The sequence below is a fragment of the Phyllostomus discolor genome, chromosome 14 (assembly GCF_004126475.2).
Source record: "Phyllostomus discolor isolate MPI-MPIP mPhyDis1 chromosome 14, mPhyDis1.pri.v3, whole genome shotgun sequence".
Lineage (NCBI taxonomy): Eukaryota > Metazoa > Chordata > Mammalia > Chiroptera > Phyllostomidae > Phyllostomus > Phyllostomus discolor.
Window position 1 is genome coordinate 31,117,234 of NC_040916.2, and position 71,290 is coordinate 31,188,523.

General features: G+C 52.5%; 1 protein-coding gene across 1 annotated transcript; it reads left to right on the forward strand.

Annotated features, from left to right (window-relative positions):
* Positions 1 to 619: 619 nt before the first annotated feature.
* PLPPR4 (phospholipid phosphatase related 4) lies at positions 620 to 35,070 on the forward strand. Its single transcript, XM_028502830.2, has 7 exons — positions 620 to 814; positions 18,689 to 18,874; positions 24,528 to 24,657; positions 26,885 to 27,080; positions 28,658 to 28,715; positions 29,480 to 29,653; positions 31,536 to 35,070. Exons 1-7 carry the CDS (start codon positions 737 to 739, stop codon positions 32,862 to 32,864), a joined length of 2,151 nt encoding a protein of 716 aa, XP_028358631.1. The 5' UTR covers positions 620 to 736; the 3' UTR covers positions 32,865 to 35,070.
* The last annotated feature ends 36,220 nt before the right edge of the window (positions 35,071 to 71,290 follow it).

Below are 71,290 nucleotides of genomic sequence, written 5' to 3' on the forward strand. Positions count from 1 at the left end.
AGGCTGGACCAGTCCTAGCCTCTGAGCTCACTGACCCCACACACGCACCTGCCTGGCTTGATGCAGGGGACCCTCCCCACCCCCCACCCCCGACAGCAGTGTCCGGCGGCATGGGGAGTCCTCCGGCACAGAACCCTCCAAAGGGGCGGCCATTCCTGGGTAGCAGCCAGCTCCCCTGGAGTCCCCACCGCGGCCTGCTTCTCCGGACGGGATCTGGGAAGAGGCTGGTTTTCAGACCGCGGGACGGGGCGCCGCAGGAGCCAAGCTGCCCGGCAATCCTGCAATCCTGAGGTTCGCGTTCCTAGAAGGACCCGGGAGGCTTCCCGGGGCGCGGGTGCCCTAGGTCACCAGGCGCAGTGCTGCGGCATCCAGGGGTGTGTCCCCCTTTTCCGATTCTTGACCCCCAGGCCTCACAGGGGCGGGGGAGGGGGAGGGAGAGAAGGAGGGCGGCGAGGGGCGGAGAGCATTCGTTGCAGCAACAGTTTGGAGGGGCAGCGGCAGGTCTCCCAGGAAAACCGGGGCGCACGAGCAGAGCGGGAGGGGGGAGAGGACGGCGGGCGCGCACCGAGGGGCGGGGACAGGAGCGGACGGCGGGGGCGCTGCACGCGGAGCCCGCGGGAATGTGACATCAGCGCGCGCGGGCGCAGGCGGCCGGAGCAGGCAGCTCGCTGGGCTGCGCTGGGCTGCGCGCTGCTCACCTCGCCCGGGCGGGACGCGGACCCTGGCTGGCGGCGGGATGTCGGCGAAGGAGCGGCCGAAGGGCAAAGTGATCAAGGACAGCGTCACCCTCCTGCCCTGCTTCTATTTTGTCGAGGTAGGTTGGCCCGGCGCCTTGGCGTAATGCAGATCCTGCGGGCAGCTCGGGGCTCGGGTCCGGGACCGGGTGCCGGGGTGCGCGCCGCGCGGCACCGTGTCCCCGACCCTCGCCTTCCCCAGCCTTTGGGGAGCTCCCCTGAGTGCGCCCGGGACCGCCTGCCAGCCCGGGGTGGCCCGGGGTGACCACCACTGGCCCCGCCGCTGCCCGGCTGGTGGCCCGCAGGGAAGAGATACCTGTGTGAGTGAGCTGGGGCTAGTTCCCGGGCCCTCCTGCCGTGCCTGCCTGCCGCGGGCGCCGCGTCAGTGGGCCACGGGGGCCATGATGCCGATATTTCGGGATTTGTGTCTTCAGCCTGCGAGTGTGTTACCTAGCATTCCACCAGCATGTATTAAGGACGCAAATGCACACAGCCATGCCTGGTTGGGGGGGGGGGGGGCGGTAAGGACGGGGGATGTGTAGATAGTATTAGGATTATTGATTGCTTTATCCTAAAAAAATATCCTCTGCTGTCATTACTATGGTGTTCGCATCTGCTTCTAAATTTGGGTCTGCACCTCTAGGCACCCATCTGTCGGCCTTTGTACACGGTGAGCAGCAAATCATGTATGTGTGCACGCACAGGCAGGGGCCCACGTACGGGCATATGCGTGGAGATATGTGTGTGTGTATAAAATGAGTGACATCACCTGATTTTACACGGTCTGTGCGTGTGCCGGTACCCGGGGCTGAGCAGGGCTGCCCATGAGCCGCGAGCCTGCAGGCGTGCCCCCCCACCCCCACAGCGAACCTCTCACTCACCACAACGCAGTGTTCGAGGAGGAACCGTGCGGGGGAGGGCTCTGAGGATGGACAGGTGCAGTGATTCCGTGCGCTGGGGCCCGGTACAGGAGGAAGACATGTTTGAGCAGGAGGTTTGCTACATCACAGGTAGGGAAGGGACGGGCGGATGAGGCTCGGTGGAATCAGGTGGTCTCGGCAGGAAGCTACATCCTGTGCAGTCTGAGCAGGGATGGCACGGAGAACGCTGAGACCGTTGCTGAATTATACATATCCTCCCTCGGCCGTCTTCTCAGCCAGACACGGAGCCGGAGCCCGGGCAAGTGCAGGCAGCAGATTCTGTGTTTCTCGGTGGCGGGGCTCCTCCGGGCTGAGGGGTGCCCGCTGCCTCGCCAGGTGCGGAGGGTCGCTGGCTAGAGTCTCCACGGGCCCCGGCGTATCTGCAAGTTCCTCTTCGGAGTCACAGATGGTCTTGCGTGGTTTCCGTCGGAAGAAAGATGAGGGTGGTTTGCGTGAGTCCCGGAGAAATGAAGGCTGGCCCCCTGGTCCTCGACCCACAGAAAAGGAGTAGAGAAAGTGTCCTACTTATTCAGAGTCATTCATAGAGTCATTGACTGTTGCCTGTCCCCTTTACATAAGGGCTTTTGAGGCCATGGTTTAGGCAACTTTGCTGAAAGATAAGAGTTTTCTGAGGAGACATGTGGGCAGCAGAAGGGTCCGTGATGAGAGGGGTAGAGGAGCAGGAGATGGGGCACCCGGTCCAGGTCCACTCCTCCCAGGCCACTTGTCGCACCACAGACCCGCTGCTCCCCTTGTCTGAGGGAGATCCGTGAGTGGCTCGGGTCCACCTCCAGGGCAGTGCATAGCCGAGGTCAGCTGCAGGCTGACCACACAGATCCCACTCGCATGGCCTCATGGGAAATACTGTCCCGAGGGAGGGGGGAACCAGAGAGCAAGGCTGCGCCTTCAGAGAACCCACGTCTGCCCTCCCGAGTTCCCGAACAGGCGCTCCCGTCCCTTCACGTCCAGTCTTAAGAGCAAAAATGCCTCATAGAGCATTTGAGAGGCATCCCTAGAGACACACGTGGCACCACGAGTGGGAACAGCCCAGAACCCTGGCATGCCCTCGGACCGGGTTGGATCCCCTGTAAGACTCCTCCGCAGGCCGGCTCTCCGACCACCTCCTGAAGACAAGTCACGGAGCTTGTCCCGGGGGTCGCGGCCACAAACGGCCGGCCTGAAACTCGCGTGCATGAGGAAGGACCCCCTCTTGGGAGCAGGGGACTGGAGAAGGCATTAGCGCACCGACTAGCGGCGGGGTGGGGGGGGGGTTGGCAGGCTGTGCCCCGAGCTCCCCGGGAGTGAGTCACTGGGAAGGCGCTGAGCGGGAGTGTGGCCTCTCCTCCGGAGGATGAACAAACGCAGCAGCAACACGCCAGGAAGATGCTGGAAAGCAGAGGCGCTGTTCCCCAGCACGGGCTCCTGAGCCCTCGGCACTTAAGACGGGAACGGGAAACGGGGGCGGCTCTTCTGCCACCTATCGGCCCAGGACCCACAGACGAGGGTGATGAATTTCAGTGGCAAAATGAGGCCCGAAGGACCCGGTTTTGAGGAGAAAGTCTCCGAGTCTCCACTCAGAGACATCAGAGACCGTTTAAATGGCTGTGCACGCGAGGAACGGGGGGGTATGAGGAGACTTTAACGGGGAAAGTGAGGGGCCATTTGCAGTCAGCCGAGACCAGGTGGGGCCCCATCACGGCAGGGGAAGCAGCGGCCAGGGCCGCCGGGCGGGAGCAGCCTGGGCCTCGCAGATGGGGGCACCCACCCACCACCCTCGCCGCACCTTACGCGGGTAACCCTGGCCGAGTCTCTCCTCTCCGCCTGGCCCTGCGGAGACAGTAAGAACTACATGCTAGACCGTGCACATGCGCATACAAAAGAACCTGTGACACCCACACAGCAGAAAACGAGGCGTGGAAGACACGGTGCACCGGCCCCGAGACGGAGCAGGCCCGCCGGGGGCGCCAGCTCCTCTCCTGCCTCCTGACCGCCCTCCGGGGATGGCTCCACTTCCAGGGGGTCAAGTCCGGGCACCACCTGGCTCAGGGGTTCCCACTGTTGGGAAGAAGCCGCCTCCCCCACCCGCCGTGTCTAGAAATGGCTTAGGTTCCAGAACGTTCCTGACACTGACCTGTGTTCTCGGGGCTGAGTGGGGGAGTACACACGAGTGCGGTGACTGTTCGCACAGTGACAATGGCACCGCTTCCGAAGCGCTCAGTGTGTGGTTCGAGTAAACGAGTTGCCTGCCCCGTCTCGCTCGGCCTGCAAAGGCTCTCGCGCAGAAAGAGGCCGTTGCTAACATCCCTGCCTCCAGGAACTCCCAGAAACCGCAGCTCCTAGAAGCAGAGCGACCTGCCCAGACCCCCAAGGCCAGGCCCGGGGCGCAGCCGGGTGCTGAGTAAGAGCCCAGGTTCTCCCCCAAGGCTACGGCAAGAATGTCACCCGGGCCGTCACTTCCCGTGGCTTCCCACTGGTGACCACAGGGAGATGCGGCCCACATGGGGACACACGGACCAGCTGACGGGGCGGGCCTGACAGCAGCCCCTTCCCGGGCGAGCTCCTCCTCCCCGGCGCACCACCTCTGAGCAGGGTGGGTGGGCAGACGGCATCTACTCCCCAGGAGCCACGAGTTAGCAGCCGGTGTCCCCTCGCTGTGGCCCCATGGCTGGGCGCTGGGACAGAGCGGAGACGCTGGGGCCCGGGTGCAGAGTGTCGGGGTGTCTCTAGTTAAATGCCTGCGGCCACGAAGCTGACACGTCCAGCCACTGGAGTCCAGTGGTCTTGTCCTAACTCACCACCGCACTCGATGTTGAACAAGCATTAGGTTAATGGAGCCCTGGCCGGGTGGCTCAGTCGGCTGCAGCGTCATCCCGCACCCTAAATAGTTGTCACTTCCATCCCTGGTCGGGGCCATCCCTAGGTTGTGGGTTCGAACCCCAGTCGGGGCAACCGACTCCTGTTTCTCTCTCTCGTTCCCTCCCCCTGCCTCTCTCTCGAAGCAATAGAAACACGTCCTCAAGGGGGGATTAAAAAATAAAAATCATGAAGTTAACGGACAGAATTAACTTTCCTTACGTCTGGTTTATGCCGACTGCTGACAAAGAGGTTGCCGGCCACTAAACACGTCAGTGTCACACGGCGATCTGAAATGAAACCGCAGGGGGCTTCCGGCGCGGCCCCTCACTCTGGGTGCACACGTGGTTGGCAGTTGGCTTTGCCCTGCGTCACTCGGACACAGGAAGGTCAGGGTGCGGAAGGGACTCTCGAGACGAGCGCATTCAGGCCTCATCAGGTCGAACAGAGGAGCGGGTGAAAAGGAATGTTCCACTGAAGGAAAGTGTCTCTGGCCTTCACGTTCCACAGCCCTCCCCCCCCGACGGGCGTATCACTTACGGTGGCGGCGGCGGCTGGCTGCTCCCCAGGCGCGGCGAAGGCCCTGCGAGCCGCCTGACCCGGCGTTCTCTGCGGCAGCCTGGCGTCCGTCCATGGGCCTGAGCAGGCGTCCCCCGGGTGCGGTGTGCCCCGGGCTCATGCCTTCGCTCCCGTCGGTCACCCTGTCCAGAGACAGGACGGCACGTCACCTCGGTGTGCAGTACAAACAGATGATGAGCTACCTTTTAACACACGAGCGGGGCAGAGATCCTGTCCATCTGAACACTGTGCTCCATGCAGGCATTTCATTGCCAATGTCACAGTCACCTTATGGAGCTGGACGCCTGGCCTGTACGCACAGATCTTTTTATTTTTTATTTTTTAAAAGATTTTATTTATTTATTTTTAGAGAAGGAAGGGAGGCAGAAAGAGAGAGAGAGAGAAACACCAATGTGCGGTTGCTGGGGGTCATGGCCTGCAACCCAAGCATGTACTCTGACTGGGAATCGAACCTGCGGCACTCAAAGATCTTTTTATATGGCTATAGACACAGACAGTATCTGTCTTTTACACACACACACCCTGCAATCACAGGCATGCACACACTCAGAGGGAGGGGACATATCACAGCCCTCCCCGGTACACACAAAACAGCACCATCCGAGGCACTGCAGATTCAGAATATTGTACTCACGACACACGTGAAATCACACGAAGAGTTTTCACTGATCTGAACGTGGTACTCAACCATGGGTGTGCTCCCTGTATTCTTAGTGTGGGGGGGGGGGGCGGTCACGACGGGGTCAGCAGCTAGACAGTGTGCCCGGGGGTGGCTGCCAATGCTCTGCTGTTGCCGACCTGCCTGGAGAAACTCGGAGAACCCCTGTCAGAGTGCAGATGCCCTGGGGGGTTCCGTGTATGGACCCGGGGGTGTCGTCACAAGACCTTCACACGATTTTCGCTTTCCCCCCAGGGGAGCATGTCCCCAGATTCCTCCTTAGCAAACCTCGGCTCACAAAGTTGCTGTCCTGGCTCACGTTCTCTGTGCAAATGACACCACTCACGTGATCTTCCTGCTGAGGCGTGGAGCTAGCTTACTTCCTCTTACATAAACTTCAGCATCTGTAGGCAGCACACCGGGCTGAGATTTCTGCAGTGCACACCCCCAGACGGAGGCGGCCGGCTTTCCCTTTTCTGGATGGCATAGAGAGAGAGTCTGCCGAGCGCTCCAGCCCCTGCCAGCATAGCTGGGCTGCTGGTCCTCACCCCTCCTTTCACAGTCTCAACGCACAAAGTCTTTTGATGAAAAAGAAAAAAAATAGAGAACCTGACAGACTCCTAAGTGTTAGGGAGACTAAAGGAGGACATTGGCACAAACACCATAACCAAATATTGGGCACCAACCCTGCCACCGGGGAACGTGACATTATTTCTGGGGGCCACCACCAAGCCCCTCAAAACGTTCTCTGCCCTACTCTTCTCCAACGATAAACAGATACCAGCCTCTACCAACCTCCAATCGAGATTAATGACAATGATGACAACAGTAATAAAAAAGGGGAGTTTATTTCAAGCCTCCTTTGTGTGGCAGACCCTGTGGCTACATTGTCTCTGACCCCGAGAACCAGCCTAGAAGGTCCTATTAGTACTGTGTTAGTGTAGTTCCAAGGAGGTGTTATTGCCCTTATGTTTTTTAATCATCAAAGTGTAACTCAGAGAGCTGAACAGCTTCCTGGGGACACAGCGCAACTGTGCGAAGGAGCCAGGCTCTGAGTGCTTGTCCGCCCGGATCTTCTTCACCAGCGCGGCGTGCCCTGGGGATGACGTGGGGCTCGGGGACCGAGTGGGTGGGACGCCGTCTCCACCACGGCTCGGCCAGCTCCGCGGAACCTGAGGGATGTGCTCGGGAGACGTCTGCTCGGGAGACGCCTGCTCGGGCGCCGTCTGAGCTGCCAAATGCAGGTTTTCTCTCCCCTCAGCTACTGAACTTGGCTTTGGTCCCGCCACCCCCTCTTCAGGGTGACTCATTGCAGTCTGCCGTGGACCTGTAGGTGGCAGGTCCCTATGAGGACCCGGTGATGGCCAGCTCCCTAGCAGGTCTCCCTTGGGGACCACGCGGAGGGAGAAGAGTTGGAACTGAATCGAGTGTAGGGCGACAGTACACGCTGCGGGTCCAGGGGAATGACAGCGCCTGGAGGGAAAGTCCCGGGGAGATTCCAGAAACCTAGAGGGGCCAGGCCTCGCAGGACCGGGAGGAGAGGCCAGAGACAACAGACGCGTGAGTGGGCACATGTGGGGGTGGGTGGCAGGGACTCAGGCCAGGGGCAAGCCAAGGAGACAGCTCTAGCACTGGGTGGCCTCGACTGGCTTGTTGAGACACAACTGTGACTGTTTATGTGGGGAATGCATCACAACTCTAGCAAGAGGTCCCCTCTCAGTAAATGTGTCCAGCGCAAGCTGTTTCTCAAGCGACCTCTCTTTAAAAAACCAAGGAACTGGCTCCTTCATTAGAACGAAGTCTAATAAAATCGTGTACTCCAAGAACACCTGGTTTGACTCTTTCTTCCATCACGAATGAGAAAACAATGGCGCGATGAGGTTAACACGTTACCTTGGGGCCCGTGGTTGACATCTCAGGTGAGGGCTGTGCCTAATGACACCTGTTTCCGGAATTCCTTGTACTAGAAAGCTCCCCGCTGGAGGGCAGCGCTGTCCATGCAGGTCCTCCTGCTGCTGCCTGTGACCGGATTGTGCCGGCGGTGTGAAGCAATGCCCGAGCACCTAGCAATGTATCTTGTGATGCCACAGGTTACATTAAACCACACGTTACGGCTCACAGGGGTGGACCTACTTTTCCCAATCGTTAGTGTCTCGGCAAAGCATGGCTACAGCTAGAGGTCAGGTTGGAAGCTGTATTTTTCTTTCTCATGCCTAGCATCTCGTCCCCATCACTCCACAGTTCCTTCCTGGGACAGGAGGTCCCGGACGGACAGGGAGGGAAAGAGGAAACGTTGGAAAGATTACAATGGTATGCACAGCCTTGGTTAACAAAATCACTTCGAATTGTCCAGGAGAGTTTCATGCACTTTGTTCACATACATGATCTCCCGGGATCCTTACATACAACCGAGGGGTAGATATGAACTCTGCAGACTGAGACTCAGGAAGACCCAGGAACCTGCCCCAGACCCAAGTGGTACCATTCTCCCCTGTGGGCCACAAGGAAAAAAAATGCATTTAAACCGTGAAGTGCCTAGGTATCGGCACCCCAGCTTTCTACAGCTTCTTCTGGAATTAGCTGGCTGAGAAACGCACTCCCAGGCAACTGCAGAATGCAGCGATTCCTCGCGGCCAGGTGGAGTTTGGGAGGTAGAAGCCAAAGACGGAAATGCTCCTTGTGATGCAATTAATGCTGAGGCGTTTTTCCTTCCAGTAATTAGACACTCGTTTATGGTCATTGATATAAAGGAGGATAATTGCCCCCCTCTTTGCTGTGAGAAGTTGGCTTCTCGACCTTCTCTGAAAACTGCTGTTAGACCAGCGAGGTATGCACTGAAAGGAGGAGAAACTACAGCTAGTGAAGGTCGAGGTATGTTCAGGAAAGGAAAGACGAGGTGTCTGGGGGGAGTGGGGGCATGGCAATGTGGTGTCCTCACCATGAGCCAGTGCCCCGGCCCCCCCAACTGTCCTCCCGTAAAAGTCCCGCTTCACAAAGCCTGGACAGCTTCAGACACTGCCTCCTGCTGGTCGGAGTCCGGAACAGAGCGATCCCTCCCGGAGCGCTCTCCCAAAACACGACAGTCGGCAGCTGTCGGGACAGCTCATCCATCCAAGGAATAAACATTTGTTGGTGGCTCCTTGTGCGCCTCCCGGCAAATGAATGGAGATCATTCCTGGCGCGCTTCCTGGTCCGTGGCGGGATGTCAATGAGGTTTCTGTGAATGGATGGGGTAGAACAGGACGAATAACAAAGATCATAAATTTCCCTTAACTCTCTGTTTCCAGCCCGTGGAGACACTTTTATTTGTAAAGTAAGGGATGATGGATGTCCCATCACAGGCGCCGCTCTGCCTCGGGGACGACTGAACAATTGAACGGTAAATCCGTCTCCAAGGTCGATGGGTCGCTGTGTCTTAGTTCTGTTGCGCTCCTGCGCGATCCAGGCCACCCCTGTGGAGTCACCGAGACGTGAGGCTGCGGAGGGAAGCCTCGTTGAAACAAACGAGTCGGAGTTTCGAGTTTCCTTAGAGAACTATTTTAGTTACACGAGGCACACTCACCAACCAAGGCCGTATTTTATGCGACGGTAGGGCAAACTATTGGAGACCTGCTCTTCACTCTTATCAGATAATATAAATTTTCACTTGGTCTGCTTATTTACCTTGCTAATCCGGGGCACATAACTCACTCCCTCCAAGCCTCAGTTTCCTCATTTGTCAGATGGTGAAAATATTGTGGGCGTGTTAGTTTTTATGACCTTCCAATTATATAAATATTACATAACCTGGCTAACGATCTCTAATGCGAACCTAGTGTGTGGTCGATGAGTTTTATCTTTCCTTTTGACCAACCTCCCCTTCGTGTCTAAAGTAAACTTTTCGTGTGGCCTTAAACATCACCGGATCCCCTGGAAAGGAGTTTGCCTTCCTGATTTTCTTTTCATATTATGTATTTAGGTATGTTTTACAAACTGCATGCAGTGAAGTAATTCATTATACTATCATGCATAAATGTATGAAAATAAATGCTCTTTGGAATGCATGCTCATTTCGGATAACGGTGCATGCACACCCTCACGAAATGGGGACCACTTGCCTTAGACCCACTCACTTGACCTTGGCAGTGGGAGGGAATGCCCGTCAGGCATCTCCTGTATGCAGAAGACGAGATATCTATATTCTCAAAAAAAACTGTGACGGATCCATCCTTGGGAATCAGCGGCCTCATTTAGGCTACTGGGGTGAGTTCATCAGACTCTTTCTACGGCAGGCAGCCGGATGTGCCCTACGGAATTCCGGGTGTTGGCCTGCTGGGGGATGACCAGGACATGCCTATATCGTAGCAACCGAGATCTGAATGATTGAGACACGGAGGCCTTCCAGCTAAAGATTTTGGTATAGGTCATCTGTCTTTCTCATGAGAAAAGCTTATAAAAATGGACAGAAATCTGTTAGAAACTCTATTATAGAGAGAGATGAACTTTTGAAAATCTCCTACCCCAAGTTCTCATTTGGTTTCTTTCTGGCTCCCTGTTGCACTCCCCGGGTGTGAAGAAAAAGGGGTGGTGTGCCGGACTCTGCTGCAGTCCAGTCTCATGCGTGGGTGACTGTCTCAGGCCATCTCCCTGGGCTTCCGCTCCGTCAGCTGCAGGACGGGGTCAGCACCACCGAGGAGGGGCTGGCTGTAAGGTTGTGTGCATTCAGGCAGGTAAAGCACTTTAAACGGCCCCTGGCAAGTAAGCAGCATTCAGTTGCTATTAGTATTAGTGCCCATATCTTTAAAGGGCAGGTATCTGTTCTAAAGGAGAAGGAATTACAGCTGGAAGAAAAGATGTACAACAATCACTTCCAGCAACAGAAGTACAGGGCCCTTGCACAGGTGTCTGTCCGTAATTCGGTTTAAAGAACAAAACGCTTTCTAAGACAGAGCTCGGACGTCAGTGTCTAATTCTGCGAAAGGAACGGACCCCCGGGGGCCCGAGGGGGAAGCTGGCGGTGACAGCGCTGACTACCCCGAGCCTGAGGCTGGGTCCAATCCGGCCACAAACCGGCCTCGGGCCACTGTGTCGGACTCCACCGCCGGGTCGCCCAGGGCCTGGGATCAGGCCTCTCGGGGTAAAGCGGTAAAGATGCGGCTCCTGTTCGAGCCGGAAGACACAGGGCGGATCTTTGCCACTGAACCTCCCACGCGCACCCCACGTAAGGTCGGTTGCTCTTCCCCGTAATCACCACTGCGACTTGAGAGAGTTTCTCGTGTCCTTTCATGGTTTTCACAGAAACCATTAAAATTTCAGAAATTCACCATAGAAGCACTTTCTGGCAGGAGTCAACAAGGATTTTTAACTCGGGGGGTTTACTTTTGGCCTATTGTTAACAAAACGAAATTCAACCGAGAAAATGCGGAGATCTAACTGCTCCATGAAGCGATTCATGAGGGGGAGCGCCCATCCAGCACCCCCTCCCCCCCCCCCCAGGGTGCTCCGAGGGGCGGCGCCGAAGGGAGGGTCTCCAGGGGAAGAAGGGTGGGCCGAGGCTGCTGCTGACGAAGAAAAGGAAGCGTGATCGGGGGGCCCGGACACCTTTTCTGTGGGGGATGCAGGGGGCCCATGTGACAGATAACCGTACTGTGCTTGACCAGAAAATTCCAGACTGGTTGATAAAGATCATGTTTCCAGGAGAGGCTGAAAGGGCAGTGAGCTCGGGGATTAAGTCTGAATTGGGGATCACGGGCTTTTAGCGCGAGTGAGGCCATTTTGTGCCAATCTCACCCTCTCTACAAAAGCTGCCTAAACATGCTCCACCTCTGTTCAAATACTTCTCCCGCATCACTAACGCCCTCCGCACGGCAGACACCCCGTGCATCGGGTCCTTCCCTAGACGAGGCCCCGGGAGTAGGGAGGTGGCGAGACAGCATGTACTCCCTGGGACCTGGTCCTTGGACGGCACGGGAGAGGAACCCCGCCACCCCACTGACAGCTGGATGGCAGAGGCCTGTGGCAGGCCCCACCTGTTCCCTCAGAGACTCAGAGACAGGGGGCCACAGACGTGCACGGGCTGGAGCTCCAAATGCACCTCCCCCGACTGCTCACATCGGAAGGCATTCCGTGGAGAAGGCAGAAGTGAGTGCCAGCAGGCTACAGCCCAGGTGTAAGGAAGGGCCCTTCAGACAGGGCTAACAACAACAACAACAACAACAACAACAATAAAATAACACGGGAAAGCCCGCCCAGGGAGGAGCGGAGACCTTGGGAGACCAGGTCTCCGAGAGTGGGATTTGCAAGTGCCCACGGCCCCCACCCCTGGAGCCACGCGGGTCCCTTGCGCAGATGGCGCCCCTCACGTCTGTCCTTCCAGCTGGCACGTCCCCTGAAGCCCAGGGCTGCTCATTCCTGGAAAGCGCCAACTGGTGCCAGATGGCGACACGTGCCCGAGGCAGCCGGCGGAGGGGGGCCGGCCGCGCTTCAGGGTTTCACAGGTCAGTGGCCGGCCCGGACTGAGCGGCCAGGCAGGCGGCTCACTCCTCTGCACCAGAGTCTGCGTCTTAACGTGGACGTGAAAAGGCCTCACGAGGTTGTGACTGGGAAATTAGATAATTTAGGGGTTGTGTCTAAATAGCAACTTGATGACCGCTCTTTTCTCGTTAGGTAGGAGTAGGGCTCAAAACCGGGAGTGAAATGAGCCCTGCAAGGGACAGGCAAACATTTGAGCAAAAGAGGCAAGCTCCTGTCTGGGTGATACGCACAAGACCCGTAGGAAAACCGAGTGTGTCTAAGAGTTCACAGCACCGGAGCAACGACACGCTCTTCCTGCGTGGGAGTGGCCGCCATGGCAGTGACGTTGGGGGGAGAGCTGGCGGAGACCCCCAGTGAAGCCGTGCAGAGCGTGTTTCCTGGATTCGGGCACCTGGGTAGGAATGGGGGTGCTCCCCCACACCCGGCTTGCTGACCCTCCCACAATTTAGGCAACGGCCTCCTTCTGTCTCGGCTTTTGCATCTGTCAACTGGGGGCACCCGCCGGTACCTGACAAGGTGTGCACCGGCTGCAGCAGACGGGTACAGAGCTCAGCCTGGCTCTGGCGCCTAAAACCCTCGGCACACACTGGCTTTGTGAATACACGGTCCATGTTCTCTGTTTGTGTGCTTTTTAATAGTAATGCCCTGATTCCTTTGGGTTACATTTAGCAAACATTTAGTGACCACCTCAAACGTTCAAAGCACCATGTGAGTTCCACGGTCTCACGTTTACCTCCTCCATCTCAAGGCCAGGGCTGGTAACGTACAAACAACCCCCACCCAAGGCCCAGAACAGGCCCCACCGCGCAAAGACGTGCAGAACGTGAGGCGGGCCTTCGGTTCCGAACGGCGGAGCGCACGGGAGGCTTTCAGAGAGAAAACATTACGGGACCTCAGCCTTCAAGGGGCCAGTTTCCGTGGGGGACGAGGGCGACATCGCAACGCAAAGCAGAGACTGGGGCCTGCCTTCCGGGGTGTCAGTGTGACCGCGCAGCTGTGCGCGGGCTGGGAGAGGGGACAGCAGGGTCAGAGCCAAGTTACACAGGAAGGCAGATTGAGGCTCTCGAAGTATCAAAGGTCCTGGGTGTCATTGGAGAGGATTGGCCCTTTATGTTGTAAGTGGCAGACACTGTGAGAAGGAGCTGATCGGACTTGGATTCCAGGAAATCCGCCTGGAGGCAGCCAGGAGGCTGGGACCAGTGCTGGGAGAGGAGAGGCTGGACCAGTGCTGGGAGGAGAGGAGGCCAACTTCACCCGCGCGGTACAGGCGGCAGTGAGGGTGAGAGACAGGGACCGCACACGGGGAGTTATGTCAGGACTCGGTGGCAGGGGAGAAGCCCCCCATTTCACTGACGCCGGAGGAGGAGGCCCAGGAAGGCAGAGGGACAGGCAGGCTCCTGTCCCTGACACTCCTGTCCCAGATGCTAGTGGAATAAATAAGTGGAGATGCTGGGTCCCCTCGAGTCACACTGCCCCACTTAATTTGTGTCCACGGGCATCCCCTAAGCCCCAGCCCTGCAATCTGTGAAAACTCGACCTAGACTAGCAGTCCAGGCCCTCGATGACTACAGCCCTCTGTTCTCCCTTCTTTAGAGTAGATAGACTGGTATTGTAATTTTAAAACTTGTATCTCCTCAGCAAGAATGAGGCCTCCATGAGAATAAGGGCTTGGTTTCATCACAGCTCTAGTCCAGCACACAGCTCAATGCTGGGCACAGGGAGGCTCGAAGCAGATGTTTGTTGAATGAATAAATAAATGAGCTGCGACCGTCCTAGATGCTGATTGGCCCCTTGTGACAATGACCTCGCCAGTCGAGGACGGTCTCAGAGACTCTGAATTCACCGTGGCCGTGAAAAAGGAACAGAACGGAGGTGACCTGTATTATTCTAGCCCGAGAGCAGAGTGAATTCTCTCCAAGGAGAAGTCAGGTCCTCCTTATTATCAATGTGCCAAAAATAAGCAGGCATCTGACCTAGGTAAAACGTCACAGTAGATTCCATAAAATGTTTCAGTAGAATGGATATGCACTGTAGACTTGGCCTTTTAAACTTGGTATAAAAAAAATGAGTATTATCTAGCAAATGTAATCTTTTGGAACACATTTCTTTTATTTGCTCTCTTCTCCAGAACTGTTATCATTTTCTCTTTTAAAAATGCCCTATTATTATTACTCACAGGTTCCTTAGCAGATGGTAATTACAAGAATCAATCTTTTCTCTCTGAAACCATTTTTCTAATCTTCAGGTAATTTCCCTCCTCTGTATTAATGCATAAAATAGTGTGGTTCATACTTTTTTTCTTCACTACCACCTAACTAAAGAATAAAATTCCTAATTCATGATTATATAAACCTTTTTAAATCTTTTAAAATCTCATTTTAAGTGCATTCAAAAGATGTCTGTGATTTTTATTATGTATATATCTATGCCAAAATTAGCATGTACCATCTGTTAAATTCCTTACATTCAAAAGAAAAATTCTGTTTCTGAGCACTTCAAAGATGAAAGGTATTTTTGAAGATAGATACAAGGAAATTAAACATTGTAATTTAATACATTGTACTGTTCAGTGTAGGAAAACAATGTATACAAGCATCTTTCCTATATAGTATAAATATTTTGTTCAAATAACTTAAAAATAAAACTGATGTAAAAGACAGAGTAAAAGATACTTTTTAAAAAGTCAGAGAAACCAATATCACAAAAGAAAAAAAAACACATGATTCCTAGTTTGAAAACAAATAAAACAATATTAATATATGGATAGAAAAACGGTGTAACTGGAGTAGTTGTCAGTTTGAAGAAACCAATGTCTGAAAGGATGAAGATGTGTAACACTAGTGAAGGAAATCCTTTGCACTCCTGTGTTAGTTTATTATCTGTATATATGCGTGTGTATTTGGAAGTCACTCTGATGTATCTTACTAGTAGAAATATAGAAGGGAGCAAGATCAGACCCACACCTTCAGGAGATCTTGTAGTTGAGAAGCAGAGCAAAGACAGTAGCTTATCTATAACAGAGAATGCTGATGAAGAACAGTGTACAGTAATCGCCTTAAAGGACGTGCTGGGGAGTTAGGAGGAGGGAATAACCCCCAGAGAGAAGTGCCAGGTGAGGCGCCGTGCAACCGCGGGCATCTGACAAGTGTGTTGTTGTCAACAGTTACAAAAACAGCAACAACTATGGTAACACTGACATGGATAAACCGGTCTTCCTTCCAGGTATTGGTGAGTGTCAGCTGTAATACTGTATTTATTCCTTTCAACCACCTGAGACGATGGTGCCAGCAACGCACCTATGTCACAGACCAGAAAACCAAGGCCTACGAACCACATGTCCCCAGTCGCACTGGGGGTAGCGAGTGGAAACGCTGATATTAGAACCTCCAGGGCCTTGAAACCATGGGACCCGCTGCTCTGTCTGCAGCGTTAGAATCTCACTGTCACCTCATCGTACAGGCCCCTCTCGGGACTAGACGGCATCACGCTGTCTCGTCAATCTATCTGTGTTTAAACCACACAACCAGAAATCATGCATGGTCAATAATGTCTTCACCTAAACAAACAAACAAATGAACAAACAACAACAAAAAAGAAAGTGCTCTATTTTGTTCAATGGTGTACCCGCCCCCAGTAACAAAGCCTTAAGCAAACCCATGTCCTCAGGGTCCCGGAAGTCTACCCTTCCAGGTGCTGCACGGCCTCGCAGCACCGGACACGTGTTCGCGGCACTTTCTCCGTGGCTGGAAGCCTGTGCCTCATGGAGCTGACGCTCCGCGGTGGCCCAGCCCGGGTCTTGTTGGCTGCATTACAATTAGCACCCATGCAGCACCCAGCACGCAGTAGGTTGACTGGATGAATAATTGAATCCATGACACAAAGTGTAGAAAGCAAGTCATGTGTAGTTTAAGTTTACCACAGAAACTAGAGAACATCCAGTGAAATTAGAATTTCAGAGACACAACAAATAATTTTTAGTATTAAGTATCTCTCAAATAGTACGTGGGACACTTTACACTAAACATTAATCATTGCGTATCTTAAATTCTGATCTCACTCAATGACTCGCATTTTCATTTGCTAAATCTGGTAACTCTAGTGTCCTTACTGTTATACATTAAGATTCACTCATTTATTCAACCAGTCGCTTGTCAGTAAGTGTCTGTTGCTTCTATGAAATGGTGCGCTGCATGGCACCCACGTGCCAGGAAAAGCCCTGTGCGCGGGGACCCGGCCACCCAGCACACGGGCAGGCTGTCGCTTCACAGGGCCTGCACGTCAGTGGGACAAGGATGAAAGGAGAAATAAACAAGGGAGGCATTACATCAACACGCTCATCTTCATTCACAAGAAGCGCCAGGAAGAAAATCAAGTGAGATGACGAGGGCAGAGAGGGGAGGATGGACCGAGGGCTACCTTGGAGAGAGAGTGGGGAAGGTTCCCGCTAAGCGATGAGAGACACTGTCCTCCAAAGAGCCAGGAAAGGCACAGCCCAGAAAGAAGGAGCAGCAAACACCGGGCCCCCCGGGGCACAGGGAATCTGACGATCACAGGAGAGGAGGGAAGACCATGGGACCACACCAAACATTCTGAAAAGCTCTGCACCGCAGGGGGAGCCACCAGCCAAGTGAGAGCAGGAGACGATATTTTGTAAATCTGTGTCTGTAACGGTTCGTCTCCAGAAGGTACAATGAACTCATGTCACTCAACAGCAAAAAGCAACCCGATTAAAAACCGGGCAGAGGATCTGAGCATTTTTCCGAAGAAGACACACAGATGGTCAAAAGGTACCAGAAAAGGACGCTCGACATCACTTGTCGTCGGGGAACTGCAACTCGAAACCACAGTGAGAGGCCACCACCCACCTGTCAGAGTGGCTGTCATCAGAAAGAGAAGAAGTAAGTGTCAGGAAGGTGTGGAAAAAAGGGGACCCTCGTGCACTGTTGGCGGAAATGGGGATTGGTGCAGCTGCTGTGGAAAAAGTCTGGAGGACTCTCAAAAATTAAAAATAGCACTACAACGATATGGTCCAGCAACCCCATTTGTAGGTGTACATCAAAAAGAAATGGAAACACCAACCGGGAAAGAACTGTAGCCTGGCATCCTCATCACAGCTGTACCCCGGCATCCTCATCACAGCTGTACCCTGGCATCCTCATCACAACTGTACCCCGGCATCCTCATCACAGCTGTACCCCGGCATCCTCATCACAACTGTACCCCGGCATCCTCATCACAACTGTACCCCGGCATCCTCATCACAGCTGTACCCCGGCATCCTCATCACAACTGTACCCCGGCATCCTCATCACAGCTGTACCCCGGCATCCTCATCACGGCATATTTACAATAAACAAGACATGAAAGCAACCCAAGGGTATATTGATAGATACAGTAATAAAGAAAATGTGGTGCACACACGGAATAGAATATTAGTAAGCTGTGAAAAAGAAGGAAATCCTGCCATTGGCAACGATGCAGACGGAACCCGAGGCATTACTGTAAGTGATATAAGTGAGACCAAGAAAGACCAGTAGTGGGTGCTGCTACTTACACGTGGAAGCTAAAACAACAGCAACAAACCAATCTCCCCGACACTGAGAACAGATTGCTGGTTGCCCAAGGAGGGGGCTGGGGTGGGCAAAGTGGGTGAAGGGGGTCGAAAGTTACTGACTTCCCGTCATAAGATAAATAAATCCTGAGGATGTAGAGTACAGCATGGAGACTATAGTTAATAACACTCTATTTTATATTTAAGGGAGTAGATCTTAACAGCTCTCGTCGTACAGAAAAAAAGATTTATAACTGTGTAGTGATGGACGCTAGCTAAACTTACGATGGTAACCACTTTGTAATACATACAAGTAACAATCATTAGGGTGCATGCCTGAAACTGATATAATGTGACGTGTCAATTATATCTTGACATAAAAAAGAGCAAAGACCATTGGGACTGTAGTGGCAGGGGGCTGGGGCCTGGTATAAACAGGGGGTATGAGGGCGGAAGCCAGTGCGGCCAGAGCCAGCCCATGCAGAAACTGGCATTTCCACGGAGAGACGTCTCAGCCAGAATGGGATCCACGGAGGGGCTAGGGCAGGAAGCGACTCCTCTGCGATGTGGTCGGAAGGCCCCTCGGGATGATGGGTAGGATGGGTGGCGTGGGAGGGTAAGAGTGGGCGTGGCGGAGCAGGTAGGAGTGCTCCGAGAGCGCAGGGGAGCGGAAGCATCGCGGCCTGGTGACCGAGGGGGGCGACCCGGAGGTGTGTTTTGGAGGCAGAAGCGATAGTGCTTCTGAGTGATTCCAACTCTGACACTGGCGAGACGCCGTGCGAGCAGGAGGAACGAACACGCTCGCTTCCCGCTCCGCGGTGCGTGGGTTCTGTGACGCGCGTGGGAGGCTGAGTCGCTCTTCCGTGTGTCTCCTCCGCAGCTGCCCATTCTGGCGTCGTCCGTGGTCAGCCTGTACTTCCTCGAGCTCACCGATGTCTTCAAGCCCGTGCACTCGGGATTCAGCTGCTATGACCGCAGCCTCAGCATGCCGTACATCGAGCCCACCCAGGAGGCCGTTCCGTTCCTCATGTTGCTCAGCCTGGCGTTTGCCGGGCCCGCGATCACGGTAAGGACTGCCCCCCGAACTGTGTGTCCGCCAGGCCCAGGAAGCTGGGGAGGACCACATCAGTGTTGTTAAATGGGTTAAAAGCAAACAGAGTGGACTCTGAATCTGGGACCAGGAAGATCCTATCTTTGAGATACTGGACAGCATCACCTGGGAACACTTACCAGTTTAAAATTGCTGGCGTGGGTAGTTAAAGATTAGTTGATCGTCAAAGCGATGGTTCTCTAATGTTTACTTTTATAAGTCACTCTGGAAGAAAAGCTTGTGGCTGCGTGATATTTGAGCAGCTCGTAGGACATTCGTGGACCACTTCCTCACGAACACCGTTTCCACGTGCTCGAGAGGTGTGTGAGTGTGGAGAGCCACGAGGAAAACAAATGGTTACATAGCCAAAACAGCCTTTCTGAGCAACAGTGCATGTTGCTATCTCTTAGTGTTTCATTTTTTACTAGGTTAGCACTTTGTATTGATTCTGGGCACTGTGTATCAACAACTATAAAGAGAGTGTAACTCAACTTACACACACACACACACACACACAGAATACTTCGACTCAGAAAAGGCACTTGCATTTAAAATACGTAACATAAAGAAACGCCCTCCCCTGCTAGAACGGAATTGAAACCATAGTTCTTTATAGTTTGCTAGCAGCAACGTCCCAAAGAACACACTTTTGGATACATTCATTAACAAATTAGACTGGCCAGCCCTTTCCACCATCTCTTGTGCCCCCAGAATCCTGCCTCAAGGACAATATACTTGTTTCAAGGTCAGCGCTATTCATGTCTACCAGGAGGAACCCACTCTGCTTTTCCCCTGCCCCTGGATGTCGGAAGAAGTGGTTAACCATCAAAAAGCTGTATCTGAACGGGGTTTTTACGAGGTTCCGTGATGAACTGGCCTGTCTGGGTGCAGACATCAGTGGCAAATCTTCCGAAGTCCGTGCTCGTAGGAGCTGTGGACTTGTTTTTTAAATTTTCCCCCATATTGGATAGTCACAATATGCTATATGCTATTTGTACTACAAATATATCACACCACATGCTCTCAGATTAAATTTTAGCTTAATCTTCCAAAGAACTTTATCATGCTTAAAAGATCGTGAAATACTTGGAGAATTCATGAGTGGTTTGAGCTCTGGTTACTCTAGAGCAATCGGAAAAATTCCTGCTGTCCTTAGACGTAGCTGAGGCTCGGACCAACAAAGCATACTCGGACCAATAAGGCACACTTGGACCGATAAAGCATACTTGGACCAATAAGGCATACTCAGACCAATAAAGCATACTAAGACCGATAAAGCACACTCGGACCAATAAGGCACACTCGGACCGATAAAGCACACTCGGACCAATAAGGCACACTCGGACCGATAAAGCATACTCGGAGGGCCATATTGCTGAGAATAACAGCACTTCCCTGTCATTTCTTTAAAGACATATGAAAAATCCATATCATCCAGCCCTTTTGCAAGAGTAAAATGAATATATGGTTGTAATCTATTAGACTAGAAAGCCTTTCTCCTAGTTGGCATGCAGTGGGCAAAATTATCAATTTGTTTGAAACAAAAATAAAATTTAGCACGTGTCCACAAAGACCGGCTGATATTAACCATTTAAGCAACTGGTTTTTATGTACCCACAACCCCTCCCCCCCACGGGATTGTATGAAGTAGCTAGGAAAGCAGGTCTGACCACAGCGCTATCCCACTTCCCGTCGATCCCTTCCCTGACTCCTCCGAGTCCTGGGACAATGACCTCGGCCTCATCACTGTGTTCCTGCCTCACTGACCCCGTCATTCCCAGTAACAAAGTCTAAACACGCAGCAGCTTAGCGATGTTTCCTGGTGGGGGGGCAGAGTTTTCTTTCTGGAACCCTAAGAAACGAAAGAAGACGTCTACCATGGCCCCCGTACACCAACCCGACCTGGGGGGTCACCTCCTGGTGCTAAGTCCCCTGAATGCATGCCTGGGTCCCCGGGGGCCCTTCCCGCAACAAGAGGAACCCCAGGAAACATCGCCCTCAGAGCCTCTAACTTCCCCCGAGCCACCTGAAGCACCCCCGTGCCCACGCCGGCTTCACAGGTTTGGGGTAAATAACTCGGTAACAAAACAAATCCTGACTTTTGCTGACATCACATCCTGTTTTTCGCTCCAACCACGTATCACACATCTTCCAGATTTCTCTCCATCGCACCTTTACCTGTGTGAAGGCCTTCTTCGACACGTGCATTTCCTCCACACGGGCCCCGCGGTCTGCGGTCCTCCTGTTCCACACCGCATTCCGTCTCTAATCTTACTGCGCGGGCTACTGCTCCGGCCCCTCCCCCCACACACTCTTCCTGCACGTGAGGATTAATAGACGACTCTGATCCTGAGTGGACCTCACCCTGTCCCCACACGGAGGGGGCCCGGGGGAGGTGGGGAGGGGCCAGGTGGGCCCTTCATTTGGGAACGGCGCCCAGGGCCCAAGGGCGGGAGGAGGGGCCCTTCCTGCATTGGCCTGTCCACATGGGGGCCCCTCCGTGGTGAGGTCCGTTAAGAGGACCTTACAGGGGCTAAAGGAAGACCAGCAGGTTGTTTGTGCAGGGATTTACACATCAATCATTGGTGTCCCCTTCCCAGATTTTTTCCTGTGGCTTCAAGGGATGTTTTAAAAATAGTTTGTCTCCGTGATACTGCAAGACAAACTGTACGAATTCTTTTCACGTCTGTAAAGTGCATGTTCCTATCTCTCTAAATTGCCCTTAACATTTCATGCTTAATATTCACTTTTCCCTTTACTTCAGAGCAATGACGAAACAAGCCTGTGGTTCAGTCCTCTGGGGACTTTGTCGCAGGAGAAACAAGGCAGACTCTTTGGGTCGGCCAGAATTTTGTGAAATCTACATGAACAGGAAAAAAAATGTGCATGTTCTTTGCCCTGGAAGTAAAGTTGTATTGCATGCTCTTGAAGGACAAGTGTATCTAATTTGAGAAGAGAATTCAATCAGAATTGGATTACACTTCCCAGCAGGCAACCCTAGCCTTAGGAGTTTATACAATCAAAATGTAGAATACTTACATGTGTTAGATTCCCGAAAGGCATTCGTTGCAAGCTTTCACCCTAAAGGTGCTCTGATAAATATGACACTTTCTGTTGCCTTCTTCCGGTGTATTCACAGGAAAGACTTCCTGCAGTGTGACACCTCCCACTGGTGGCCACGCCCAGGGCGGGGCCTGCATAATAATGAGCCATCTAGTTCCCAGCATCACACGCCCCAGGGCGGAGCCACCTCGGACTCTCTCCCAGAATCCTGTCCAGGACATTTGACACGCAAAAAAAAAAAAAAAAAAAAAAAATCCTATTGTTTCTTTGCGGCTGTGTGCAGCGTGGACAGAATATTGTGGGAAGGTCCTTGTCATAAGCGGTTTCTCGCTAGCACTGACAACGGCAACAGATCGTTGGCGCGTCAAACGCACTCCCTGAGCACATCCTGCAGGTGAGCTGTGCCCCGTTCCCAGCGAGGAGACAGGGGGGGCGCATCCGGAAATACACCGGGAGCATCTCCCCTTCCCCCGAGGAGATGCTGTCCTCAAACCAGATTGTGTCCTTTTGAAAATTCATGCAGTGACCTCGCGATCCAGGCTGAGAGAGTAGAACTGTGGGGAGAAAAGTGATGTGCCCCCTAGAGATGGACACTGGGGTGTGGTCAGAATACTGACCCATACATCCCTTGGCCTAGACTCGAGCCAGACAGTGAGAGGACACTCTGTGGACATAACCAGTTTCAGCGTATTGAGTAGCTAAGAGAAAATTCCTGAACTCTCAAGGTCATTTGAGATAACCACTGCTGTGTTGCATGATAAGACACATTTTCCCAATGGCGCTGTGCAAAATAAATTCTTATATAACATAGCACTCGCTGATGAGAAGGAAATTAAGCAATGAATTAAAAAGAAGGAAACAAAATCATTCACAGAGCTGTTACTGAGGATGTGAAGAGGAACTCAGCCCCTTTTGGCCATACGGCAATGTCTTTCGGGAAGGAGCGGCCAATTTTCTTAGGACGATCAACGCAGGAGAACATCACACTATTCTCTGCGTGGGGTGCATCAGGCCGAATACAGAACCTACTGTGTCTCCCTGCCCCACTGACAGTGATAATGTAGAATATTTTTCAAGGCAGACACTAGCTCAATGTTCCATGATTTGGGAAAAAAAATCTTCTGATTACTCTACAATTGATCTTTAAAGTTCATCATGTATGCCACATGATTTTCAACATGTACGCTTATTGGTAGAGTTTCATTCAGAACATCATTCTTTATACAAATTAAGATTCTTTATCATTGTACACATACCATACTACCTACAGAACTACACGCAGCAGACGGAACATGTGACACGGAAGGTCATAGGATCCCTGCCGTGAGTTTTTAAAAGTCTATCGTTTTAAATGCGTCATAAGATAAATGTTAAACTAGTACTGAGCACTGGGAGGCTGTCCCTGGAAAATCTGTTCTGGCCTACGCATGGCTATCCTCTCTAAAAGTGACGTGGCGGCTTCTGTTGAAGGGACCGCCAGCATCCCTGTAACCCTCCCTTCCTCCTTTCCACATGTCCATACCAATCAATTCTAATTTCACAACAGCCTCTCAGGCACAGTAATCCCAAATATTTTAGATTTTTTGCGTAAATAAAACCCAGGCTTTCAGATCTTGCTCCTTTTACCCAGAGTGACTCACAGCCTGGAGGCCCGGGGAGATCGGCCAACGAGAACCCCACAGTGACAGTGACAGTGCAGTCCCACAGTGCCAGGTGCTGGGCTGCACAGGGAGGGTCACCGTGACCTCAGAGGGTCACAGCGAGCGAGAGAACAGGAGGCAGAGCGTTGACCTGCACTTTGATCAACCATGCCAGTGGGAAGGACAGGTGCCCGGGGGGCCTCAAACAAGGGGACACAATTTAGTTTCAGCCTAACTACACTGAGTTCCCTCCCTGGTGTCTGTCCTCTGTCATGGACTCCTCTAGCAAGTGCACGGTCCCCATCTTAGGAGAGCATTTCTGGCACCGCATTCCGGATCTCTGTCCACTGCAAACACATTTTCTCCGTAGCTGATGCCCGGGAAACACTACCCAGTACGAACGAACAGGTAAGCCTTCAGAAATGGCCTCAGCCACGTCAGTGATTCCGCTTTAATCGCCCTGAAGTGTCTCACCCACAAGTCCCTGCGCACCGAGACTCTCTTCAGTAAGATAGTTACTAGCTACATGGGGGGCTATTTCATTTTAAACCTAGACTGATACAAATTTTACATCATGAAATACCATGAAAGGAAATAAAAACTTAGCTCCTTAACTGTGGCTGCTGAATTCCAAGTGCTGAATGGGCACGCGTGGGTTGTGATTCCCACACAGGACAGGGCAGAGAGGCAGAGGGCCAGAGGGCCAGGGGCTGGCCGATGCCATCGCGCCCTTGACCAGGGGGAGGCGCTCACAAGAACCCGCCCATGCCCTTCCCAGCGCCCTGTCTGCTTAGGAGAGATGGACTGCGTTCCTGACGCCGGTGAGAAAACGCATCTCCCCCTCGTGCACTTGGCAGCGTGTTAAGAGGTAACTTAGGCGTCATGCGAACCCCCCGGGCCCACTGTGACCCCTCTTGTCTTTGCAGATTATGGTGGGGGAAGGCATCCTGTACTGTTGCCTCTCCAGGCGGAGAAACGGGGCGGGGCTGGAGCCCAACATCAACGCCGGAGGCTGCAACTTCAACTCCTTCCTGCGACGAGCCGTCAGATTCGTGGGTGGGTGTGGGGACCGCAGAGAAGGGAAATGTGTTTTTCAAACAGAAGTGTTATGTTTAATTACAGAGATTAAGTCTGCAAAGCTATAATTTAGATGTGCGGTTTTCAGGTACAGGATGAGCTTTACATTATACCAAAAAAAAAAAAAAAAAGGAAAAAGAAAAGAAAGAAAAATCTGTTTCCACACCCAAATTGGGGCTTTGTATCTGAGCTGTGTTATTTGCGGGGACGGTCCTTGCTTTGGGAGCTAACACGCCGTGCGTTTCGGCAGCTCTAGTGGAAGCATGAGTCCACTTTGAAACGGTTTCATTGGATCGAGGTTCACTTTTTAAAGTGGAGAATAAATGTCGGCAGGCCAGTAGGAAAGGATAACTCTTCAGAAGTGATTCAGTCACATCCGTGATTCCATTTCAATTGTCCCGGAACGTTCTCATCCAGAAATCACGGCACATAAAATGTGGCCATATAGTCCTGCATCACGGCTATCTCTCCTGGGTCATCTCCCCTCAGTTTACCTCCCAGACTCTATGGAGCTGTAGGAAATCACAGGCCTGCTAACCAGCATCTGAATCAACCAGTAGCTACACCCTCACCTCCTCTGGTTGGCATGGAAACGTCTTCATGTCCTTGGAGTCACAGGCCTGTTTCGTTAAGCGAGTTGAGAAGCCCAGGGCATCGCACCAATGCGAGTGTTCTCCGTTCATTCCCAGTAAGTCAGTAGAAAGGTATTTCGCCCGTGGTCTCTGAGAAACGGGTAGTTTCACCCAGTACCTAGTCGGTGATTCAATACAACCGTCTCTCCCACCAGAGGAGAAGTCTGGTCTGAGTCACAACCCAGACTCCACTGTCTCAGCACAGCGCAGCAGGACGGTGAGGTGAGAACTGGCCCCTCGGCAGGGTCATGACCTGGGGCCAGGAAACGAACCTTCAGGACGTAGAGCTGACCTCAGAGACAGCTTTCCCTAATGGAACAAAACGCCACGGGAAAGGGGCATGCGCACTCCCTGAACAGCCTCGGACCGTGAGGACGGTCCACCTCCCCCCACCCCCCACCCCCACCAGGGAGCAGGTCCCGGAGTCAGCGAGCCCGGCCTGCACGGGGCTGGAGAGCGTCACTCTCCAAAGGTAAAAATGGGTGCACTTCCCCCTTTTCCACACTCCTCTCTAAGACCTCGCGTGCAGCCAGGACCTGGGATGTAGAAGCAAAGGTCCTGTGTCCAGGATGCCAGGCACGTGTGTGGAGAAGCACTAGGCAGAGTGGTTGCTAGGTGACGGGAAGCAGAGAAGGAAAATTCAGAGCAGGGCCACGAGCAGGCGGGCGATGTCGGGCGGGCAAGTCCCCTGATGAACCGCCCTGGTCCCTCTCCAATCCTGAGAGCCCGGGCTGGCAAGTCAGTGCGAACCCAGGGTGCTGGGACGTGTTGAGATGTGTAGGGGAAGCAGGCGGGCTCAGATCACGCCCATGTGAGCAGAGCCAGACTCCCGCGGGTGAGCCCGGGCCAGGGACTAGAAGTGGGAATGGCGTCCGAGTGCGTGAGCATCCATCGGGGTTCGTGAGACACACTTTGAGTCCGACCCTAGGAGACGAAAGATAGAATCCGGACCAGGAGACACAAGAACATTATCTCTGAACCCCAAACGTGCAGGACAACTCCCCCGGCCCCGTGCCCAGGGTGTCCACGACAGGGACCCCCTGCCCTCGTCTCTGCTTCGGTCAGCATTCCTGGTGTGACTGCAGCCTGCAGGGAGTTCAAACCAATCCCGTGGTGTTTGGTGACTGTGATTAGAATCCGGGACTGCTGGGGAGACAGAGCACTGGCCGCTCAAACAGGCCGAGCAATGTAAAATTACCGCTAACTTTGCTGCCTTCCCCACGTTTAATCCCACTGGTCACCTTAGCCTGTCCCAGGTGTTTGACAAGTGACTTGTGGTTAATAATATTGAGAATTGGCCTTGTTTAACCAACCTGACCCAAATACCTGAAACTACCACTTTGAAGGCACTCGTGGCCATTATATTGACCCCGGGTATCTGTTTAGAAGTTTGGGGATGTTCTCTGTTGTCTTCTGGAGGTAAACTGGGAGAAGAGGACCGAGGGGGGCTGGGCAGGCTGGGCAGGCTGGGGGGCCGCCCTGCCGCTGTGCGGCGAGCAGGGCTGGTGGCAGTCCGGCGTCGGGCCTGGGCCCGCATGTGGTGACCGCTCCTCCCCCCTACCCCATGCCCACAGGTGTGCACGTGTTCGGACTCTGCTCCACGGCCCTCATCACGGACATCATCCAGCTGTGCACCGGGTACCAGGCGCCGTACTTCCTGACGGTGTGCAAGCCCAACTACACCTCCCTGAACGTGTCCTGCAAGGAAAACTCCTACATCGTGGAAGACATCTGCTCGGGGTCCGACCTCACAGTGATCAACAGCGGCAGGTGGGACACCGAGGGTCCGAGCGCTCGGTCTCAGCGTTTGCGTTGTTCATTGCCGGCGGAGGTGTCCCCTTAGGCGGACGTCTTTCGGTCATGATGCTTTTGGGTTTATTTTTCTTCTCGATTCAGTGACCTCTCTAGTAACGACACCATGGGTGGCTCATGCCAAATCTTCCCCTCCGTCTCCAAATTTCAGCCTCACGTTCTGCCTCCAATCTTCCTGCCACCAAACCTGACTCCTGTTTTGCAGTCCGCCCCGTACTCCTCCTGGTTCTAGGTTACCGCAGTTGGTTGGTCTCAGGATAGTTACAGTCAGCCGTGGCTTCCAGCCAGTAGGTGCCCTGTGTTGGCCTCAGTGGAAGACTCAATATCCGTGCTATTTACCTCTCCATTGCATGTTGTATTTTTTTTTTTAATCCTGTGAACGTTCCTTTTGGGAAATGTGTCTTCTGTGAATAAACCCGGAAGATCCGTATAGCTTCTACCCTTGCAGTTCAAAGAACAGAAGACAGAAAAACTCAAGAAACAGCCAATGCATGACATTTTTTTCAATCAATAAAGTAAAAGATAACTTGTGTGGCAAGAGGTATCTTAGAAGTTCACAATAAATTATAGAAGGGTGAAGGGCCATAAATGATTGTTAGAAGAATTCATTTGTCATTCAATGACTTCCCAGAGATCAATTTGAGAGTTAAAAATAGGTTAGTAAGTACGCTTAAAGAAACAGAGCCTGATATTACATAATTACACACATTCAGGTTCTCGTGGTCCATTCAATAGCTTTCAACCTCCATTTATGACCTACGTCCTCTATTCTTTCTCAGTCCTTTTACATTATCTTGTCTTTATTGAATGGTAACCTTGTTTATTGTGTACCAAATAGTTAGAAGAAGGACACCATTATAACTGAATTTTATTTTTCCATTTTTTACCCATTAAAAAAAACTTCTATCCTTCTTTTGTCTGTCTTTTCCAGCGTCTCTCTCCCTATCCTGAATTCCTCTCTCTCCCTGCTTCTTAAAGTATTCGACTACACGAGAAGCTCTGAGATTTTTGAGATAACATTTTACAGTGCCATGCAGAGAGAAACATTTCGTTAAAATTAGATTTTCCTTATGCTTGGTAGAGTGCAAAAGACACATTTAGACCCATTGCTGTGAGAAAATGATTTTGCCTTAACATTTTATGTAAATGAAGTCATATATTTGGGAGCATGGGAAAAAATGAAAGCTTTAAAATCCCGGGTTTTATGAACTTGTACTTTAAACTGGCATAATTCTCGCACCAAAGAACCATTGGAATCTCTTCCCGCCTGCGTCCGCTCTCGGCCTGCGCTCCAGGGCTGTCACGGGGGGACGCCTTACCAGGCCGGCGTTTCCTACTGGAGCGCGAGCACGGACGGTGGTGAGCTTGCCTATTTTATCACTCAGCTCGTTCTCCAGGAAAGACACCAGAAGTTAGTTAGTGCCTATGGCCTTGTGGCATTTCTGCTGAAGGTTTTAACCGTGCCGTTGTTCCCGAGGTGATCGTCAGCAGTGTGTCGGAGCTAGAGTCATAATCTGACTGTCTTCCTTTGGCAGAAAATCATTCCCTTCTCAGCACGCGACCCTCGCTGCCTTTGCTGCCGTGTACGTTTCGGTGAGTAACCGGGTCTCCCTCGCCAGTCCGTGTCCTAGAGGAAGTCGGGAAGGGGTCTTGTCTCCCACTAACTCCATCACGCAGCCGGGTAATAAATAGCAGAGCAGCTGAGTCGAGCACAGCGGTCCTTCAGCATCAGGCATCAGAAGAAGGGAGCAGATGCTGCTGTAAACACTGGAACAGTAAAGTAACTTTTCTACACAGTCAGGTACTTGTGTAGCCTGGGAACCCCTTACTGTAGTAGTACACCTCACGGGAGGGCATTGTGAGCCACGTGAATGGTATAGATTCTGACGCTGAAAGAATTGTTAGGTACACACATAGGCACACGCACAAGCTTTCCTCTCCGTGGTTCGGTGGTAACTGCGAGTCCTGAGTCGGCGTCGAGCTGATAAACGCCATCCAGTGAGCTGTCCTCACGCCGGATCAGTGCACAGTGCAGTAGTTCATGGGGGCTCACGTGAAAGAAATGAGCCAAAGTTATGACAAGTGGCACGGAGACCACGCAGTTGTCTGGCTCACTGTGCTGCATCCATTTTTTTAAACTTCTCTGTACTTAAACGAGGTTATTTATTTGATGAGATCTGTCTTGCATTTCCTTTTCCCCAAGCAGACAATGTAGAAACAGCCGGGGGGGGCGGGACGGTGGTAAAATTGCCGTAGAGGGGGTCAGCGAGGCTGCTGAGTCCAGCTCCTTGTCTGACGGTGACGGGACAGCGAGGTGCCCGCTCTCACGGACCCCGCCTCTCTCTCCCGCCCGTAAGATGTACTTCAACTCCACGCTGACAGACTCCTCGAAGCTGCTGAAGCCGCTGCTGGTCTTCACGTTCATCATCTGCGGCATCATCTGCGGGCTGACGCGGATCACGCAGTACAAGAACCACCCCGTGGACGTGTACTGCGGGTTCCTGATAGGAGGAGGGATCGCTCTCTACTTGGTAACCGCGTCGCCGCTTCTAGTCCGTGAACCACCGCGTAAAGTGGAAAACATGCCCAGAATACCCTGCCCCGGGATCATTCGCTTAAAATGTAATATGTATTCACGGGAAAATCTCTGGCTGCATCTCCGTTCTAAGCCAAATCACACACCCAACTTTCAGCAAAACAACTTAGTAAACTCCTACCATAGGCCAGAAACCGTGAGGATTATTGCATCTTGTCCTCACGCACACAGCCCACACGAGCCAGGGACAAGCACAGTTTTACAGATAAGGAAAGTGAGTATCAGTGGGAGTAAAGTTAGTGGGAGTGAAGCTTGAGTGGAAGGTCATATGACTGGCCCAACGGCACAGAGGTAGCACCTGGACACAACAGACCGGCTAGTGTGGGGTCTCAAGCCTGGCCGTTGTGGTCCATTTCATTCGTGCATTTTACATTCTCACAATATCCTGTCTGTGCCGGGTGCTACACTGAGAATCAGAAGGGTGAGAAAGATATATCCTCAAGGAGTTTACAGTGCAAAGACTAATAAAAATACAGGGGCAGGCAAAAGGAGGTTTACAGTTGTGAGTGTGTGAAACAATCTATTTATTCTTGTATTATTATTTATTAATTATTGTATTATTTTCCATACAAACAACTGAAAACTACTTTCGACCCCCTCTCTGCAGTTGCTTACAGTCTGGTGGAGGATTCTCCTAAACTTACCAATTTAAATACAGTTATGAAGGTGGCATTACGTGGGGACCGCGTATCCTGGGAACTCGGGCAGCAAGAGCGCAGACAGACATTACTTAGACGATTTGAACCAGACAGCGAAGGAGTTGGAGAGGCAGAGACTGGACTCTCCCCCATTCCTGTCTGCACCCTGTGCCCTGAAGTTGGAAATGCATCCATTCTGAGCCAATGCCGTTGTCAATTGTTAGGTAGCTCTATAAATGCTAAATCCATGGGATCCTTTTGGTGTGATTGGAAAAGGACACAGGGCTGCCCTCTACTGAAATTAGCACACCAGTGGGACTCCATGCTCGCTCCTGTCTGTAGGCGAAGCGCCGCAAACACCGAAAGCCCAGCAGGGGTTGGATCCTCCACGCAGAAAGGGTAGAGATTCTGAATCTGAACTTTAGCCTCTCCCAAAATTTTGTCCCCCGAATCAAAGGCAAGAAACCCGCATGTGAAGACAAGATTAAATAAAAGGTGGCTCAGAGGTCGTGTAATAGCACTAAGTTGGTCACATAGTCTTTCCCTCCCTAAGAGCGAGTGTAAATCGGGAAAGAGCATGGCCCCCCTCGAGCACGGTTTCTGCCCCGTCTTCCGAGAACGCTCTGTCCGGAGCGGAACAAGTGGAGCCGTGCTCAATGGGAGCTGCAGCAACATGTTTCTGACCTTGCGGCAGAACCTGGCGTCCTGTCCTGTGAGCGATTTGTTGTTCTGTTTTTTCCACACTTCTTCCGCCACCCATCTAAGGGGTGATTGAAAATCTGAGGTGTCACTCAAGAAGAGAGTCCCAGACCCAGAAAATGAAATTGCTTTGAAAAGCAGAGGATGTTTCTCTATCTCTCGTTGTCCATCTTTTCTTTTGAAAACGTCAGAGGATTGAAGGTAGAAAAAGCATCCAGTGGGATGGAGAGAGGAGAGAAAATCCAACTAACAATAAAAAATCTTGGGCTCAGAATTCCCCAGCAGTCAGTACGGTGACTTGTGGTATAACTTCCAAACTACCTCCCAGTGGTGGAGGTTCTCGGGGTTTTGTTATCTGGGTTAGCCGGCCGTGTTTCGTGAGCTCATACCTTATTAATGGGGGGCGCAGGATCCTGGGGTGAGGCCAGGGCGAGCGAGCGCGGGTCCAGCGTGGTATTCACGGTCTGCCTTCCACGCCAGGGCCTGTACGCAGTGGGGAACTTCCTGCCCAGCGAGGAGAGCCTGTTCCAGCACAGAGAGGCCCTCCGTTCCCTGTCGGACCTCAACCAGGACCCCAGCCGGGTGCTGGCTGCCAAGAACAGCAGCAGCAGCGACGGGATCGCGCACACCGAGGGCATCCTCGCCCGGAACCCCCGGGACGCCAGCTCGCTGACCAACCTCAAGAGGGCGAACGCAGACGTGGAGATCATCACGCCGCGCAGCCCTATGGGCAAGGAGAACATGGTCACGTTCAGCAACACCCTGCCCCGGGCCAGCACACCGTCCGTGGAGGACCCCGTGCGCAGGAACACCAGCATCCACGCCTCCATGGACTCGGCGCGGTCCAAGCAGCTGCTCACCCAGTGGAAGAGCAAGAACGAAAGCCGGAAGCTGTCCCTGCAGGTCATCGAGACCGAGCCCGGGCAGTCGCCGCCCCGATCCATAGAAATGAGGTCCAGCTCGGAGCCGTCCAGGGTGGGGGTCAACGGAGAGCCCCACGGCCCCGGTAGTCAGTACCTCAAGCTGCAGCCCGGCGCGGTCGCGGGCTGCAACAACAGCATGCCCGGGGGCGCCAGGGTGTCCATCCAGCCCCGGCCCGGGTCCTCGCAGCTCGTGCACATCCCCGAGGAGACGCAGGAGACCGTGGGCGCCTCGCCCAAAAGCAGCTCGGCCCGGGCCAAGTGGCTGAAAGCGGCGGAGAAGACCGTGGCGTGCAACCGGAGCAACAGCCAGCCGCGCATCATGCAGGTCATCGCCATGTCCAAGCAGCAGGGGGTGCTGCAGAGCGGCCCCAAGAACACGGAGGGCAGCGCCGTCTCCTGCACCGGCTCCATCCGCTACAAGACCCTGACCGACCACGAGCCCGGCGGCATCGTCCGGGTGGAGGCCCACCCGGAGAACAGCCGGCCCGTCATCCAGATCCCGTCCACCGAAGGTGAGGGCAGCGGCTCCTGGAAGTGGAAAGCCCCCGAGAAGGGCAGCCTCCGCCAGACCTACGAGCTCAACGACCTCAACAGGGACTCGGAGAGCTGCGAGTCCCTGAAGGAGGGCTTCGGGTCCGGAGACCGCAAGAGAAGCAACATCGACGGCAGCGAGCACCACCACCACCACGGCATCGCCACCATCCGCGTCACCCCGGTGGAGGGCAGCGAGATGGGCTCCGAGACGCTGTCCGTCTCTTCCTCGCGCGACTCCACGCTCCGGAGGAAAGGCAACATCATCCTGATCCCCGAGAGAAGCAGCAGCCCCGAAAACACTAGGAATATCTTCTACAAGGGGACCTCGCCCACGCGGGCTTACAAGGACTGAGCGATGATGTCTGTTCAATCATTGGGGTGCGCCCCCCCCCAAAAAGACCACGGGTGGATGATTCTCCTTGCGTTCTGTTCCAACAAATTGGGGAAACCTCCTATCCAACCAGATCCGCCACCGTCAGCCCGCGGGACTCGATGACTCTGGAGAACTGCGACCGCCAGGCTTGTACACTCACATCGAGGGGAGGGGGAAAGCACAATGCAGAGCCCAGCTAATGTGACAGCGCGACGTCTCCTCCTAAGACCTGTTTTCAGACTCAACGGTCGGCCGAGGGCAGGCTCGAAAGACAGCGGTTTCCTTCCTTGTACACTCCTTTCCTTCCTGAACGTGCCAACGTTAGGGTTTTTCTTTCTAATTAGCCGTGGGGACCCCGAGCAGGTGCCCCCCGGCAGAGGCCATGTGGTTTTATATATCCATTCTGCAGAATCGTGTGTGCACCTGGCACTCCGCGCGGGCGGTGCTGGTTCGCATAGTTCATCCCCCGTGTCGACTCTCTGGTTCTCTCTAGCTGTGAACTCGTGGTGTGTGCGGTCCCTCGTCAGAGAAATGCTGCCGTGCCAGGAAGGTGCTGGCTGCTTCGTGGTAGAGCAGGGTCCCCGAGGCTTCCCCGTAGCGGCTCTGTCACAGCCCAAACACGAAAAGGTTCTGTATGGGGTTTTGGGGTTTTTTTTCCCCCCAAAGTGATGCTTTCTTCAACAACAAAATTTGTGTAGGAATATTTTCAGCCCAAGGGAACAGCTAGTGCTTTTCTGCAGCTGTTTTCTGCTCATTTTTATTTCTGTGTAGGCGCTGCTCAGAAAGAAACTGGTTTTCGGTGGGTCAAACTGCACAACTTAAGAACTGGGTTGTTTTAAGAGAATCTTTTGAAACGGTTGCGACCCTATTTTGTATTTTATGGCTTCTACTTTATTTATGGAATTTTAAATTTGTTTGATGTTATAGATATGTTCTTCTATTTTTTAAGTGAAAATAGTAGTCAATATTCCTTTTAAGTGAAAATAGTAGTCAATATTCCAATATATATTCCAACATATATTGCTGTGAGTTTATAAACAAGAAATGTGAACCAAAACTTGACATCATGGGTTACGTCGCCAGCTCGCTTAGTTGCTATCTTAACAAGTAACCCCAAAACTTCATTTAGTTCCAGGTCACTAACTTTTTTTGACATGCTGACAACTGGTAAATTAGAGCCACCGGAAGTGGGTTGTACCTTCCTCCCTACTTTCGTTCATCGGACGCCAACAGGTAGAATCTGAAAAATATGCAAATTGTTCACAAAAGTATCTCGCAGAAAAAACAAAGAATGTGTTTCTGCAAAATATCTAAATAGGCACAGTTTTAGGGCTTCGTGTGCAAATGACAGTTTTTGCTATCTATCCCAAGTGAAGGTTTGAGCCTAGATCAAAAAACACAATATTTTCAAAAAGGAGATGAAAACAAAACATTTTGAGGTGTTTCCAACATAATAATTTAGTTTAAATATACAGAAGTATTTGGTTCTTGGAATTGAGCACAAGACCTTTCCTACATCATTTCTTAAGAACTCTAGTCTGTACGTGAGGATGGCCAACAGGATCCGAGGTCACGATGAAGCGGGTTGACCTGGGTGTAGTTTTCAGAGTGAAGGAAGGAGCTATTTAGAAATGAGGGCACCCCACCATTATCGCTCCTGCAGGAAAGGGGCAGAGCTTTCCAGAGCAACCAACCTCCTCATTCGGGATTAGGGGTTCAGCTGAAACCAGCAGAATCGAAAACTGGCAATAAAACACAGATTCGACCACATCCCCTGTGGCGGTGTCCTCCTCAGAGAGGCGGGGGCGGGGGACTGAAACACAGCAGCCTTCACCGGTCCCCACGCCACCACCCTTCTGCCGCGCCCGGCGCCGGCCGCCCCGGAGAGGAAGGCGGGCTGGTTTTAGCGCTCCAGAGACGACACCACAGCTAGCTGCAGCATTTCAGGTGCAGTGCGGTATTTCCTAATCTTTCCTACTTCTTAACAAAAGGTTTTAAAGTACTTCTCTAGTCATTGACTTTCTTTTTCTTTACATGAATATTGATATATTCTTTTTCTACTCCAAGTGCCAAAGGCTACAGTTTTTAAAGACTTAAATTGTACCACATTGTTAAGGAAATAAAACGATAGTGGCTAGAACTCAGACCTCTGCATGTATATTTGATAACACATCTTTTGTAAAAAGAAGTAATTATGAAAAATTTGTTTACATTCCACTGGTACCTTAATTTAAACTTCAATGAGACTAATAGGTGGTATCTCTTCTTAGGGTTCTATTGATCTTATTTGTTAACGAGAGCACTTTTTCCTGTGTTAGGCTGTGCTTTACGGATAAAACCAAGTATTGAATAAAGAGAGTTAATTATCTTTTTAAAGTAAATAAAATTATGAAAGTATATATAATATATATATAAAGTATTGTGTTTAATAAAATGTTACGCAATGTTTTCCAAACTGATAAAGTTTGTACAGTGCTATAACGTATTTTGTTAAGTACAGATCACAGCTATTGTGTGAGTATATTGTGCTAACATCATAGAAATAAAGATTAGATTTCTTCACCAAAGTTGGAACGTTTTGGGGTCCTTTTTTACTTCGTAGTATGTAAGAATGGATAATAATTTGGCTTAGAGGAAAACAGATGAAGAAATGAGAATGAGCCAGAGCTGATTATATTTATAATAGTTTAGAAGAAAGATTGTTGCACTAGGGAAAAAAGTTCGTCAAACCAGGACATAATATTTCCTTATTGTTCAGAATTTTTATTGTATGCAGATTAAAGGAGTTCTTTTAGGCTTATTCAGACATAAATTATTCACATAGCAACACTGTAGAGTACAAGAAATGAAAATATGGCCTTGGCTGGCGTAGCTCAGTGGATTGAGCGCGGGCTGCAAATCAAAGTGTCCCAGGCTCGATTCCCAGTCGGGGCACATGCCTGGGTTGCAGGCCATGACCCCCAGCAACCGCACATTGATGTTTCTCTCTCTCTCTCTTTCTCCCTCCCTTCCCTCTCTAAAAATAAGTAAATAAAATCTTTTAAAAAAAAAGAAATGAAAATATGGGCACGTCGTGGCCAATTTCCCTGAATCGATATTTCAGTAAGAGTAGTTGACGTACAAATCTTCCCCAACATTGCCGCCCTCTGTGCTGGGTCTTCCTCAAAAGAATGCATCACGGCTAACCCCAGGACCGCTTCCCAAGCCAGGGACCCCTGCCGTGTGAGTGCTGACGCTGACGCTTCACGCCGCTCCCTCCGAGGTGCTCACGCACGTCTTTACACCGCAGCCAGGACTTAAGGCTTTACTCCGAGGATCCTTAAGTGGCTCGCTGACTGGAACGTGAAGTCACCGTTGCCCAGTAAAGCCGCCAAGTTCATACAATCACCCAACAGCAGCCAAGTTCACGATCCCAGGCAACAGCATCATGACGGCCACCTGGCCAAAGCCACTATGGGATGCCGTGAACTGAGCAAAACATACCAGTTTTAGGGACCAGTATGTTTTAGGGACCATTCACAAGTGAGAAAGCCATGTGTATCTTAGAGTGCCTGAAATACAATGTCCAGCTTTTCTGGGTCTTGAATTTTTATCTCTACAATGGGGGCAGTCGGCTATATTATCCTTTGTAAAGGATGTCCTGAAGTCATTTCCAAACGTCTGTGGGTCACTGTCACGTCTTTCATGCAGAGAGTGAAACCTCCGTGAGTTACGTGTCATGGAGTCGGCTCCGCCTCCCGCGCCCCGTGATCGAGCGGTGTCCACGGCGTCCCGTCCTCGTCCTGCTCAGCTCCCGGAGCCTCGCCCCTGTGGCTTCTTTTGGGGGTCAATCCATCTCACAGTCGGTCTTTTTCTTTTCCTTCTGCCTCCTACTTTTCCCAACAAAAACTCACCGGTCTAAAATGAGTGTTGTCACCTTTGACCACAAAGTTAGTGTGAACAAGGCGATGGGGTTGCTCAAAGCCTGCATCAACCATTCACGGCGTGTTCTATCAAAACAGGTGACTGCACAGAAGGACCTTGGTCCTCGTCCCTTTGTCACACTGTGTCCGGTGAACGGATTCTGTCGGATTCTGTGTCGTAAACATAAGAACTATCATTGGGAGCCGTGTTATTTCTGCTTTTTGCAGGTCAAGTTCTTTACTCAATATATGTGGGTCATTTCATACTATAGTTCAAAGGGGGTATGCAAATCCATGCATGGTTTAGAGAGTAATTTAATTAAAACACTATAATTGAAGGACATCAAAAGAAAAGAAATGGTTTGATCTGAAGGGAACGTGTGGCCTGGAAATCGGATTGCAGTCTGTTTGTGACGGGATATTTCATTTCCACTGCTCATGCAGTGCGTCTCCTGACTCTATTCTGTAGAAATCTTCTCCAACGGTCTCAGTCAATTGCTCCAGTTTGAAGAAAATACAGATTTCCGGAATAGCATAAGTTATTACAGGTGAGACCCAGAAGGAGGGAATCCCTAGTGAGCATGCTTGCTAATTATAAGAGCATATCTAGATGAGCCCTCTGATATTGAAATGACTTCTAGGCCCTGGCCGGGCAGCTCAGTGGGTTAGAGCGTCATCCCAATGTGCCAAGGTTGAGGGGCCGATCCCTGGTCAGGGCATGTGCAAGAGTCCACCAATGAGCGCATCAGTAAGTGGAACAACACCTCTCTCTGTCTCTCTCTCTCTCTCTTTCCATGCCCCCTCCCCTCTCTTCCTTCCTCTCTAAAATCAATAAACCAATTTAAAATATTTTTTAAAAGAAGTGAGTTTGATTTCTGCCCATACAATTGTAAGCTGATGAAAGGCCCTAACTGTGTGTGCGTGTGCAATGCCAGGAGAGGAGAGAACGGAGCACAACTACAGTTCTGCCACCAACTCTACCTGCCGCACCTGCTGCCGCACCTGCCGCACCTGCCGCGTGCCCGTTCTGTCTCCCTGCCCCCCCACCCCCCTTTAGACTCCAGTCACTGCCCTGGAGAAAACTCCATCTAGGTTCCGGTGTTAGCCTTCAAAATAGTCCCGCTGACAAGCAGACTAATGAGTTTGAAGCAAAAATTATGACAATTGTACGTCTATAAAGTCTCCCTGTCTCTGAATCACCTCAGCACGCTTCGTCCCCTCGAGAGAGAACACTACACACCCTCCATCCCAGGCCCTCTTCTCCCCTGTGTCACAATTCCCACCTTCCGGACTGTGGCGTCCTCTGAGAAACACTGTCATCTCTGAGTGTCAGGAGAGCCCAATCCACTCCACCCCCAGCTCAACCTTTCCCATCCTGCATCTACAGCATTTAATCAAAGACATTTTTACAGATATTTCTGAAGCTATAAAAAGCAGTATTTTCAAAAATAAAGTCAAAATAAGTCAAGGACTTAGATGTAGAATGTAAACGTATAATTATTAGTAAAAAACAAAGGAAAAATCTGAAGGGCCTGGAATGGGGACTGGTTACGAGTCCTTGGTTGACCCTGTGGTCTTTAAATATTTTTTCCTCTTCTGTAGTTTATCCTTTCATCTAGTAAATGGTCTTGCAAAGAGCAAATGTTCTACATTTTGATGAGGACCAACTTCTCTTTTCCCTTGATAGGCCATATTTTTAAAGTTAAATTTAAAGTATATTTTAGAATCCTCAAAACTCAACAGTAAAACAACACACAGTAAACACTGAAGACGGACATGGTAGGGTAAAAAATGGGCAACGATACGAACAGACATTTCATCACAGCAGGCAAACGGCAAAAAGGCCCATGGACAGCGACACCACTAGCTATTTGGGAAGCGCAAATTAAAGGCACGATGGGATCTTACTGCACACCTACAAGAACGACCAAAATAAAAAACCAGCGATCCTACCAAATGCTAGCAAGAATGTGAAGGAGCTGGATCACTCACACGTTGCTGGCGAGAACAGAAAATGGTATAACCACCCGGGGAAAACGGGTTGGCAATTTCTTATTAAAAAAAAAATAAAGTAAACAATACTCATATCTTTCACCTGGGAGCTGCAGCCTTGGACACTTATCCCACAGAAATGAAAACTTATGTTCACGCCAACAAAGTGGTGCCTGTGTAGTCACCTCAGTTTTATTAACAATGGGCCCAAACTGGGAACAATCGCGACGCCCCTCGTGGGGGAATGGCTGGGCAAGCCCTTCCACAGCAGTCAGCAGTACTGCTCTGCCCTCAGAGGAAATAAGCCGTTGACACACACAGCCACAGTGGCTCTCCAGGAGCCGGCGCTGAGTGGACAGGCCAGTACGGAGAGGTGACACGCTCTGTGATTCCATTTCACGTCACAGCCCAGCTAGAAGCAGCCCGTGGCTGGAGCCGTGGCGTGACCACGTTTAAGTCACGGCTTCCAAAGTTTTTCTAGTCGCCGCCGTTTCCCAGCGGGAGTGGGGGTGGGAGGGAGGAAGCCGAGGACGAGCAGCCTTGTCCTTAATTCGCCCAGTTGGCCCAAACTGCAGGGTGCAGCGGAAGTTAGGCCTGCTCGAGGGTGGTTGGTAGGGTTATAATATGGGTGAAATCATTTATAGTTTTAATTTGAACATTTCACCTAAAATGTCAGGTGGTGTGCTTGAGTGTGATATTGTGATGTTGTAAGACTCCGTGCTTATGATTCGGCAATAAAAGGTGTTGTAATACAAGTGGGGCGTTATCTGTGCTGGACCCCGCAGACCGCCGGGCTGTAGAGAAGCTAGGGTGTCATCTCGGAGGAGGGAGGGTGGCCCGGCTGCAACGGGGCGTCTTCCCAGACCGAGTGGAGAGACGGGAACGGCTCCCGGGGCTGCTGACCAGTCTCTGTCACACCAGCCTCGAGGCCTTCTCAACACGGCCCCCAGGCCCTCACATCCCACTACTGCTCCATCCACACCGGCTGCTGCAGTTTCACCTCTTCGTGTGTCTGCGTGTGTGGTGTATGTTTAACTCTCTTTCTGGAGAGTCTTCACACCCCTTTCGCAACCCGCTTTGTCCCTGAAGGCTGAATCTCCATGCACCTTTACACAGCTCGAGAGCTGGGAGGCCTCGAGATATCACATGTCCATTCACGTATAATCACTATAATTACTTATGTTTCACACACGAGAGACGGTTCACTCAAAGTCGCACAGTGGTAGGTGTCAGGAGGGCACTGATGGCCGTAAAGAACTGCCTTCTGTCCATTTTTAAATCCCCAATACTGAGCACGTCGCCTACCACAGCGGCTGGAAATTCAATATACGTTTGGAATGAGCAAATGAATGAATAATATTCTGACACCAAAATGGGTATGTTCTTCATAAAAGGCCAACCTCGCTCTCCCTTTTGAGAATATTTATAGATCTTTGTTCTATACGACCAAAGTATTCACTTAATCATAAAGTCTGGGCTTTAATCCACTTGATTAACAAGGCATTGAATATCTAACCCACACAAATGGTAAGTTTGGTATAAGCAGCTCCTAGCCTAGTAGGCTCAGTAAATATATGAATTGGATGGATACAGAATGTTCTATCTCCTAGGAGGGAAAAATCATGAAAACGAATAAAGAGCAGAATTTATTGCATAAAGGAAAGCATGAAGGATTCGGGAGAGAAGGTAATGGCTGTCTACTTGATTGTACCCCGCAGCTCCCTAGCTCTCAGAAATCCCCTCCAAAACTCTGAAGCCTAATTTATATTATTTGTATTTTTCCCTTTTTCTTATTTGAAGTATCTTTTTAAAATGTTGACATGGTGCACGCCAGATTTTTTGGAACAAGCTGTCTCCTCACCATGGTTGTTTGTTCAAGCGCCTCCGCCCCCACGGCGGTCTGTGGGGGCAGCTGCCAGTAAAAAACACCGACTTAGTCTATCATTTAAAAACAGGCCTCTTGACAGTCAGCATTCACGGCTGTTCCCGAGTTCAAAATCAGGTATGACGGTCCAGGGCCCCCAGCGGACTCGTCATGTCTGGCATGGCCACTGGTCCCGTGTTCCCGCACATTCCCCCACTAGAACCCCACCGCCGCTTTCAGAACTGTGCCAGTCCCGCTGACGTCTCTGCCGGCCACCACCGAGGACTGTGGGACAAAGTGGCTGAGCAGAGCACGGTCCCTCTCACGCGGGTTTAGGGGGGAGGAAAGTCAAGGCGAGGTGAAATCCCTGTTGCCGCCGCCTTCCCTTGCTCCCCACACTCCCATACCCACGGGTCTGCACACATGTAGCCGAGTAACCGCAGGAGATCGCTGGTGTAGGAGGGAAGCATGCGAAAACTTGGTGCTAAAATTAACTTCCTATACCCAGAGAAAAAAGAATCTGGGAAGTGAAACTCTTCATCCTGTTCCCCATCATCGATTCCCTCAGTTTCTCACTTTGCTTCTATTTTTCCAATGACTCGAAGCACCTTGTCTTTCACGCAGACTTCGCTGAGCAAACCTCTGACTCACCTCCTGCTGACGCGAGCCCACTTCCCCACGCCGTCCACCTTTCTTAGGTTCTTGTTAGAGTGATGATGTCCTGGAAAGAGGGGTTCTCAGAAGTCTTTGGGGGACTTGGGCTGTCCAAGTCCCACCAAAACGTTGAACTTGGGCTCTTTGATATTTCCCCATCAGGATGAGTTACAGCTCAATCCCTTAATTCTTCCACTGCTCAACTGTGGAATCAACCTCTGTTCCCTTGTTCCCCTTCCCCCCCCCGCCCCCCCGGAATTCTGCTGTCCTTCCTTTCCTTCCTACGCACTTCCGTTTCCGTTTTCACCCTGTTACCTTTTCTTATGGCTCTCAGTTTCTATGTCTCTTCTTTTCAGGGGTGTTTCTATTTCTTGGTGTTCAAACACAAGTGTTTATTTGTTGGTTCTCATTGTATTCATGACATTATTTTTCTTGGGTTAGTCCAAGGAAGACTACTTTAGATGTAGTTTTCCAGGAAAAAAGTGAACAAACAAGGGTCCCTTCCAAAATCCATGACCAGCCAGGACGAGATTTCTCTCCATCTCTGCACCGAGCCTTCAGCCCATGTCTAACCCGCGTGTTCGTCAGTGGGCACCGGGGGCACCACAGGGGCTACTGTTCACACCGGCCCAGAGCCGAACCTCCCAGCACGCCCCGTGGGCCCCAGCTCTGTTCTCCTCACTCTGGCCCCTTGCACACCTGCCTTGCCAGACCTCAAAAGGTCATCACTGCATTGCTCCATGACCAGGTCAGAGACATTCTTTCGGTTCTTGCGGTCTGGAGTGTCGGGCATAGCAAATACCAGGTGTGCGGGTCTGGCAATGTGGGTGCAGAACCTTCCAGAGGAAACGCACACCTGTCGAACCGTCTAAGTAGTGGCTGTACGAGTGCTTCAGGTTGCCCTCTGGCCCTCCTGTGGCCTGTGGCGAATGTGCTGAGAAGATGGAGAGAGGAGAGGGCCAGGGAGGTGAGTTTCCATAGGAACAGACGTTAACAACGGAAAACCCCGCGAGAGCTGAAGGACGGCCTGCAAGGGAGCTGAATTCCCACCACCCGTGTGTTAGGAACAGCGCGTTGACCCAAGTTCATGGCATTTTCAAAGTTCGTCTCTGAAAACCTTCCATTGCTAATAAATATTTAGTAATTTTTAAGTGTACAAACATGGGCTCTCTGGCCTCTGAAAATAAAAATATTTTAAATTAGAAATTAACTATATTTTTTATTTGGATTGGTACTATTTAAATATGGGGGGAGCAGCTAACACATAATTATTCTTTGAGAAAATTAAGGCACTGCAAAATAATTACTTTTTCTTAAATATTAACTCTGTAAATATTAATTAATTGTAAAGCAGAGAGCCTGCAGAATCAAAAAGTAATCATAAAGTAATAAGCAACTTATAAAACTTTTCTAAATTTACAAGAGGAATTGATAAGAAATAATTCCATTTAGAAGAAAAATCGGTAACTTGCAAATAACCTTTCATAATCAATATGAGGAAGTGAGGTTCATCTGCACTGTATTTTAAGGACCTGGAGAAAAGAATTCCATTTTAGAAAAATCTATAATTCTTACATAAATTCTAAAACTTGTACTTATAGCTCCTGAAGAGGAATTTAAGTTTTAAAATAGTGACAACATGTAAGTTCTAGAAACCTCAGAATGATCTTTACATCCTTGTTTCTTCTCTCTCCATGTCCACCTCGACACAAAGCCCTGTGCCCGTCACCTGTCACCTCTCTCCCTTTCCTCACGCTACCTTCCTCGGACCCCAGCCGCGCTAGGTCCCCCCACCCCCCGCAAGCCTCCAATGCCCAAGGCAGACGCCACTTCCTGCCTGCACGCCCTTGCCCACTCTCCAGATCCACTCCTGCATTGATCAGCAGGGTCTGATTTAATTATTCTGCAGCAGAATGCACATGAATGATGGGGAGGTCATTGTGCTGAACTTCCCAGGGCAATCTGCCTTTCAAAGGGAGATTTATAACCCCAAGACATTAATTAATGTGCTGATTCAAAGCTTTGGAAATGAGGGGAGCAATTTTTTTATTGAAGTAAGCAAACAAATGAATACGCATAGGAAGGACAGATCTAAGATGTCAGAATTTCAGCAGCAGCCCAGCTGGACACCCCACCAGTCTCTTAATCTGCGTGGTTTTGGCGACTAGCTCCCTCGAGTACAACCACCAGCTTGGCAACAACATTTTGGAAACTCAGAAGCATCCCGGTATGTCTTTCACCACCCCTTCCACGGTGCTGAATTTGCAGCACCAGGCACTGTTGCCATGGAGATTATGGTGAACCTACAAATAAGAGGCCCTTCAAGAGTTGGCCAGAGGCACCTGATATTCTATCTCACGGTCCCTTCCCACCTGTGCAGGAGACCGAGGCTGTGTCCCCAACATGGTGAGACAGAGGCTCCTTGGGGAGGGTAAGAGGTCTGGCCCTCAGAAGCACACACCGCACCCTGGGGCAAGAACCCTTATCAGAAGCTCACAGTCAAGAGAAAGTTTATCGGCTGTAAGAGGATTTTGAAAACCCAGCTTCTTCCTGCAACAGGATCTCAGAAGGAAGTCAGGCAGGCTAACAATCTCCAGGCCAAAGAGCGAGAAATGCGTTTCAAGGACTTTGTCTAGCACGAGAAGTACAACTAAAGAGACCGCCATCAGCCCATCCAGAGGAACCACGCCCAAGATCAAGGAATCGAAAGACGTCCTAGGCCTCCGTGTGCGTGTGCACTGAGGCACAGAGCTCTGAAACACGCAAAGCAAAAAGGAGCGGGACTCGGAGGAGAAATGAACACGTCTGCCGGTACTTGTGTTAACACCCTTTGCTCTGTCATTGGTAGGACAGGCAGGAAACCTGCCGCTCAGAACACCGAAGCTTTGAACGACACTGCCAAAACGTGCCCTAACGGGTACTTAGGCATTGCACACAACCGCAGGACACAACGCATTGCTCGTCTCGTGGAACGAGTCTACACTGAGCCATAACCCTCCGTCCCTGGGCCATGCAGACACCTGGTGGCATTTAATGTCTCCTTCTTGCACTCCGAGCATTTTTCTTTTCCTCTAGCAGACATGGAGGAATGTAATCCATGGTGCCTGGTCTGTCAAGTCAACTTTGGGGACGCTTTTAACTAGACAAGGGCCATGCCGTTGAATTATAGAAAAATGAATTATCTTGTGCTCTCTGGTCAATTATACACTTTCTTTGCTGTTCAGGAAAAAAATGCAGTTCCTCGTACTGGTGTGTGTGAGGTTAAATTACAAGTCGCCTTGGAGTTTAGGGTGTAAACCGGTATCAATTTTCCAAACAAAGGATCCTGACATTGGCATTCTTCCTTACCGCTCCATTGTTAGACCGCTGAACACCCACAGGTGAGACAAATCCACTCATTAAGCCCTTCATCAATAGAACATTTGCTTTTTTGGTTGTACGTTTTATGAATTAAAATGTGGTTTTAAAGGGGAACTAAACCCACTCATTCCCACCCGAGTTAGCTGCAACACTGACTGCGCCGTTATCAGTGAAGCACGCGAGTGCACGCACGCATGCGGGGATGACGCGTCGGTGCGCCGAGTGTGTCCGTGGAAATGCCCACGCAAGTCATCGCCGTGGGCTTTTACCACTTTCCTGGCCATGTGTTCTGATGGCTGGGCTCTTCTTCGGTTTCCCCCAGTGGTCTTAACACAAAGTAGTTAGAGAGGATGGAGGTTTGGGTCAAGGTATGTATCTGCTGGCCCTGGCTGGCATAGCTCAGTGGATTGAGCGCGGGCTGCGAACCAAAGCATCACAGGTTCAATTCCCAGTCAGGGCACATGCCTGGGTTACAGGCCATGGCCCCCAGCAACCTCACATTGATGTTTCTCTCTCTCTCTATCTCCCTCCTTTCCCTATCTAAAAATAAATAAATAAATAAAATCTTAAAAAAAAAAAGATATAGGCCTCTCAAAGTACACTAGGGTTTTATATGTATCCAGTTTTCTTTAAAAAAAAAAACACGATTTCTTGACAGCATCTTAAAATGAGAGCCTGCCTAGCTTCATTATTGTTGCACAAATTTATTCTAGGAGATAAACCATAGTTGTAAACTGTTTTTCCACCTGTTATCCTTTGGAAAAAAAATCTATTTTGCATTTTTCCCAATAATTAGGAGAAATTTTTAGTTTTATTGCTTTCTATTCATAACACTTACATCTTTACTTACACTTTCATGGTTCCTGAATTGATTGCTGTTTTAGTTGCTATGGTAACTCTGCCAGTTGACTACTATAAATAGATATTTTATAATAATAGCAGGCTTATGAAAGTTCAGTCTTTGAATACCCTTCTACAACAAAAAGAATCACTAGAAAAAAGCAACATATGAATCAAGGTTTAAGGAAACAGACATCTTTTTCCTGTCAGGGTGTACACGGGGAGGGCTAACACCGAATGCCTGTGTGTGCAGACAGGCGCATGCTGGCCAGTGCACGTGAGAAAAAGAATACTCGGGTATTTAAAAACAAGAACGTACAGCTGGCACATCCTTTTAATTTTACCCCCATTGAAAAAATTCCTGGCATCTCTTTAAGTAGCAGTTATTAACCACATCTGAACTCTGCATCTTTATCATTGGCTCCTGCTCACATCCGGGCTGGGGCACGGGCAGGCGAACGTAGCCTTCCAGTTGCTTATACGGAAAATGACCCAATAATTAATGAATAGGATACAAGAGTAAACTCTGTGTTCTGCATGCTCACAACTGGAAACTACTTTTTCCCTACCTTGCATATGGGTATTATCCTTTGGGGAAATACATCTTTTTTCACACAATACCATCTCCATGGAGCTGTGAGCTCCTTTGCCTGTTTATTTATTCATCTGGGTCCCCAGTCCCCCGCCCTCCCAGGGGACTCACTCCGTGTTGCTGAATCAGTCAATCAGCCCTTGTTCCACTGGTCACTGGTAATCAGAAAAGGAAGGCCACAGCTCAGGGGAAGTCTGTGACACTTTACTGTGCTTTGAAAGAATTGCATTTTTACAATAAGGCCACATTCGGCCTTATTCCTAAATGCTTTTTCACACCAGATGATTGTGGGTTTTTGCTTCACTTTAATCAGAACAAGAAGGCCACCCGGAGCTGTCTCGCAAACGAGGAAGGGAACAGAAAGATCAAAAACGACTGTGTTCAAAAACCCCTATTTGTGTAGAAAAGAAATATTTGGAGCAACATACGAACATGCAAATGCTGGTCATATTTTTCTCTTCTTCTGGAATTTGACAGTAAGTGTCGTTAGCATTGTGCATTCCGGGTGGATCCGTGACATAAATCGATATATTGTATTGCCGGCGCCCTTTTAATCTAGAAAATGCTTGTTAGCAGGGACGAACATACATCACCCCTGGCGGTTGGGAGCCGCATTCATCACTCCTTCGGAGGCTCCTCCCGTGAGTTACCGCAAAAGCATGAAGGAGCTGCAAGAGAGGGGGTTGGTTCTACCGTGTGCAGTGCGGTGTCCCGCTAGTGGGCCCAGTGTCGGCGCTCATTTCGGGGCAGACCGTGTCATGACATCCATACCAGACACTCAGTGTCTGTTAGACTGTGGAGCTGCTTGGATAAAAAAAGCAGAAGTCGATCTTATCAGGTACCTAATAAGCGAGGTAATTGTACCTTGTATTAATCAAAATGCCTTCCATTATAACAAAAATTGGATTCAACTCCATAATGAAGCTATTACTTCTGATGCTCGGTGGCTTATGATTAAATACATTCTTTCTGATGCTAAAGAAACCCAGCCGTGTCTTCAGTTATATTTGGTATGCCTTCCATAAACAATGCTTTTAAATATATCATTGTCAGAAGCAGGAGAAAGAAAACATAGCGTCAAGAAAATCAAATAGGGCCGTGCCTTCCGTCTCTTGCTCTACCCAGACAAGGAGAGTGTAGAGCAGAATGTGTTTCATTTATCTCCGCAACAGTGGGGTTTTGTTTGACTAAATTACCAGGAAACGATGATTTTTAAAAAATGAGTTGTGGGCCCTGGCTGGCGTAGCTCAGTGGATTGAGCACGGGCTGCGAACCAAAGCATCGCAGGTTCGATTCCCAGTCAGGGCACATGCCTGGGTTGCAGGCCAGGTCCCCAGTGGGGGCCACGTGAGAGGCAACCACACCTTGATTCTCTCTCTCTCTTTCTCCCTCCCTTCTCCCCTCTAAAAAATAAATAAATAAAATCTTTTTTAAAAATGAGTTGTGATGCTGAGAAACAGACCTTAATATCTGTGGGGAATGGTTACTTCTAAAAACTACATGTCATAAGACACATCCACACCGTGAATCAGGTTATTTTCCTGGTGCTCTCGTTCCATCAATGTAATTGCCAATGCCACATGAGTAGTGTTTCAAGTTCAAGGCCTTCCTGCTGCTTTTTCTCCGTCCGCTTTCTGAGTGGCTGGGCCCTGCCCTGGGGCTGGGCACACGTCTGTGTGAAGACCCTTTGGTAACTGTGAATTCCTTGCATTTCTTTTAAAGGTTGACAGACTCTCCTTGGTGTGTGGTTCAACTCCTTTTCTCCCTAAGAGATTAGAGTATGGGAATGTTTAATTCTCAATGAAAATAACAGTATTCTCACAAGCACGAATGTAATTATTATTGTTGTTATTATTATTATTATTATTATTATATGCCCTAACAGGTCTTATCTAATGTTACGCCATTTGCCTCTGATAAGACCTATAAATCTTGGAAAACTGATGACATCTTACCCTATTTGTGTCTGTGCTAAGGCCACACTTGAGTTCCAAGATTCCTGCGGCAGCCCCAGCCCCTCAGCCCTGGTGTGTGCCATTGGTCCCCGACAGGACAGCTTTCCCGCCCTAAGCACCAGAATCCGTCCTTCAACACAGATGCCTTTGACCTTTCGGATGTCCACATGGGGGGTGCGGAAGGGAGGCTACAGGGCCGGTCTCCACGCTTCACTCTGACACCTGCCATCGCCATCGTGTCCCCCCCCCCCCCCGCTTCTTCCTGTGACAGTACTCACACTGCCTGCCCCACCCCCAGCTTTGCAGTCGGGGCCCCTGACCACCCAGCCCTCTCAAGCTGTCCCCAGCCTTTTCTGAAAGAGAGACCTCCTGGCTCTGATTGGACTCTGTGGCTGCCAGTGTGTGGGCTCAGCAAGACCCGTCTTTTGGGTCGGCATTGCCTGGGGAACACAGCACACACTCTGAACTCGGACTCACGCTAAGTTCTGAGACCTCCTCCCGTGGCTCACAGACCTGCTCTCAGACCCGTGCGTGACTCCCACTTGCGGGGTGCTCCCCCACCCCCAGCTACCAGTCTTTCCCTATTCTCCCTATTCGCAGAGAAGCGACAAGAATTTACTCAACACACACCATGTGCCAAGAATGGACTTAACACAAGGAGTTGAAGACATGGCCCCTGCCACCAAGTAGCTGAATTTCAAAACTTGTGTTTCCTTGGAGCACTCCGAAGTCCACTTGACATGTGTCTGGAGGATCGGTGTAGCAGAGAAGGAAATGGAGAAGGGTGAACCGACAATTCTTTTAAGCACTACTATCATGTCCTGGAAGGCTGAGATTTGGGGATGATGAACCATTTGGGCACGTAGAAAGATTTGGGAGGTCAACTATTTATTTTTAGATTGCATGAAAGAAGCAGAACTTCAATGCAAACTTTTCCATAAACTTACCGTCTAAAACCGTAACTAATTTTACTTAACTTTGAGCTACTGTTTAGTGGATCTGTTTAAATACTAGGTAAGCCTCTGGGTGCACTGAGAGGAATGATACAGGAGGGAAGATCAGGAGCTGCCCGCCTCAGCAGCCCCGGTAATATTAGTAACTTGTCAGAGCCACAGGAGAGTCTGAAAACAGCACACACCACAACCCGAGGAAGTCACGGGAAGCCCCCCGGGTTCGAGAGCCACGACACCCAAGCAGAACACGGCTGACGGCCACCGTGCTCCCAGCCCTCGTTCGGCACGAGACACGGAACAATCCCGAACTTCTCAGCAGCTCTTCCTGAGTGCGGGCGTGCGAGAGATGTGCACCTGCACAAATAAGAGAACTCGGAATAATAATAATATCTCTCTCCACGCTGGAAGCACTTTTTAACAGGTTCACATTTCTCATGACACTCCTACAAGAGTTTTGACAGGAAGTCCCACGTCCCAGCGTCCAGCCTCTGAGATCTGACGAGGAAACATGGACAGAAAAATGCTTTGGTGGAGAATGGAGGCAACTTCTCTAACTCCACACCTGCAGCCAGAGGTTGCCTACTTGCAATATAATGGGGGGGGGGGGGGGGGGCCTTTTATAGGAGCCCACAAAGAAGCCCGGGGGATACCAGCACAGACCGGAGGGTGCTCTGGACCAGGGGAACTTCTGCATGGGCTTCATAGACGTTTGTACAGAATGCGTGTGTAATGTTTGCTCAGCTAGTTAACACACACACCTCCCTGATGTGCAGAGGGCTCTCACACAGCTGGGCCTGTGAGGACGGTCATGCTCGCCGCGCTTTAGGGAAAAGACGACAGAGGCGGCAGAGGCAGGGCACCTGCCCAGAGTCGCCCCAGCACTGCCCGGTGGAAGGAGCAGGCAGACCCAGGGCCCTGGCCTTGGAAGTCAAGCATTTCGCTGCTCTGCCAGGGGCTGGTAAGGAAACATGGAAGTTGCGTTAGGATCGTAGCCCTGTGAACACACGATTCATTGAACGGTTTCTTAAGTCAGAGAGTCATGAGATTGATTTTCTTAGTGTCCCAATAATAGAATTCGTTGAGTCTATAGTTTGAGCTCTTTTCTCAGGGCTGAATTGTTGTTTTATTATTTAAGCAATAATGCCAATAGCAAAGCTGCACAATATCTTTAGAATTGACTAAAAATGGCCACTTAATTTGCTAATAATTCTCTCACTTAGGTATCTCTTCATTATTTCATTGTATTTTGCGTTCCCTTGGCTTCGGATCTTGTCCTCCAGTTCTGTTACAGACGGTCTAGCAATTTTTCGCTCCAAAGCAGAGTATTGAGGGAGCTACATAAATGACCCCCGTCCTGGCCTGTCGCCTCTTTGGGGAGCCTTCACTAAGCCAAGGGACTCTCATCCCTCTTTACCTGAACTATTCGGCAGTCAACGGAAACACTGATTTGGCTTTGCCTTGGTCACCTTCCTCCTTTCCTTGAGAGCCGGTGGCACAGCCTCAAGCCCCAGCTGTGCTGCTAACCACCTGTCAGAGCCGGGGGAGGAGGTTTCACTTTTAACTCCCTTTCTGATTACTCACATGAAAGTAGAACATGAAAAGAATAGGCCTTCTCAGTCCTAGTCACAGAGGCTTTTCTTTCTCTCTGGGACACGGTCCTGAGCTCCTCCCACTAGCCCCGTTTCTCACCCCCGACCAGGAGCACTCTCGTGGTGTTCCAGCCCCTAATCAATGTGCCTGGGACAGGACACACGCCCCTAAATGGTCTGGGGGCGGTGTGCGGACAGCCTTCTATGCTTGAGCAGATAAGACAAGAGAAGGAGAACATTTAGCTTTTTGAGTGCTAAGAGGCCACACCCTACTTTCTCCCCTCTACTCCTGCTGTCATTGCTCTGGTGAAGAGATGAAACGGCAGGTCAATGGTGATGGTGGCAATTCTTCAGGTCCTGCCCAGACACGGTCAGTTGGCTCAGGTCCTAGGATGACAAGCCCTGCATCACGGGTGTGGCTGTTTCCTGCCCCTTCACCTCTGTCTGCGTCACCCTGTGCCTGTCACAGACCAAACCTGAGGCTGCAGGTGGGTGTCACATTGGGCACAGTGGGCAGGGCCACCAACTGCCACTAAAGAATTTTAAAAATCGTGGTATCAGCAAAGAGCATCTACGGAAGGTGATGTGTGGCCAGCACTAACCACAAAACGCGTCCTGCCCCAGCTGGTTCCCTGAGGTGCTTCCCAGCCGCTCTGCACAGGCGGATCTGCTCACTGGTGTCATTCCGCAGCGAGACCGCCTCACACTCCTGTGCACAGGGCGCGTCTGGGGGGCCCGAGTGGTGGCGGCCGCTGGAGCGGAAGCCCCGGCCCCTCTCTCCGGCTCCCGGGGCCCTGAGCACGCTCTCGGACACAGCGTGCCTTCGCATTCTGCCCTGCCAACCTCGGGTCTTCAAGGTCAACACATTCCTTCCTCCAGAGTATTTGAAACCATCTAGAATATACATCAACACACCATTAAGCATCTCTCTCTGTATAAGGGTCTCCAAAGAAGTCTTTTCCCACGGGCCAGACTCTGATGACCTTGTATTGGTGCTGCAGGCTCTGGGTGCGTTTATGACCTCTGTGCCGGAAGCTGTCTGGGGGAAAGCCCCGATAAAATGAAGTGACCGTTCCAATGTTGCAGTGAGTTCCAGCTCCAGCCTTTCAAGACACATGCTTGACAAAAGACCCAAATGTTTCCTTCATTGGTATCGTGGAAGAGCATTTTAAGGACCGCGTACCAGGCTAACGAGATCCCCAAAATAAGACTCTCATCTGAAACGTCCTGTGTCAGCTGACGACTGCCGGGGTTCAGAGGCCGAGAACACGTGTTGCCGGAGATTTCCCACGTGGAAGGCGGAGAGAGGGCTGCACGGTCGTGGGGACTTCAAAGGCCCGCAGGCAAAGATCAGCTGAGCCATTCCGACTCCCCGAAGGAAACAAAAAATAGCTCATCCGTTTTGTACTCGGAATCGCTAACACACTTCAAAGGGAAGCAAACAAAACGCTCTTTTGATAGAGGGCGTGTGTCTTCGCGACTTGAAAGAAATTCTCATTTGCAGAATCTGAGCCAACGTGCAAATGCAGCCCTCTGAATTTGGGGGTCCATTCTCCCTGGCCTGTGGGGGTCTGGGACCCAAGAAGGGACGCTGTGTTCACGTCTGTGGATCAATAATATGTTTCAGCCTGTCTTTGAGCTGTCTTCTTGCTATCCTGCACTTAACAAAGACAAACCCAGTATTCATTTTTGTGACAAAATGGTAAGTTTTGTTTCCCTGTATTTCTATCTTGTTTCACGTTCTATGCAAACAAGCGTGTGGCTCAACATACACCTCCACGTCCTCCTTACCAACTCCAGCCAACCATCCCCTTCCCCGCTCCTCTGGTCCCAGTCCCTTTTCCATCTGGGCCAGACTGGGGGCCCCGGCCTCTCTCGGGCTCACTAAGGACTACCCTTCCGGGGCAGGGCTGGGGCTGGGCTCTGGGGGCCGTCCTTCCCCGTACCACAGCAGCCCCCTTATTTCATTCTCTCTCCACTCATTTTCCAGCAACACAGGACTTTCTCTTTTCAGTCGTTGACTGTCTGATGATTTCTGCCCCTGCACTGAAAGTGAATCTCTTTAAGCAAAGAACGAGAGGTGGGTTTTAGAAGACTCTGAGCTCTCCAAATGCCTCCTGACCAGCACAGCCTGGCAACCACCTGCTCGGGAATGCACCTGTCACCCTTTCCGGTGACGCAAAGGTGAAAGGCGCTGAGACAAAGCAAGCCTTTTAGGTGTCACCAGATTGGCGTCACGTCCGGCAACATCGCGAGCTGGCACCCCAAACAAACTGCCCCGAGGCTATTTAACGGACGCACCCACGGTTCTCACACAGACTCCCCGCCTTCCCGGGTGTTGAGCCTGGCACAGCCAAGCCTCCTGGCAGCAGGGAGAGCCCCCAACAGCAGGAAAGGGTGCTGTTTTAGACGGACTTTCCTGCCCTTTCCGTGCCTCTGCTCCTCAGGGTGCTGACCCCCAGGCTGTCAGTCCCGACGCCCCTTGTTTCGCAGCGGGAGTGTTCAGCTTCTCTCTCACATGCTGAAGTGGCTCCTGATCTTAAAATTGACTTAATGAGAAGGAAGCAGCTTTCCATCGTTCCTTCCATTCATTCCGACACGGTCCCAGGAAAACACCGAGCGTGGCCTGTGTCGGTGTTGCCAGTTTGCTCTGCACTGTGTCCCACGCGAGAGGGCCTTCAGGCACAGAAACTGCTGCTTTCTAAGTCTTTTCCGAGTGGTGAATGGAGACGGACAAGCGCAGGCAAGCAGCTCAGTCCTGTCAACGGGCGTCATGGACCCAAAACTACTTATTTTTCTTGGGTTTCCCTCGTTCTAATTCCAAATAGTTTACCCAGAGTGAAATGTAGTGACAGAGTGTCTCCCCCCCCCCCCCAGAGACCTGGCAGCCAGCTAGATTAGGATGGCACAGCAAATTACCCGCCCTGTGGCCCGGGAGCATGGTTCAGCTCCTGCTAATTAACTAGTCAATGGATGGGTTACGAGAAGATGCAGGGAAAATGCAGACGTCTGGTTTTCATGTTTTTGTCATCCGTGGCCTTTAGAAAAATGACAAACGCCTGAACCTAAGCCGGATTCTAACCTGAAATACTTGCATTTCTGAATAACGAACGCCGAGGTCAGGATGATGCTGCCCGTTGACAGGTGGAGGGTACGGTGTGATGTGAGGGACAGCACGAGTTCTCTCGCTGGCCACGCCCCGGGCCACCAGCCCTCCGGGGCCCTGCCTGCTGTGGTCACGTTCCTAGTACAGCCTCAGCTCGCCTGGCGCTTTCTCTAGAATAAGTCCCTGAAGCTCAAGCCAAACACTCCCTTCCTCCTATGCGCGCCCAGAGAACTTTTCATTGTTCCACTTATGTACACGCTCACTGGTGGGTTCTTGCATGTGCCCTGACCAGGGATCAAACTCGCAACCTTGGCGAGTCTCGGGATGACGCTCTAACCAACTGAGCTACCTGGCCAGGGCCTATGGAATATATCTGACGGTTGCAATTATTTATTTACAGACCTAGCAATTCCTCCCTGACCCTGCTGACCAGAATGTGAGCGTATAAAGGGCAGAATTTACGCCGTTCATGTTTCTGTGCTATGTGAACCCGACTGCAGTTTTAAAACAGTACTGGGAGTGTAATAGCTCCCGAACGCACTGTTGCGTGAGTGAGTGGCCGATGGACTGAATCAGGCAGCAGCGTCAGTTCTCGGCACCCCGAGCTCTCTCGGTCTGGCTGTTCTCGTCAACACCACCCAACAACGTGCTTCTGACGACCTCTCGGGCTGGAGTCACCCCGACTGCCCTTGCCTACAGAGAGGGCCGCCCCGAAGGCTTCCAGAGAAAACAAAGGCAAGGGCTCGCTAAACCCATGCGGCTGCTGGCAGTCAAATGCTCGCAGAAACATGTAAAAGAGCAGCATCACCTCAAACAGTCGTGCACTGGACCCTGATCAGCTTCGCTCTGCAGATGTCCGACCAGTGGCCAAGGCCAAAGGCTTCAGGACCAAGGAAACTGGAACCCAAAACACACCTCCATCACACACTAAGCTGCAGCCATCTGGAGAAAGTTGCCTGACCTCCCCAAACTCCCCTTTCCTCATCTAGGGAAACAAGGCTCATAAACACCAACCTCCATAAAACGTTGGGGGGACTCAGGGTGTGAAATAATTACCATCGCACCCGGGACATAACAGGCACTAACTGGTCATGAGCCAGATACATTATTCGTATTGCAACCTGTTCATCAAGGAGGAATTCGTGGAGATGAGTGCTGTGAAGACACAGCCTTACAGCCCACGAGCACGTATTTAAAGCACATCTGAATATCACGTGGATATGAAAATTACACCTATTCCTTAACTGTGTATCAACACTAAACAGTGCCATGGGTAACCCGAGGTCAGCAAGCGAAATGCCCTCGTCCCCTGCTGACGTCCCTTGACTCTCTCCCCTCGGAGGACACAGGGCCACCACGCTACGGACTCTCGTTCCTCTCGTGATTGGCTGGCGAACTGGCGAAGTCTCATGCCCCCTCTTCACTCATAAATCCCAGCACAACAGTTCATAATTACTTGTAAAAACATGTCAAAAGACCATGGTTGCTCCTGCAAGAGAAGAACACTAACAGGGCACAGCCCACGGGGACCTGACCGACAGAGCCGTCCTTGGCGGACGGTGTTGTGGGGGAAATGGGCCAGATCGTTCTTCGGCGGGGGTGGGTGGTCCAGGCACCTCCGCCCTCAAGGTGCAGGTAGCCAAATGCGTGATTACGTTATTTTTAGTTACATAATCGGTTGATAGAATTAGGGACCTCAAGAATATCTCATACAGTCAGTCATTAGCCACATTTGCAATTTTAAAATAAAGCATGACTTCATTTGAATACTGTGTTTGCAGTGTCGATTTTACTTTTTCCTTCTAAACTGAGGATAGTTTTTCCAAAAGCATGCCGAAAGGAATTAGCACACAGAGCATAAGGACACCCTTCTGTTGGCTCACACACCCGGTGAAATATGAAACTGGCCCCACCCACGGAGAGCAGGGAGCAACCAGAAGAGGCTGGCAGACCCTCCGGAGTGGCAGGTGGCAGTTTTCAAAAGCGAGGGAACCTCCTTCCCAGATGCCTTTGGGTGGCTGCAGGATGTGTAGCTCTTCACACCGGCCAGCCAGCTCCCGGAAGGTTTATACAGAGAGGCCGTAACCAGGCTGTGTATGCCTTCCTGGTGGGCTCAGCCACGCCAGGCCGAGCCCATGAGAGCAGCTCTCACTGTAGGACCAGTGGGCAGAGCGCACACTCCACGGATGGGGAGGGGGGAGGGTCAGCCGGCAACCACGTCCTCTTGATGAGCTCCTCCATGACCCTCCTTCTGAGAAGCTGCCAAACACCGCTGCCACCCAAGAAGACACTTTCTGGGTGACCTAAGTAAATTAAGAGCGAGCTGAAATCAAGAGACTACCACGGGGAAGGCAAATGACGCATTTTCCTTTCTGCTCGTGTTTGAGGCATGAGCCGGGGTGTCCCGAGGTGACGGACGGGCACATCTGTCTCCTCGCCCTCCCCTTTCTCCAGCCCCCGAGCGGGGAGGGCTCGGTTGGAAAGCGCGCCCCCCGTTTGGATGGAGCATGCTGACGGGGTGGAGTCTAACAGGCGTGTCCTTCACGCTGCGCCGATTACCCAAGGAGGTCCCGGGAGCGAGAACCACGAAGACCTTTTATTTATCACCTACTAGATAGGAAGAATTGTAATTACACATGTTAAATCCATAGCCCATAAAAGAATCCCATCTGGCTGGCATAGCTCAGTGGATTGAGTGGGGGCTGTGAACCAAAGTGTCGCAGGTTCGATTCCCAGTCAAGGTACATGCCTGGGTTGCAGGCCATGACCCTCAGCAACTGCACATTGATGTTTCTCTCTCTCTCTCTCTTTCTCCCTCCCTTCCCTCTCTAAAAAATAAAATAAAATAAAATCTTAAAAAAAAGAATCCCAGGAGGTGGGGGATATAAAACCCATCTCACGAATGATAGAGCCAGTGCTCAGAGAGACTCGGTCACCTGCCCCAAACCACACCTGTGCCGAACACCCAGCACGGCTCGGAGTCACCGCCCGACAGGCCGGTTCTGGACCTCACGTCCCGTGGCACGGGCTCCCTGTAATAAACGCGTTGTGCCCAGCAGTTCACACCTCTGAGAAATGTCTCTCAGTTCTGAGAAAGTGAAAATGTACAACAATTTGAGGCAGACAAAAACGTATTTCGAGCCTTACATGTCTTGGCACACACTGAATAATTCAAACGTGGAAGGCCGGCCGAGCGCTTCTCAAGAACCTCCTTCAAGCTCACGGACACCCCCGTGACGACCCCCAGACGTGCTTCCGGACAGATACATGCAGCGCACTCACGTTACAGCCTGCTTGCCTCCCCTGAATATCTATCATTACTCGAATAAATGGTCATCTCCGACGTCAGTACACTCGAATATGCCCATTGTCCCTCAGTAAATACGGACAACACAGTGCCTGCGGAGAACAGGCCTAAGCTCTAGGGACGCATCAGTAAGACCGAAGAGCCCAGTGTAGGAGACCGAGGAGGAATTAAATGAATGCGAAGTTACAACCAAGGTCGGTGCCGTAAGAGCGCTGCCTGGAGCTGGGAGAGCGGCGAGAGGCCGTGGTCGTGGGTGGCTGAGCTGACAGTCGAGGGAAGAGCGGAGGAAGTTGACCGGATGACAATGAGACAGAAGGTTTTCCGGACCAGAGAAAAGCAAGGTCAAAGAGCTGGGTGGGGGTAGGGGGGAGGCAGAAAGTGCAGTCGGTGGGAGGGACTGGGGGGCGGCCAAGGCCACTATAGAGGCAAGAGTGGGAGGGGGGGCCGCTGGAGAGGGAGACGGGCCTTGCGGCTTCTGTTTAATCATTTAGTTTTGAACCTTAAAATCACTGCAAAGCGCTGGAGGGTTTTCAGGAGCATGGCGTCATCCAACTGGCCTTGCAGAAAGGTGGCCGCCCGGCGGGGGTGTGCACAGCAGCTGGAGGTGGTCGGACCACCAGGCAGGCAACCGGTGCAAAGGCCACTTTGTTTAGACCCATCTCCTAGGCAACAGGCCACAGCAGCTGGGGCCGAGGTGGGGGTGGGCGTGGAAGGAGCAAATACTTAGGAGAGGGTTAGCAGGCCTGTAAGACGTGCTGGGTGGGGCGTGGAGACAAGGAAGCAGGAAGTACTAACGAAGGTTAGCCGGAAGGTTTTGGCCCAAGAGCTGAGTGGGTGATGCCCGGTCTCAGAGAAGGAAACTGGAGTGAGATTACTGGGGGGTTTGAATCGTTAGTTTGGGGTGTTGAGATTGAGACCCAGAAGAGAGGCCAAGGGGGCAAGCTGGGCATATGGGCTTTTATCTCAGAATAAAGAAATAAATGAGCCACAATTTTTGGGAAGACGATGGAAAGCTGGAAAGCTGATTTTAACACATGTGCTTTGGAAGCAAGGCCCCCATGTCGGGAAACACGCATTTGTGTCTCTAGCGTAAAACGAACTCTGTTCTCTTCAAGTTGATTTCACTGAAGCACCTTGGGGGGTGCATTTCGTCCAGGGTGCCCCTCCTCACCCATCACCCCTCTTCCCGTCTTCCCCAAAATACCCCAGCTCTGTTCTACGGTGACACACTTACGTTCACATACGTTAGGTTCTCGCACGCAGCCACTGAATCTCGCAGGCCAGCCGTCCACCCTCTTTCGCACCCAGTGTCACGAGCAGACATCTTGGTGGCCTGTGTCTGTGTTTGCTTGGTCCCGTCCTGTGCAGGCCCGAAGGGAGGTGATGCCCACCGCACACGGTACTTCTCGGCCCCCGGGGTACTGCGCCCGCCGTGAATCAGCTGCCGTGATCATAAAGATGAGAAGACGATAAAACACACCCGGAACCTCATGGATACTTAACAAGCTCTAGCATTTTGGTAGCAACGGCTGCAACAGGGCCCTGCACATTCCGGAATTAAGTTGTCACATGTAACACCCTTAAACTTCACGGACAGGGTGGCTTCTGTCTAGAATAATCAATCTACCTCCTTTGTCGGAAAATTGTTTCTGGCCTTCAGAACCCTGGGTGATCAAAACAATTCAGAGTTAGGATCCCACTGGTCTGTCACACACAGGAGGCGGTTTCCAGGGTAAGCAATTTAATAAACAGTGCTGCACTGTTGATGGGCTAGATGTTATTGATCACAGAATATTCTGTCATTTCAACATAGGAGTGTTTTCACGTAATGAATTACCTGCTTTCAACCAAGTGTTTCTTTTTCTCTGTCTCCATACATTATTAATTGACCTAATGTCGCTGCCTGAAAAGAAAGCTGAATTTCAGAAGAAAAGAAAAACCACAAATTCTAAAGTGTTCAATGACTACAGATTCTAAAATAACAATTTTTCTTAAAGACAGTCTAAAATATTAATGAAAATGAACATCACATTACTATCAAAGGTAACTGTTCATTGACACAGTGTATTTTGCTGTGGTCCAGTTCTGGACTGGTTATCAGGACACCAGTATTGACAAATCATAGCCCTGACCCCTGGGAGATTTGAAGGGATTTAAAGGAGAAGGGTCTGAACTCCCTGACCTTGACCCTGGATTCTCACCGTCTGAAGCACGTCGGGTTGTGCCACAGCCTGCGGGTCCCATCTTCCCCTTCCTGGCGTAGGAACATCCCCCTGTCCTGACCCTCTCTGTCGAGCACAGTGACCACCCGCCAGCCTTCCGTCGCTCCGAGGGGGAGGGCCACCAACGGTCTTTGGGGGCCAGGCAGAAATACGGCCAGCTCTCTGTGCTGTGACCCTCTCGAATCGGAGCAAAAGCTTTCAGAGACGTGGAAGTCAAGTGCAAGCTTCAGGCCCAAGCGTGCGGAGACACACCCGCCGTGACCGCGGCCGGTTCCCAGGGAGAGGAGGCGAAAAACAAATAACCACAAAAGTAAGCGCCTCCAGTGTCTTTCAAACCTTCCACATGGTTGGGTTTCTTTTCTTCTGGTTGAACAATGCTCACATAAAGGGAAGGCACATTCACGCTCTTTGGTAAAGAGCGTGTTTTATTTTGTTAACCTACCAGAACGAAGGAATATGTCATCGGAAAGAGCACAATTTCTATGAAACACATAACTCTGATGAGTGTGCACAGCATGCATTCACGTGGGAAAAAAAAATCCATTATCTTCTAGGATTCAACATAAGTTCTGTTTTGTGTCCTGCCTTTTCCAGAGGGGTGAGGATTTCATCTCAGCCAACGCAGGGTCCCTGCGGTGTCCCCCTGAGCGATATGGCCATTCCAGGAGGCTTCCCCGGGGCCAAGGTGCTGGGGACAGAGCAGAGGGACCTGGCCTGGTGGGCAGCGATGGGCCCTGGAATCCACGGAGATGCCCACACCCCACCTGGGCCTCGGTCAGTGTCCCCCGCCCTTCCCTGCACACCTCCTGGCTCTTGTCCATGAGACCCTTGCCCCCAGTGATTTCCGTGTTCCTGCCGGGTACACGAAAACTGTTACTTTTCCTTCCACAATGTGTGGGAATCCCAGCGAGTCTGTCTGAGGGGCCCGCGTGCTCCTCGGTCAACTCCGCTCCTGGTCTGGCCATTTCTCAGGCGGGTACCTGGGAGACGGGCACAGGACCCCCTCCTTTCGGTCCCCACGAGGCCGGCAGGGATGTGCTCTCCTGCCCGCCCCCCCCCCCCCGGCTCAGTCGCGGACGTGAGACCGAGGGCCTTCCCCCACCCCGGGGCACTCACAGGCACCGTGCGGCTCCCCTCCGGCCTCTCCCCTGGAGTCCACGGTGGGGGGGGGGGGGAGGGAGGGGCGAGGGGAAGGCTGTGCTCGCTCCTGCTCTCGCCTGCGTCTCCGCCAGGAGGGGAACCTTTGCTCCTCTGAGGAGGGCAGTGGGTCCGACGCCCTTCGTTCGGGGTTCAGCGGGAAAACCTGCCGAGCACGTGCAGATGAGACCCGGACTGCTCCCCGTGTTTGACTGTAATGTCAACACGCGCAACACCATCTCACTGTCCGGGTAACGGAAATCAGTCCTCCGAGGAGCAGACGTCAGGAGGGGACTCTCTCTTTCCCTACCTGTCGCTCGGCATGGTCCCCGGGAAGCCGCCCAGCTGCCTGGAGGGAGGGAAGGTCCGAAGGAAAAGGAAACGCAGGGGAAATATTCATTAGGAATCCAGAGGCAGTGCGCTGCACACAGCGCATGGGGGTCATGCGTGTCCTGGTTTTCGTGGTGTTAGCGGCGCCTCCACAGAGCCGGCTGCACACGCCGAGAGCCCGGGGCAGACTCCCCATTCCCCTCCCGGAGCTCTTGTTAGTGGGAGGGGTCGTCCTGACAAAGAACAAGCGAGGGGCTGAGTATGGCTCGTGAAGTAAGGTCCGAGAGTGGAGACATGAAGGGGTTCCTGGAGCTGGGGGCGGGGGTCCCCCCGGCTAGGGGGTAGGGTGACTCAGGGGGTGGCTGGAGAGATCACAGGGGACAGGCGGGCAGAAAGGACAGTCGGAAAAAGCTTCAGGCTGGAAGGAGAGCGTCGGGGAGGCTTGGGAAGGCTGGAAAGAGCTCAGGCTGCAGAGAGGAGGAGGCACCGGTCAAGGAAGAACCCCGTGGGGCCGTCAGAGAGGAGGCCGAGCAGAGGGCAGGAAGAACGGGTGGTCCGGCAGTCCCCGCTTTGGGAGAACTATAACTTAGACGAGGGGTCAGGTCACTCTGCTCTCACGGCTGCACCTGTGGCACCCAGCCGAGGCCCTGCAAAAGGTCGTCTGGGTCCCCGAGAAAGGAGCTGCCAAGGTCGTAGGCCAGGGCGTGTCCCAGCAATCAAGAAATCAGAGGGGACCCAACGGCACCGGAGACATCAAAGTCGCAAGCACACCCGGTCGACGAACACAGTCTTCTTCCCCATGTCACTTGTCTCACGCTTCCCACGGGTGTGGGTTCCAACAGGGACAACCAGTCCACGGTGGGCAGAGCGGCGGCGGATGCGCGGGGAAAAGGCAGCGTCGGTCCGTGCCGACCAGAGAACCGTGCGGAGGTCTGAGCCCAGCACGGTCCCGTGAGTTCTGGCCCCTGATACTGTCTGGGCGCGTCCCTGGAGCTGGGGCAGGGGACCCCAGAGAAGGACCCCTGGCACTGGCATCTCAGCTGCCACGCTGTGTGTGACCTTGGACCTGGCTCCCTCCCCCAAGCCTCGGCGCCCTCATCTGTGAGGTTACAACAGGGAGCGCCCCTGTTCCATGTGAGTGTCACACAAAGCAGGCGAGCAAACGCAGGTCAAGGAGCGGGGCACGAAGGAGACGGCGCACCTCTGAGCTAGGGTGGGTGTCAGGGCAGGTCTCGGGGGCTTCCAGAGAAGACTCTGCCCTGGAAAGCGAGGCCTCGGGACCTGGCTGGGGGGATGTGAGAGACAGGCGGTCACCCGGACTGGGCCCGGAGCCCTGGATGGGGCTTAGGTCCCGCCAACGGGCACCGGGGCCCACCAGTCCGGGCTCCTTGGTGCTAGAATGTGCCGGGGCCACCGTGCCCATTACCACGTTACAGAAAGCAATTGGACTGCGGTGGAGGTGACAGGAGAGGCAGGCGGAGCTGTTCCCGTGTCTGCTGAGTCCTGTCTTCCTGCAGCCCCCTCCCGCCCCCTCCCTCCCACACCCAACTCTGATGGGAACATCCACGGAGTCGTGGACGGATCTCCTCGGAGGAACTGCGGTCTCACTCCCGCCCCGGCGTAGGCGGCCCGTGGGCGGCCCGGCTCGGCACGCAGGCAGGTCCTGTGACGAGAGCAGCTTCTGCCTGTGTCATTGTTCGGTTTGCTCAGACAGACAGCGAGCTCTGATGACGCTGACGTGAGCAAGGAAGGAATCTGTCTGTCAGCCGGGTGCCCACAAGCTGATCCCCCTGCAACCTGCCCCGCCACGCACGCCGGCGCGCTGTACGCGAGACCAGCACACGGATGGTGAAGCGGAAAGTCTTCCCCACACTTGATCTGTTTTACTCCATTTCAAACAAGGGTGTTAAGTTCTCCGCGGCCGGGACCGACACTCCCCGGCTTGCCTGGGGCCTTTGTGGTCTGAGCATCCCCAGGACCCAGCAGACTGGGGCAGCTGATCACCTGAGAGGCTTTCAAAACCTGGATCGGAGCTTCCTGCACCCCAGTTACACGTGGGGATGGCTTGGAGCCCACTGGCTGACGTGCTCTATCCGCAGGTATAATCCAAGGCGGCCGAAACCCTCCAGAAAGCATCCCGCCGGCCCCTCCGTTGCAGACATAGACGGTTCTTAACCGAGAAACCGGCATCAAGACCAAGGAGGACAGACCCCCTCCCGGGGGGTCAGGATGCCCCACCTCCCTTGGGCCCTTTGTTCGGAACCACAGAGAGAAACAGGTGCCGGGCACAGCTGAGCAGCTTTAACCCTTTCAGGTTTATTAGGAAATCCACTCACTTTCAGCGTGACTTTACTATGCATCCGAAGAATAATTATCTTCTTATTTACAAATGCATTCTCCCAGGAGCAAGGCCTCTTTCATCCTGCAGCCCCTTCTGAGCCTCCCGTCTCAGTAAGGCGGGCGGGAAAGCCAGGAAAGGCTGACTGAGGCCCCAGCCCAGGCACTCAGCCCGCCGAAAGGGCCGAGGTCCAATCGGAAAACCGGGGGACACTGTCCTGCCCCCACGGCTCCTGTGATGGTCCCTTTGACTTGGAGACCCGACTGCGCCAAGGGCCGGAGAGCTGGGAGGATGCTCGCCCTGGGTGCGCATGTGCTCGGGCGAGTCTGGGAAAGGCCAGCCCCTGAGCCAGCGGACTGTGGAGAGAGGGTCCTCCCTCCCCAGTGTAGGGGGCGTCCCCCAGTGCTCCAGGGGGCCGAACAGAGCAGAAAGGCAAGGAGGAGAGGATTCACTGCCCCTGCTGGAGCTGGGACATCCGACTTCTCAGGCCCCAGGGGGGTGGCGCCTGCTTCCCAGGCCCGCGGACACAGACGGGGGCTGACTCCACCACCCCCTCCCCCGCCAATGGCTTCTGCACGGACCCTACCTCCAAATAAGACACTTCCCAGGCACGGTGTTAGGACTTGAACTTCTCTTTCAGAGGGACCCACTGCATGCACCCCACGACAGACCCCGGAAGAAAACGATCCTGTCATAACCGAGAGCTGACATTTTCAACCCGAATTTATACTGAAGCACACAAATCCTCTCCCCTCTGACCATTCTCTCTCTCCCCTGTCTCGTTCGCCCTGGCGCGGAGAGCAGGCTTCCCTTCCATTTAAACACCAGAGTTCAGCCCTGGCTGGCGTAGCTCAGGGGGTTGAGCGCGGGCACGACATGCTCTATAAAAACACCCAGACCTGCTGAGGGGACCCGAAACCGTCTCCCCGGGTGCTCTGAACCTCCATCCGCCTCAAAGAGTCTCCGTGGGGCCTGGGGCCAAGGAGAACGTTCTAGAGCTCACAGAGTATTTATGCGACTTCAACGAGATTTTTAATTTCCTTTGTTCTGTCTTCTGCCAGATGGTAACTACAACACGCGTTCCTGAATGATGCGAGTCCAGGACAAGCCTGGGAGAAGGGGCCTGCTCAGCCCCTGCTCAGCTCCCTGCGGGAGGGAGCCGCCTACTCCACGGAGCGGCGGGGGTGTCCAGAGAGAGGGGCTTCGCCACAGCTCCCAGGAGGCAGAAGAGGAAGCCGGTCGTCCCGAAGGAGCTCAGCCGCTCAGCCACGGAAGGAAAGCCCCGTGCTGAGAGTCCGGAACATGTGTCTCGGCGGTTTTGCCGCGTGTGTCTTGCTTCTCCCAGACGCCTCCTCAGAGTCCCAGATGGCAGCGTGATCCGATCAGGCTGGGGTGTCTCCGTGCTTTCCCCCAAAATCCCTAGATTCGGTGGAGGCAGAGATTCTTCCCTCAGCCTCCCCGCCCAGCCTCCCCGGCGTCTCCCTGCTCGTCTTCACCTCGGTGGGCCATGACTGTCTGACTGCACGGGCATCTTTGGTCCGCACAGTGAAAGCACTGAGGGTCTCCGGGATGCCCACACTGTTCCCCGGCACCCCCCGAGTCTCCCTTCTCGTTTCAGTTTGTACTCTCAATCAAAACTCGGCGAGGTTACCAGGAGAAGGCTGAGTGGCTGGTTTTGCCCAGTTGTAGGGTGTAATGTTGACAGTAGGCAGGTTTAGGTTTGGCATTTAAAAACTAAAACATTATACTATAGGCTGTATCTACGTAGCACAAAATACTCCTCCAATATCCAAAGGTCTGGCTTAGAATCTTTTTCCATTTTTCACTTTTTATCTAGATGCATATGTTTAACATGTGACCTTAAGTCTTAAAACTATAAATCACATATTCATTTCATGTATTAAGATTTAAAGACGTAGCCCTGGCTGGCGTAGCTCAGTGGATTGAGCGCGGGCTGTGAACCAAAGTGTCGCAGGTTCACTTCCCAGTCAGGGCACATGCCTGGGTTGCAGGCCATGACCCCCAGCAACCGCACACTGATGTTTCTCTCTCTCTCTTTCTCCCTCCCTTCCCTCTCTAAGAAATAAATAAATAAAATATTTTTTAAAAGATTTAAAGATGTTAGTGCACAAAATTTCAATAACCATGGAAATATTGATTCCTACACCAAAATGTGAAGGTAGCACATGATTTTAAACTGTTCACTTCTTTTTGGAGTTCATTAAAAAGTTATTGAATGCGTCCTGTGTGAAACACATCGGTCTGGGGAACTGAGGGGTCCAATCGGTGGGAAGGGATCCGCCCTCAAGTTCATGTACGGAACACTCGTGCGGCTGGTTGACCTGATGTACTGTCACAGTCCACTCCACTTTGCTGGAGGAGAGCCCTGTCTGTGGGTTCCATCGGCTCTGCCTCTGTTTATCCCCCTGGTCCCACACAGGTGTGAGCCACCCCACGCAGCTCTGGCGAAGTGTCGAGTTCAACAAATACCTGAGCACCTGCTACGGCCGAGGTGTTGGGCACGGCACTGGGCACAGAGAGAACGTCACCTCCCCGTCGTGGGGCCGCACTATGAGGTAGATGAGACCCCCAACCCCCAACGACACGCACCAGTGCTGTGTCCCAGGGCACGGGCCATGGAAGCATGCCCACGAGGTCCTGGGGGAACTAAGTGGCCCCTCCACTCACATTTTTATAGTCCCCCCTGCCTGGGTGCTGAATTTCAAACCGTCTCCGTGCTAGCCAGCCTCGCTCTGACTCGGGCATCCCAGCGCACCAGAAAAGGGGCCCTTGGGAGAGACTCAATGTCAGACAAGCTTCCAAACCCGGTCCCGTCCGCCACTGGCGCGCTGTGTGTCCTTAGACAAAGTGTTTTGCGTCCTCTGAGCCTGAGCCCCTCCCTCTGTAATGCTTCCGCTCACATCCGACGGGAGAGGAAGGGGAGATCACGAACGTAAGGTGCCCACAAAGCACCCGAGTGTACCGAACGTGGGTGCTGCCCCACGAGGCTGGAATAAATGGCTGGTGGTCACTGCACACGCCTGGCCTTGTGCAAAGGTCATGGCTCACGTTTATCAGGTGTGCGCAGTGAGCCGAGCCTTCGCAGTGTGGTTGGGCCCCCACCACCCCCACCGAGTAGCTACAGCCCAGCCCAGCCCCCTGGCCTGCCGCTCCCCCCGAGACCAGCACCCGGTTCTCCCGCACACCCCCGCGTCCACCACAGGCCATCTGGTCCCCCGGTCCCTCTGCATCACTTGGGCCATCGCACGTTTGTGGTCTGACAGGCGCACACTGCCTTGCCTGACTGTGCCGCACTCCCTGGGGTCCCGATCCCAGCCTTTTGCCCCGAGATCACGTGGGAAGGAAGGGTGCCGGTCACGCCCGGGCAGAGGCCACACGCAGGACCGCGTGCTGGGGACCTCGCGCTTCCTTCTCCACAGCCTCCTCCTGCCTCACGTTCAGTGTGTTCCCCGCCCCACGTGCCTCCCAACCGAGGCACCGGCCGTGTGGCCAGACTCTGCCAAAACGCTGCTGGCTACAACGCGTGCCTACAAGCCCTCCAGCTCTCTCCTGTCTGCTGTTCGAGGCTCATACTCCTCATCTAGGAGGAAGGAAAGTTGCCATAGAACTGGACCACAAGGTCAGGGAAGGCGAACGTCAGTAAGAAAAGTACGAGGTGCTTGGAGAAAGCAGACCTCACAGAGTTGCAGGGCCCCCCACCTGGGGGCTCCCCATGTCATTCGTAACCACTTGACGGGGAGTCCAAGCAGGAGACCTGGGGAACCTGCCAATCATCTCTCACGGGCGATGCTCCCGCTGGCTTCCTGCAGCGTCTCTTCTCTTCCCGCTTCCTTCCCTTGGAGGAAGAGCCCGGGTTCTGTGCAAAGCCACCGTGAAGGAAAGAGGAGGAGGCAGTTAGAAACTTCCAGACTCTTCACAGTCGGCAAGCTTCATGACAAGGCTTTGGCCAGAAGCCAATGGCCGATGCAGCCCGTAGGAGGTGGGGCAGAGAGGTGGCGAGCTCAGCAACCAGTCCCCGCCACCATGCCGGTGAGATGCACAGACTCTCCCACCAGCTGCCCCGTGCCGACCCACTCGGTCATGCCGACCCACTCGGTCATGCCGACCCACTTGGTCTGCGGTTCCCGGAGGTGATCGCTGAGGGTGTTTAGGCCGAGGGCCATTTCCACGGCAGCCGGACGGAATGTCCGCTGTTTACATGAGTAACTTCCGAGCCCGACGCCTCTGCAACGGAGGGAGGACCCACGGTCTCACCGGAGGCGCCCTTCCGTTTCAGGTCAGAGTCCGTCCCTGCAGCTCCTCGCTGTCGCCTGGAAACTGGGAGCAGATTCACTTGCGCCGCGTCTGCCTGCGGCCAGCTTCTGGGTCAACGTTGTTACCTCTGCCAGTAATAGCTCCTATTTATTGCAATTCCTCTTTTGAATGTACTCTCTCTGTGCACAGTGAAATACGGTCGTGGCCTATTAATCCATCGTTATCACAGCCCTCACGTGCCACGATCACTTTCCGCCTAACAACACACATTAGGACTGGAGAGCTGGACTGAGCGCAGGGACCGTGTGGTCTGGGGCCAGCCCTGGGGGGGGGGGGGGCGTCCCGAGTCTGGCCCTCTCCCAGGGGTGCTGCCAGGGATGGGGGCTGGGCGGCTGCAGGTGCAGCCCCGCAGCCTCTGCTCCCACCCCAGCCCGAGCCCGCCCCTCTTTCCCAGGACCCTGACGGTGACCCTCCCCCACACTCTTCCCTCCCTGAGCACAGCCCTTCAGAAGAGCAGAGGGACGTGCTGTGTTCAAAGAGTTTCTACTCTCTGCTCTGGGGGAAAAAAAACCTTGAAGCAAGAAACAAAAGGCATCCGCTCCAAATAAAAAAGAAATAGGAGCAAACACGATAGGAGAAAACAGCACTCAAAGTACTGCTGAGAGAGGATTCACGAGGGCGGCCCCTCCCATAGAACGTGCTCCCTGTACTTGCTGGAGGGGTGGATGGCCGGCCCCTGCTCCTGCCGTAGGTTCCGGGCCAGTCTGGGTGCTGACAGCCACGCCCACTTGGACAGCAGGACTGAGACCGGAGCTGGTTCTCACAGGCAGCATGGGGGCAGCCTTTCTGTCCCCTGGGTCACCCACCTCACCCAGACCTGGCCCCACAGTGGGGCAAGGCCACCTGTGTACACAGACACCGCCAGCCGTGCTGGTATGCTGGTAAAATAAGAGGAAGAGGGGTGCTGCCCCTGCAGCACCTGAACCCCCACAGAGCCGTCCCCGGGCTGCCGCCCCAACAGGAGGACAGGGAGGGAATGACCGGGAGACAGAGGGCCCGGGGCTGTGGGAGCCCCGCCACCCTCAGGAGGCAGAGTGGAGCATTTGGGGTTCTATCGGTTCAGAAGAAGCCGGCTCTGGCCAGTCACGTGATAGGACGCTTAGACAATCATCTTCCTCTCAGATGGAGAGAACATTTCCACTCCCCTCTCCCGACACGGCGACCAAGTCTGGAAAGAGGAGCTATTACCCTCCTTCCTAAAGGCCAGAGAGACGGAGAGGGAGAAGCCGATTCTCACATACTCCTCCAGCTGGACTGCTCCCTACTTTTCCAGGAGACATCCAGCCGTCGGCTACACTTGCAGAGATTCCTTTCAGCCCCCCAAGGCCACGGATTGTCTACCAGAAGGCGGACGCTTCAGGGCAGCACGGAAAGAACAGTCCTGTCCTGGGACCGGAGCTCTCCCTTGCACGCACGTCGGGGTTACACAGACGTGTTCCCTCCTGCAGCGCTGAAGCGCCCTGGGCTTGGGCAAGGCACCTGTCCCCCCAGGACGGGGTCTCTCCGGAGCAGGCCCCCAGCCCCAGGGAGCAGACGCCCTCAAACCTAACTGGGTGCCGTTCAGTAGCCTGCCCCCTAGTGGCCTCCTGGCAGCCCTGCCTGCTCGTCTACCTGTCTTCCCCGGCCGCCCTCTGCTCTGGCCCAGAAGGCCGACAGAGGCCCACTTCGTCCACGCTTGCAGAAACCAGCCCCCCTTCGTCCCCTACGTCTGGCATGCACACACCACCTCCTGCCCACTCTTCCCGCCCAGACCGTCGACCCAGAGCCCCCTCTGGCAGCCACTCCACGCTCGGCCCTAGGCACACCCCACGGCAGGAGCTTGGGCCCAGCCCGGCCCAGGCAAGCTGGGGCCACCCAGTCCCTGAACTTGATCTTCGCCGCAGAATTCTAATGCTGCACTTCCGGTGCTAAAAGCATCCCAGGTTCGCCAGATCCAGGGCTGGTGAGCCTGACGCAGATGCCTGACTCATCCTCCCCCTTAGCAGAGCCAAGTTCTCAAACGAGACGCTCGCTTTTTTTTTTTTTTTTAGGCGGACGCCTTCATTTCTATTCAAGAATCCCCTGCGGAATCATCTTTCGTGACGCGCACTCTGAAGACCAGCCAGGAAGATGCCGCCATCCTCTGCTTCTAAAAATACAGCGTCCCTCTGCCCGGGGTGACTTAGGGGCACCTGGAGGTGCTGGCTCTAGTGACAGTCACCCAGCGGAGGCCCGTGCCCACCCTCCTGACCGTGGAGACACGCACTGTCTGGACACAGCCACGCTGACCCGGGGAGGGCCACGTCGCAGAAGCTGCCTGGTGAATGAGGCAAGAACCCGGTGGCGGAGCATTCCCGAGGGGAAAGAACATCACAGCACCCAAACATAAGGTGACAGTAGGGGGCGCCCGTGAGCCCACGGGCCAGGACTCCGTGAGGTGACGTCACCCCCCACCCTGAAACCCCTGCCCAGGCCCCAGTGTCCTGTCCTGCTCCCCAACCCAGACCATGAGCAGCGGCCACCAATCCCAGCCTTGGCGACAGGGAGGATACAGGAAACCCCAGACCTGTATGTGGCCCTGACTCATTCATTCCAGCCGGACCGCCCCAGGGAACGCGCCTTAAGGCCTGGCCGGATGGGCTTTCTCCCGCTGCTCACACGGCAGGGACGCACCTCCCGCACCCCGGCGGCATCAGCTCCAACCCTGTCCCCCCGGGGCAGTGCTAGCACGTGCCTTCCCGCCGGTGGCAGGACAACGAAGCATCTACCTGCAGACTCGGTGTGAGCACCCACTGGGTGACGAATATGAAACCGCCTAGAAAACACTCTCGCACATGGTAGGTGCTTCCCTTGCTGCTTTTCAAAATCCTGTGCTACCATTCCTGAGTTTTCCACCGGTTTGTTCAAGCCTCCAACAGCTCCCTCAAAAGTGTTAGGGTTCCAATTAGGTATCGATGCTCCTGGGTCTGCACCATCCAGTGCAGCACCACCAGTCACATGTGGCTGTTCGAACATGAACTTCAACCACTCAGTTTAAATAAAGGGGAACACCCAGCCCCTCGGCTTCTCCGGCTGCACATGGAGTGCCCAGTGGCACCTTGAGGCAGCAGCCTGCTTTGCCAGTCCGGGATGCCAGCGTGTAAGAGGCATCAGCCCAGGAGTCAACTGACCTTTAGAAATAGAAATCACATTAAATACCCTTGAAAGATGTGGAAGTATTTCTCCTAAAAAATTTACGAGCTGAACTAAATATTCTCAAAGATTGGGCCTCAGACGAGTACAATGTCTGATAGTTTATGTCTGATTTAATAATTGGCATAAAACACAGTATTTGCCATTATTCAGTACTCACTCGCTCGGCCAGCAACGACTATCTGCTCCAAGGGGCAGACCCTCGGTTAAGTGCTGCAGATCCCATCGTGAACGAGATAAATGTGTCCCCTCTTTTGAGGTGCCGACAGATGAAGGTCTGATCAGCCTGATTCAGATTCATAAGATTACAAGAATTGTTAGCTGCTTTATTTTCTCAACTCAAACTACATGGTTCATTCACCTGTCACCATGTGTATGGAAGAAGGAACATTCTATCCCACCACCACCTCCCTATTTGAGTCAGAACCACCCTTTCCGGAGCCCTGCACTGCTGGTCTGACCTAGCCAGCCACCAGCGTGGGCTCGGTCACCAAGACAGCAGATGCGCGCCACCCCGTAAGCCCGCTGTGATTCATTCCACTGGTATCGGAGCCATTCTGAGGAGCTGTACTGAGAAGGGCAGTGAGGTGGGGTGGGGGTGCGGACAATTCGGGGATCCCTGTGCAGTAAGGCCGCAGAGCAGGACAGGTGTGGCCAATGACTCGCACCACCTGGGAAATGAGGAGGTGTTATTCCAGCGTCGGGCGGCAAGCAGGGCAGACACAGAGGCCCGGGAAAGCGTCAAGTTCAAGGGACTC

Coding starts and splice junctions, on each gene's coding strand:
- PLPPR4 (XM_028502830.2), top strand. CDS start 737: ATGTCGGCGAAGGAGCGGCCGAAGGGCAAAGTGATCAAGGACAGCGTC. Junction 18,875..24,527: donor TTGCCGGGCCCGCGATCACG/GTAAGGACTGCC, acceptor TTGTCTTTGCAG/ATTATGGTGGGGGAAGGCAT. Junction 28,716..29,479: donor TTGCTGCCGTGTACGTTTCG/GTGAGTAACCGG, acceptor CCCGCCCGTAAG/ATGTACTTCAACTCCACGCT.